The sequence below is a fragment of the Lonchura striata genome, chromosome 5 (genome assembly GCF_050655825.1).
Source record: "Lonchura striata isolate lonStrDom1 chromosome 5, ASM5065582v1, whole genome shotgun sequence".
NCBI classification, from domain to species: domain Eukaryota; kingdom Metazoa; phylum Chordata; class Aves; order Passeriformes; family Estrildidae; genus Lonchura; species Lonchura striata.
Window position 1 is genome coordinate 7,069,157 of NC_140707.1, and position 70,464 is coordinate 7,139,620.

A 70,464-nucleotide genomic window follows, 5' to 3' on the forward strand; every position below is an offset into this window, starting at 1 on the left:
TGGCAGTGATTCTGCCCCAGGCACTTCTCAGCCCCTTCCCAGCCCTGACTGATTGAAGCTCTCTGTGCCTCTGTGCTGTGCCCGGGCTGGCTGCAGGCAGTGCCCCAGCCCTGCTGGGCTGGGAGAAGAGCTGCTCAGCAAGAGAAATGTGCTTTTGAAGCTCTGCTTGGTTACCAGGATCACCCTCTGTGCCAGGAGCCCGGCCCAGCTCAGCAGCACAGACACAGCACAAGGACTTTAATGACCCTCTGGGGCTTTGTGCTCAGGCCCTGAACATCAGGCCCTGAGAGGGAGCTGCAGAAACCTCTGCAGAACTCCAAGTCGCAATCCAGCTCCAAATTTTCTGGGACTTTTAATGGGTCCCACTGAGGGACACGACTGAGAAAGTGTCCCCAGGCCCCAGGCAGAGCAGAGAACTGGAGGCACTGATGCCAGGTGGGGACAAAGAGAAGCCAAGTCTTGGTGCCCTGGGGCACAGCAGGGTCTGTGCCACCAAGGGCTGTGAGGAGACACCTTGTCCTGAGGCCCTGGGGCCTCCTGGCACAGCCCCAGCCAGGCTGGGCACTGTCAGCCCCTGCTCCTGCCCTCAGCATCCCCCCCATGCCCACATCCCAGTGGCCTCAAGGATCTGCTGGAAGGAGTCCCTGGGGAGCCTTGGTCAGGAATGGCCCTGGGGGCTCCTTCATACTCCCAGGGACTGCAGGTTTTTCAATGGACTTCGGCTTTTGCTTTTACCTTGCAGTCTCTGAGAGCTTTGTGCAATCATGGCCTCCAATTATCTGCTTTAAGGAGTCCCATGAGAGCTTTGTACTGACACTCAGTGGGGCTCATTAATGCTTTGAGATTCTCAAGGTTCTTAGGGTACTTTGGATTGTCCTTTCAAAACGGAGAGGTTTTTGTGCCATTTTCAGTTTCTGAGAGGTTTTTGTGCCATCCTGGTCTCCAGTTCTCTTTTCCAAGGAATCCACGAAGACTCTGTGTTGGGGATGGACCTCAGTGGGTCCCATTAATGCCTTGAGACACCTTGGGTGTTTCCTCTTGACTTTTACTCCTGTAAAGGTTTGTGCAATCTCCTCTCAGGCTGTGAGATTCCGGGGCTCAGCTCCAAATGCACCATGGGGCTCATTCGGATCAAACAAGTCCTGACAAACCATGGCTCTGCCTTGATTTCTCTCTTGTCTGGGGCAGTGGATCAGGAAGTGTCGTGGTTTGACACGGAAAGAGAATTTTTTTCCGGAAGGAAGAGGTCAATTTAGATATTGACCAATTGAAAGTAGACACGCCTCTGAGAACACAGAGGGTTGAAAGCAGAATTCCCAGGGGAACTCGCTCTCTTTGGTTCCGGTCAGCGTGCAGTGCAAACCTCCCCTGCCCAGCCACGAGCTGGGTGGGGGAGGGGAAGCCCCCATGGCCTGAAAGGTAGGCCCCAAGGGTGGTGGAAGGACTGGAACCGGGCTGGGCCCTGCAGATGGAAGGGTGGAAGAAATCTGGGATGTCTCCATTTCTCGCCCCCCCCCCCCACCCCGGTTTCTCTCCCGAGGGGGAGAGGGAAAGAGACGGCAGCGGTCCTGTCCTGTCAGCAATTCCACCGCGAGGAAGGAGGAGCGGGGGGAGCTCCAAGGTGCCCAGTTGTGTGGGAGTTGCTGGATGTCCGGGCATCGAGCCATCCCTGGGAGTTCAGACTTTTAACCCTTTCTTGAGAAAATGAAAGCTTTGTGAATTTTCCTTTCCTCTCCTCGGTTTGAAAGAGAGGAAGAGGGACACCTTGGACCCTGGGATGTTGGAAGGAGGAATTCTAGAGGGGAGGGGGACAAGGAGTGGCTTTTGGCTGGACTTTTCCGTGTTAGCCACAACCTGAACCAATCTTCTCCTTCAAGAGGGACTAGGTTTTGGGAGGATGCCAGTGAGTCAAGAGACCTGCTTCAGCTGGGAAAAAGACAAAATTGGAGTGAACAGAGAAAAGGTTAGGGGGTTTATGGTGGCGCCCCCTTGCCCTGGAAAGGAAAGAGAAGAGAAGAAGATCTCTGTTCTTGAGCCCTCGGCCCCAGGGGAAAATGGGGGGGACTGTGGTCCCAAACAATGAAGAACTGAACTGTTGTTTTCTCCCCTCTTGGCAGGGCATCCTTGAAAGGAAAAATCCTAAAAGCAGTCTGTCCATCCATGCATTGGTGGTGAGAGCACTGTGCATGGAAAGGAGAAGGGTCACCATGGCAAACTTTTTCTCCGGGCGGTGCCATGTGTGACATGGAAACACAGGATGTGAAGCTGTGTTTCTTGGGGGGTCTGTGGCACAGGAGAGACTCTGTTCCCTCGATGGACTGAGTATCGGTTGTTTGGAGGGTGGAAACCTGATTGGGGTCCAGATTGTGCCTCACTGTGGTTTGTTGGAGTTGGGTGGTGGGGGGAGGAATGTTTTGCAAGGTTTTCATTTGGATCTTTGTGTGGTTTTTTTACCCCCTTCTTTAGTTTTCTCTTTTCTTTTGTAGTAGTAGTTTAATAAAGTTTTTTTCCTGTTATTAAGCTTGGGCCTGCTTTGCTCTATTCTAGGTTCCACTTCACAGCATTCAAGGTAGGGATCACATTTTCATTGGGGCACTGGCATTGTGCCAGTGTCAAACCATGACAGGAAGTTTCTGTAGTGGTTTTGGTTTGCCAATTTGAGATTTCTTGGCCAATGCATTAATTAGTGTGGTGGATTCAGTGTTGGCTAATTACCAGTGCACTCGCTAGAATATACTTACTCATTTTCTGCTGTGAGATAGGATTAGGAGAAAGGCAAAGTAGGCTCAGAACTTTAAAATAAACTTTTAAATTTCTAAAGAAAAGTTTATTAACAGTAACTAAAAGAAAGGGTAAAAAGAATCAGGACAAAACTTTCAGAACACTTCCCCTCTTCGTACAACCTGACAGTGTAAAGAGATCAAACCTAAATTGTCAGCTAAAAGGGAGAAAAGTTCCTCTTGTTAATGTTATGGAGACTTCTCCACAAGAAAACAGTTATCTCATGGCTTTTAATTTCCATGAATAGCAGATGCCCAGGAAAATCTGTAATTGTGAAGTCCCTCCCATTTTTCCACAGCTTTTCCCACAGCTGTCTTTATAGCCAATGTTATGGGATATTACTTAAAAGATGAGCTGTTTAATAGCAAAAGTTCTTTTCACCTATTTCTGAAATCATCTTCATCTCTGGGAACAGAGGTCTTCCTCCTCCTGAGGGCACAGGGTCTCATCACTGTGCTCTCTTTCTTGGTTCAAACTTCTCATGGGATCACACCTACTGCAACATTTGCTCACTTTAGCATGGAGGCCTTTGCTGAACAAGTCATCTCCCCATACTTTTCAATGCCTTATAGGGAAAAGGAGTGTCTGATGTATCAATGACATCCTTCTCCATAGCTTTAGCAGAGGATTTCAGCCCCAAGATCAAGGCATCCACTCATCCCTCCATTCTGAGACTCAACTTCCCCTTCCCTGCCCTCGGTGTGTTCATGTTGCTCCTCTGTGTGCCTGCCCTGTGTCCTTTTCTCTCACTGGAGGGAGGATGGCAGCACTGGCAGAGTCAATATCTGCCCAGGGCTGCAGATGGTTCCATGAGCCCAGCTGGGCTCGGTGGCTAATTCTAATTTTGGCCATGGTCCCTGGACGTGAAGACCAGTTTTTTTTTCCACAGGAATGAAGAAACAGAGCACCACTGTTTTAGGGGCGGATGAGAGGTGACCACAAGAGGCAAAGGCCAGCCAGAGCCACCAGATTGTGTTCTGAGGGATACCCTTACAAATAGGAAATTTTGTAGGGAGGGTACCAATTTTGGCAATGGACATGTGAAATAACAGACGGTTATTTCCATACAGAGGAGAGCATGGAGCTCCAGTGCTCCAGGAGCTGATGAGAGGCAGACCTTGACATTCTGAGATCAGCCAGACCTGTCAGGTGGCCCCTGGCAGGCCAAGCCAGCCAGACCTGGTCCATGTTCCCTCACTTCCATGGGGCCCCACAGTGTCCCAATGGTCCCTTGCTTCCAGGAGGCCCTGAGGTGTCACAATGCCCCCTTGGTGACACCAGGCCCTGAAGGGTCGGAATGCTCTCCATGGTTCCATCAGGCCCCACAGAGTCATAATGGTCTCTGGGTCCATGAAGCCCCGCGGTGTCACCATGGCCCCTTGGTTCCATGGGCTCCAGTGGTGCCACAATGATCCCCTTGGTTCCATGAGGTGCCCACAGTGTCACAGTGATCTCCATGGGAAGGAAAGAACCGAGCCCCAGTGTGGCAGGGGCAGCCACCAGAGGCCAAAGCCAGACAGACTTGACAGTACTGACAGATTTTGGCTGGGAGCAACCCTTGGATATAGGGAATTTTAGAGGTGGCATCCCAGTTTCTGACATGGACACCTGGAGGAGAAGGATGGTTCTTTTATGGAGGAAGGAATGGATGGAACACCGGTGTTTGAGGGGCAGATAAAAGGCAGCCATCAAAGGCCTAAGGCAGCCAGACCTCTCTGTCCTGATAGCTTTTGTCTGAAAGCAACCCTTGGATATAGGGAATTTCTGAGGTTGAATTCCATTTTTGCTCATTTCTTTATACATAAGGACAGTTCATTTCCATAGGAAGGAAAGCAGCAAGCCCCAGTGTTTCGAGGCAGGTGAGAGACAGCCCCCAAAGGTCCGAGGGCAGCCAGACTTGTCTTTCCTGGCATTTCACTTGGGAGCAATCATTGGCTGTATGTTGTTTTGGAGGTGGAATCCCAGTTTTGGCCATGGGCGCCTGGTCAAGATAGATGGGTTTTTTTCCCATGGGTAAGAGAAGCGTGCAGTCCAAGTGTTCTGGAAGAAGATGAGAGGTTGCCTTAGGCCAAGCCAGCGAGATCTGGCTTTCCTGGCCCCTTTTGTTTAGAGGCTATCCTTGGCCATATGGCATTTCGGAGGTGGAATCTTAGTTTTGGCCATTACATTAGGAAGGAAAGCACAGAGACCCCATGTTTCTGAGGCAAATAAATGCCAGCCCTCAGGAAGACAAGGCCAGCCAGACTTGCCAGTCCTGGCAGCTTTTATCTGGGAGCTATCCTTGGATATAGGGAATTCTGGCATCAAATGCCCAATTTTGGCCATGTGCCCCTAGTTGAGGTGAATGTTTTTTTCCCATAAGAAAGAAAAGCACATGGTCCCAGTGTTTCACAGGGAGATGAGAATTGGCCCCTGGGTGGTCAAGGTAGCCAGACCTGTTCCATGTTCCCTTGGTTGCGTGGAACCCCACAATGTCACAATGATCTCCTTGGTTCCATGAAGCCCTGGAGTGTCTCAATGTTCCCCTTGATTCTGCAGTGTCAGAGTGGCCCCGTGCTTCCATGAGGCCTTGCAGTGTGTCTTGGTTCGACAAGACAGGAGTCTGTGAAGGAGGTCAAAAGCCTCCTGTGCAATGGAGAAGGTAAACCCCCTCCCTCCGAATTACTAGGATTTTTAAATTAAAAGGCTCTCAGGCAAAGATATGGGAATGGGAGTAACAATTCTTTACTAGGAGAAAACTAGATAACAATTTAAAAAGGCAAATGCAATCGGTACAAACAAAACTAGTGATAAAGTCCAGAACCTGAGGATTCGGGGTGCTGGTAGCAGTCCGGTCAAAATGATAGCTGCTCCTCTTGCAGTGGCTGATGAATTGCAGCTGAAGTGGTGATCTTTAGAAGGGTATAGTTTTCTCTGAAGATCTGGTGGCAGTTGGGCTGGTCTTCCTCTGCGCCGGCGTTGCCTCCGAGCTCCGCCGACGCTGCCTCACCGCGCTCCAGCCGCTTCTCTGGGAATCTCGCCAAAGGAGCTGCTTCTCGGGAGTGCTGCCGAAGGAGCTGCTTCTCTGCGAAATCCCGCAAAGAGAGAGCTGCTTCGTCTCCCCAAAAGCTACCCCTTTATACAATAAAAGAGTGCTTGGCTTCCCCCTCTGGGTGGAACATCTCACAATGGGATGGTGTTATGTTACCAGCCCTGCACTGAATCAGTCAATGGCCCATTAACAAACCATTACCTCTTCGAGCAAACCATTCTTCTTGAGAGATAACAAACCTGCCCAACTTCCAACAGATGGCAAATAGAATACAAACTTATCTTATAACCCAGGACACAATTGCACAATGGCTTAGTGGTTCCACAGACCCCTGATGTGTCACAGTGGCCCCTCGGCTCCGTGTGCCCTCGCTGTGTCACAAGGGCTCCTCTGTGACACTGCGGCTGCACAAGGTCACCATGGACCCTTGGTTCCTTGGGGTCTCTGAGTTCTCAATGGTCTCCTTGATTCCATGAGGCAGCACAGTGTCACACTGGCCCCTTGGTTCCATGAGGATCTACAGGGTCACACAGGTTTCTGACATTTGTCCTTGCTGCCCCTCACATCCCCCCTGCCCCACAAACAGCCCCGAGCCACCCGTGAGGGACAGGCCCTGCTGTGCCAGGCTGGGCTCAGGGCTTGGCCTTTCTGCTTCCCCCAGCCAGCCCAGGCCTTGCTCAGCATTGCAGTTCCCTGCTCTGAGCCTTGGGCTCCCTGCAATCCTGGCCTCAAGGATCTGCTCTCTCCAGTCCCTGGTAGCCTTTGGCAGTCCCTGTCTTCAGTGGGGCCCAGTGATGCTCCAAGGGACTTGGAGTTTTGCTTATGACTCCTTGAGCAGCTTCTTCAGCCTTCTCTCATTGACTGAGGATCCTGGGCTCAGCCCCAAATCCACCATAGGGATCATTAAAATACAGAAAGCCCTCAGGGGAGATTTGTCTTCATTCAATGGTCTGCAAATCCCCAGGGCTTGTGCAGCTGATTGGAGCCAGTTTGGAGTTCTTGTAAGGAGGAAGATTTCCAAGTGCACCTCCTGAATTTTTTTCTTTTATAAAGGCAATATTTTTTTGTTTTCCAGTTCAGAGAAGAGCTTATAGAAGCATTCCCCAGGTGATCTTGATGCTGAAGTTCTCCTTAGGAGGTCTGGGCTTGCAGAAGAATGAGCCCCTTGAGGACTGACCCTGTTTGAACAAGCTGCTCCTCACCCCCAGCCTCACCATGTCTGGGATCGCCCACCTGGCACTGACATCCCTGTGCCCTGCAGCAGAACCTTGTCCCTGAGCTCTGCAGCTCCATGTCCCAGCCCATTGCACCGTGTCCCACCTGCTCTCCTCAGGGCTCTGCCTGCACACAGGCCCAGGAGAAGTTTTTCTCTGGGGAAGGAAAGAATGGAAAAGCCTGAGCAGGTTTCCTAAACAACAAACCCCACTCAGGAACCACCTGCTCAGTACAGGCTGCCTGGAATGGTGTCACCTTTCTACAAGAGACAGTGTGACCAGAAATGATCTCTGGAAGCATTCTCTGAGTCTCCTAGCTGAATTGTCTGTTCCTGACCTTTCCCTGAATCTCTGATGCAGATGGAAGCTGCTGGTGCCATCCTCACCTTTAACCTCTCTTTGGAATGCAAACAGATTTTCCCAGATATGTTAAGCACTATTTGCTCAATGTTTCTATAAATCTTTTCTGTCACTGATGGAATGAAAGGGCCATTTTGGCACTGAGTGGGTGTCATGGAAGCAAGGAGTCAATTGTGACCCTGGGGTCCCATGGAACCAAGGGGCCATGGTGACACAGCAGGGCCATGTGGATCCAGCGGTACATTGTGACACTGTGGATCCAAGGAGACCATGGAGACACCCCCAGAATCTCATGGAACCAAGGAGTCCATGGTGACCCAGCGGGGCTGCATGGAGCCAATGGCCCATGGTGACACTGCCCATCCAAGGAGGCCATTTGGACACTGTGGAAGCTCATGGAGCGAGGTGGCCATTGTGGCACTGAAGAACTTCATGACACCAAATATCAATAGGGACACAACAGGGCATCATGGAACCCAGGAACCGCTGTTGGCAGTGCAGAAACTCCTGGAACCAGGGGTTGTTGTGACACTGCAGAACCAACACAGCTGCTGCACCTTGTCCCCTGCCCTGCACAGCTCCTTGGGAGGCACGGCAGGAGCAGCACCCTGGGAGCCTCGGGAATGCCCCTCTGGGATCCATGGCACACCCTCCCAGGGGCTGGAATTCCAGTTCCCAGCCAGGAAAAGATGTTCCTGCCCTTGAAGGAAAAGCTCATATGGAAGAGCCAAAAGCCAAGTGGAGCAAGATCTTAAAGTGACATTTCACTGCCAGCCATCATAACTTCACCCATGGTTGTTGTAGCTCGTGGATTGGGAATTAAATCATGGCAGGGCCATTGGTGGGGGCTGCCCTGGGTCAAGGGAGGCAATGAGAGAGAAACAGAGCAGGCAATGGAAGGCAGGAGAGAAAGGAGGTGTTTTGGTTTGGAAACACAGGTGTCTGCTAAGAAAGGCATGGGCCTCCCCTGAAATGGAAAAATGAAGACTCTTTCTTTAAGAATTGTTATAAATTTGAAATTAAGGGCGGCTGTCAGGTAAAAATATGGAAGCAGGAATAACAGTTTTTTACTAGGGAAAAAAAATAAAAGAAACAATGAAGTGAACTAAAACAACACTGACAGGGTCAGAATACAACCTGACACTCTGTTGGACAGGGTGTTGGCTGCAGTCCAATTGGAATTGTAGCTGCAGCCCTCCAGGAGTGTCAGGTGTGGTTCTGTTGGAGAAGTGATCCTGTAGAAAAGGGAGTCTTCTTCTGAAGAGGCAGTGGAAGAGGCAGCTGTTCCTCTGAGAAATCCAGCCCAGAAAAAGCTGTGTTGGTGGGCCAGAATCTCAAGACTAGATGCAGGTAGGAATGCTTGGCTCCTCCCTCTGGGCGGGGCATCTCACAATGGGATGTTACAGTTCTTATCAGTCATGCAGTGACATTCAATAGCCCATTATCAGCAGATGTCTCCCCTGAGGGAGGATTGATTGTGGAAGAGATAAGGAAAAACTGCCCACTTAACACAGGACAACTGCCATACAGATGGCAAATAGAACACATCTTGCTTTTCAGTCTGGGGCAGGAGGACACAAACAAAATCAGCTGAGAAGGCGGCACTCTGAAAAGAAAACCAGAACTGACAGAAAATGAATGGGACAGAAATCAATAGTTCTGGAAGTTTCATTTGCTATCAAAATAAATCACACCCACTCAGCCCCGCACAATCCTGATCCCACAACCTCAAATTTGGATCTCACTTCTCCTGATCTCCTTGCAACCCCATATCAACCTGGAGGCTGTGGAATTGAGTAATTTTGGCATGGGACTGAGGTGGGAAACAGCCATTTTGAGGTGGGATTCACCTATTTTGGGGTAAGATTTTGGGGTTTCGAGTGGGATTGAGTCATTTTGAGGTGAGAGACAAATCCACCTTGGCTTTTGGAGTGCAAAGATATGGAAAATACTACCAGATATCCCCCAAGAACCAACAGATCCTCCAGAATATGTTCCCAAAGGATAAATTCCACCTCAAATACCTCTAAAATGGTGGGACTTTTAACATCTCTGGTCAATACTATTTTTAGTCATTTTTCAGGTGTTTTTAAGTGATAAAGACAAATCAGAAGAAAATTAGGGCCAAACCAAAACCAGAGACCCCTTGAGCATCCTCTGGGCACTGAACAAAACAAACTCAGCAGATATTAAACTTAACCCTACAGATAATGCCTTGAGGAAGATTTGCTCTTTCCGCAAGTCTCTTGTGATTGAAACGCAAACAAATCCCAAACATTAATAAACCAAAAACAGAAGCAATTCTATGGCAATTCCAAATTTTATCAGTTCAAGCACAGCTCCAGCTCAGATGCTGGCAGGTTCCAAAAAAAGAAACACAGAAATTTGTCCCAATACAGATTATTAAAAGGAAGTTAAAGGTCAGTGTAGCTGTCACAAAGGTGACAGGGACCAAGAAAATAATGCTTGTTCTCCAAGACTGTGAATTCAGGAGATATTTGTAAAATAACTTGAGCTGGGCTTCTTGTAGGACTTTAGTAGCCTTGTGTTCCTCACCAGGTCATGAATGATCCATGTCAGCCTCACTGGTGTCATCTGCTCCCTTTCTTTCAGTGATTTTAACAAACTTAAGAGAGAGATGGAAAGAAAGAGAAAAGGGGAGAGAGCAAAGGAGTGACAGGGACAGAGATCTCCCCTGGGACAGGGCAAGTGTGACATTGTCCCCTGTGTGCGTGGCCTTCCCAGGGTGGGGGTTTTACACCTGAGCCAGTTTGGGTAAGGGGGGTGGTGTTCACCCTCCACCCCGTGCTGGGATTGCCTCACTGTTTCAGGTTACAATGTCAGATGTAACCAAAAGTGTTTTCAGTCCCCATCTCCATAAACTGTTATCAACAGGTGGGGCAGTGTTCTTTATCTCTTCCATGGCTCAGCCCTGATAACGCCCTCCAGGGGCCATCTTCTCTTAATGGGCCACTGAGTGTCACTGCAGGACTGATAAAATTACATCATCCCATTGTGGGATGCTCCGCCCAGGGGAGGAACCAAGCATTCCTACCTGGATATAATCTCACCATTTGCAACATTGCGAACACCTTGCCTACTGCATTCCCAGAGGAGAAGAGCTCCATAACCACCACTGGATCTTCAGAGGAAGACCAGACCCTTCTACAGGATCACCGCTTTGACAAAATCACGTTCATCACTCCAGCCGGACTGCAGCCACCATTTCATCAGACTACTGCCACCACCCTGAGCAACGGGTTGTCAGTTTATATCCTGACTCTGTCAGATTAAGCCAGTGTTTCTGTATCATTGTCTTCATTTTAATTTTATTATTCAATTATTATGGCTTAGACTCTCCCCCTGGTTTGCTTTGAAGCCAGTACAAAACTCACTGTGCTCATCCCTTGTTTTCCTCCCAAAACAAGATTTCCCGTACCCAAACATTCGCCAGATGGAGGAGAAGGTTACAAGGAAGAGGAAGATGCCCTGGGACACCGAGGCAGGTGAGGAGGAAGTCAGTGCCCCTTTCTCCCTCTCTCCTGCTCCATCTCCCAGCCCAGCACAGCCCCCGGCTGCAGGACAGCCCCGCTGCCAGTGCCCTCCTGCCAGGGGTGCACTGGGGGGATCTCCTTGCCCTTCCCTCTGGCACGGAGGCAAATCCCATCCTCTCCTTGTCCTTCCTACCCCAGAGAAGGAGCTGCGGATGGAGACCAGGAAAGACAAATCCCTGCAGCAGAACCTCATGGAAGAAGCCATTTTGAGCAACTCCATAGTGCAGGAATCCAACAGGGAGGAAAATCCCTGGAGATCTTACAGGAGGACGGGCTGCAAGCCCAGTGCAGGATGCTCTGAGGAGGAAAGACCCACTCTGGGCCAGGAAGGTGGGCAGAGCTTCAGCCAGAGCTCGGAGCTGGTGGTCCCTGAGCAGCTTCCTGATGGGGAGAAGCCCTACAAGTGCTTGGAGTGTGGGAAGAGCTTCAGGCAGAGCAACAATCTGAAACGACACCTGATGATCCACACCGTGGAATGGGCCTACGAGTGTGGGGAGTGTGGGAAGGGATTCAGCTGCAACTCCCACCTTGTCAGGTACTTACACATCCACACTGGGGAGAGGCCCTACAAGTGTGGGGAATGTGGGAAGGGCTTCAGCTGGAGCTCCCACCTGATCATCCACCAACGCATCCACACTGGGGAGAGGCCCTACAAGTGTCCCAAGTGTCATAAGAGTTTTCAGACCAGCTCCAATCTCCTTGTACACCATCGGATTAACACAGAGGAGAGGCCCTTCGGCTGCCCTGACTGCAGGAAGGGCTTCAAGCACAACTCCCACCTCATCAGGCACCAGCGCATCCACACCGGGGAGAGGCCCTACATGTGCCCCACTTGTGGGAAGATATTTCAAAGCAGCTCAAATCTCCTCCTGCATGAGCAGATTCACATGGAGGAGAGGCATTTCCTCTGCCCCAACTCTGGCAAGGGCTTCAAGCACAAGTGCAACCTTGTCAGCCACCAGCGCATCCACACTGGGGAGAGGCCCTACGAGTGTCCCCAGTGTGGGAAGAGCTTCACCCAGAGATCTCACTTGACCAAACACCAACAGAGCCACCAGTAAGGGAGGCCCTGAAAATGCCCCAGCTGCAGGAAGAGCTTTGTGCACTGCTCCAGCTTCATCCCCCATTGGAAGACCACGTTGGGAAGAGCCCTGGTGATCCATGTTCCCTGTGATCCATGCTGGGAAGACACCTGTGCCTTTTCCTGCCCCTGCCAATGACCTGATATGGGATTGAAGGACATGAGGGTCTGGCCATGGCCCTGTCACTACATTCACTCCCACCTCAGGTCATTGCCAGGGTCTGGAAAGGGACTCTCTCTCTCTCTTTCCCTGAGGAGAAGGGTGTCCTTTCCATGCAGGAGGAAATACGTGGCCAGGAAGATGCAATTGATGGTGATGTAGTTTTCCCTGTAACTAGTTTTTCTTATCCCTTCTGTTGTCAATATTTTTTCTGTTTCTGTTTGTTCCTTATCTTTTTGCTGTTCCCAGTAAATTGTTCTTATCCCAGCGAGGGATCTTTCCCTTTTTTCCTTCAATGGAAGGTGGGAGGGCAATGAGTGCTAGTAGGGTTTTAGCGGGAGCAGGAAATAGAGACATGCCATTCCTGAACCCCGGCCTGTGGAAACTGAGCATCCCAGCTGGTGCCAGCCCTGGTGGCCATGGCAGCAGCCTTGGGAGTGCGTCCCTGGCTGGGGCTGAGGGAACCTCTTCACTCTGGTGCCCAGGGACAGGAGTGGAGGGAGCGGCTGCAGCTGAGTCGGGGCAGGCTGAGGTTGGATCTCAGGAAAAGGTTTTTGCCCAGAGGCTGCTGGGGCACTGCCCAGGCTCCCCAGGGAAGGGTCCCAGCTCCAGGGCTCTCTGAGCTCCAGCAGAGTTTGGACAGCGCTGCCAGGCCCCGGCTGGCCGTGTTGGGGTGTCCTGTGCAGGGCCAGCAGTTGGACTCGAGGATCCTGATGGGTCCCTCCCAGCTCAGCCAATTCTGTGGTTCTGGATCCATGAGCCTGGGGATGGGAGTGCCAATGGTTGCCATGGCAACGGGCTCCAGGCCTGAGCTGGTGTCCATGGCAACCACCCCTGGCATGGGGTCTCCATGGAGTTGCCCAGGGACTGACCATAGCAACAGGGGCTGGGAATGGTTGCCATGGGAACTGACCATAGCAATGGCCATATTGGGATTTCACCTCCAATGTTGACTGCTGTGAAAGACTGGAGGAGATTGTTGGCTGGAAACATTTCATGTGTGAGGGAGGAAGGGGCAGGTCCAGCCTTGCCCTGCCCTGGAACCCCAGCCCTGCCCTGCCCTGCCCCAATCCCCCCAGAGCCTCTATCCCAGCCAAGCAGTGTCTGCCAGTCCCTGGCACAGCACAGGCAATGCTCCACAGCCACCTCTGGAACCCCAGCCCAGCTCCTGAGTGACCAAATGACCCCAAGTCCCACCTGGGGGAAGGCCCAGGAAGACCAAGGAGTATTAAAGGCTGACCACAAGGCAAGCACACATCTTGACCCTACCTCCTCTTGGAATTTCCATCTGGACATTGCTGAAATCCAGGAGTTGGTAGCTGAGTGTGTGCTTCTCTGTATCTTATTGTTCTCTCTTTTTGTATCTACCTCTTCTATTTCTGTACTCTTGCCAATATTGATTAACTTAAAATTGAACAGGCTCGGAGTTTGTGAAGTTGAATGGGCCAAGTCAATGCTTTGAGAAGTTTTTTTTGTTGATTGAATGCCATATTAAAACATTTGCCAAAGTTTCACTGATTTTCTAAATTTCCCAGTAAAGGCTGCTTTGTTGCTTAGAGCTCCTGAGAAACTCTTGATAGTATTGCTCTAGTGCATCCAACTCAGAGTGTTGCAGATGATAGATAGATATGATTGTTCATAAATAATACAGCTAGGATGAGAAAAGTTCTCCCAGCTAGCCGGATGTCACTTCTGTCCTTGGATGAATCCTGGAGTGAAATGGACTGTTCCATCTCACCCCCCAGAAGATGTGTGGCTCATCCCACACCTCTGTACCTGCCCCTAAAACATCAGCATCTGTAACCCTATTGGCCCATGCCTTATCCCAGCCCACCTAGGAGCCCCTGAAAAGGGGGCTCCGAGAAGCCATGCGGCCACTTGGAACCTCTTCCCGCTCTTGGAACCTCTCCCCTCTCTTAGAACTTCCTCCCCTCTTAGAACCTCTCCCTCCCCCACTGGGGCTTCCCCTCTCCTAAACCCTCCTTTTGTCTCTCCACTCCCCCACCCTCTTAAACCCGGCCACATGCTACGCCTGAGAGCACGAGGCTCGGACCTTCCTACACCCCCAATAAACCTTTTTCCCCAAGAGCAACCTTCAGAGATCTCTGCCTCCCTCCACCCACACCGTGCTGGAGTGTGGTCATCCCGCATTTAGGTCCCTGGGCTATTTGTTTTTTGAGTTGAAAAGACTAAAGTGGTTTCAGTGGTATAATATACACATCGTTTGTCAGGTTGAGATCAAAGCAGCTTTAGCTATAAGAGAATAGAAGATGTCTGCACTTGGCAAACTCTTATTTTTCCTCCACGTATGCTGTACATTCATCAAAGAGCGTCTTCACAAGAGATACTTTCAGCTGTCACCCACTCCTAAAACTATTGCAGCTGCCTTCCTTTCTTCCTCAAAAAGATAGAATGGGGCTTTTTTCAGCCCCAGCCATCCTTCTCACTGTGCAGAGATAGGGACTGTGCAGTGCCATACAAGTTCCTCAGCCTGGGGACAGGTGCTCATTCTCTCCTGCCTCCAATGGTGTGAGTAACAAACTTGCAAGCAGGAGACACTAACAGAAGCAGGTGTCTCTCACTTTTTTTTCTTTTTCTCTCTTTTTTTTTGTTGTCACTTTCCAGTATTCTGTGAGCAGTAAAAATCCTTAAATATTTGCAGGGGAAACTAAATTTTTTGTTCTTGTTTTTGCTTGACTAAGAATCTGGGGGTTTGCCAAGATACAGATCAAACCAACAGCAATCACTGTCAGTGGGATTTTTTTCCATGTTGAAAAAGTTTAACAATTAAATTCCATCATTTACTCTGACATGTTGAGATATCAGTCACTATTGCATGGGCCAAGCACTTATTCTGGATTATATCTCCCAGTTATATAACCAAGTATTCCTTCAGTACAATGGTCTTTTTGCTAAAAGATTTGATGTTCCATAGAAGATGCAATTACTGTACAGAGTTTGTGCATAAAAAGAAAAATCCTCAATCTCTGACATATGTATAGAGCTGACAAAGGAAAGAAATTCAGTATCAGAGCTGGGTAAAATGGCTCATGGTTCAAGTGGTTGTTTTTAATGCTTTTAATAAAAAAATCCTCTGCTGTTGTTTTTAAATACATGTAGTCAAATCTGGAAATTTGAGCATAAGAACATAATGTAGCCACAGTAGGATAATGGACTGAAACAAAATAACCACTGAAAAGACTGAATAAAAAATAAACACTCCCCACTTTGTCCCCCAATTTTTCTGGAATTGTTTAAAGCTAAAAACTACAAAACCAAAATTTACAGAGCTATTTTTTCTGAAGTGTGGACTATACAGTAGTGATAATGAAAATGAGAACAAGCCTCCTGGGATGGTTGTGCTACTTTGCCCTGCCAGATACAGAAACATTTCTATACTTTAAGTATTTTATGTTGTTTTAAATTTTATTTCATTTCTAGGGAACAACAGTACCTCAGGTCATTTTGATGTCAGATTGTATTTCACATCATTTCTGTATGAGGTGCATTTCTTTTCTTTGGATACTTCAGGAAAACATTATGAGGAGCCTGAAAATTGATTATATGAGCTGTGGTCAGGATGCAGCCTTACAGAAAAATCATGAGCACTAAACTTTCCTTGCCAGCAACAATTAAAATATGTAAACCAGCATTTTAAAGAGTTTGAGTTGAATGGTGATGACTTTAAATGGCTTTTTAAAGATGGTGACAAAAGTACTTATGGGTATTTTCCCCTATACTCATACAATTCTGTGTCTTTAATGCACTGTAATCATAATAAATATTTCCAGAACTGAAGAAACAGAGCCTGAGAGCTTGTCCATCCTAGAAGTTTCTATTGTTCTCATAAATTTTTCTCTACAATTATCTCTTCTCTTGGAAACACTGTGACATAACCATGCTGCCATAATAAGCATAAGCAGTAGAAATCAAATTCAGAGCTACACAACTTATTTTACAAGGAGAACAGATAATGAAATGGTAAGTAGTGTCAATATACATTAATGGAAAAAATTGCCTAAGCCCTGCATGACTCTGAAAGAGCAAGCTTTCCAGTTATTTTCGAATATTCTGATCCACATGGAAAATGCAGAGAAGTCCTATTTTGCAGGGCTGATTTGCTTCGTATGTGAGCCATAGCAAGGTCAGAATCCTTGGAAGGACACTGCTTCTTACCTCAAGATTTCTGTGAGCTTCTGCCTTGCTTCTGGCTTGGAAGACCTTGAAAGGCAAAGAAAGAAGAGGAAACCAGTGCACTTTTAACCAGGGGTGACTCAAGAGATTAAATCGCTGCCCACTGGCCATGCTTCACAGAGCACAAAGCGAAGATTGACTGCCCATGACGACATTTGAACCTTGTGTCATTGCTGTGAATCCTCCTGGGTGTACCTTGCTCCTTAGACTGAAGGCACTGTCATTGAGCAAGCTGGGGGTTAAAGCAGCCTTTTTATTTTGGATAGTAATTCACTAATACTTGGGGACTGAGAGGATTTGTTGCAGTACTTATTACAGCCTATTTCTGCCTTGGTGGAAGGAGGTGAGAAGTACAGAGTACCTGAAGCAAGGAAGAATTGAGATATGCCAAAGAACCAAAAAGCTTGATTGGCCACCTAGAGCAAATCTCTGTGGGCTTTAGGAAACTGTGGGGTGGCTGCTCTCACCTGCTTCATGACTGGCCTTTCTTTTCCTGCATATTATTTTCATTTCTACTGTTTGTAGTGTTTTTTCTTGAACTTTGCTCCTTACTATGAATTAGTATGCTGCTCAAAGCTAAATATCAGCCAAATTGATAAAGATAGGTTATTTATATCTTCTCAGGATTTAAATGCCACAGAAAAAGTTGGGGGACTTGAGCAGATCAAGCAATGTTTTACCCTGCAGCCCCATGTAAGTGACTAACTGCTTTAATGGCAGGTACATTGACAGCTTTAGTTTGGATATGGAGGGAAAATAGATTGTTTTTTGGAAGACACTGCTACTTTACTCAAATTTGCTGCACTACAGCTCAAGGGTTAGAGCACACCTAGACAGTGTGACCATGCTGTAACTATCACTGTGTTCATTTGTAGTTTTTTTACTCAGAAGTTGAAGCTTCTTCTTCTTCCTTTAATTAGCTGCCTCTATCAGGACCTGTTTTGTTTTCTGCTATAAATGGTGGGTCAAATAAAAAGAAGGACAGATTTCAGGCAATTTGAGAAATTTTTCTTCTTTTATTATTTCTTCACACATATATATGTAGATATTGCTGAAGGGCAGCTATTACTGAAGGGTAGCTCAATCTTTTAGGACTAAATTGTTCCCTAGGAGTTGTAAAAGTGACTGTGTAAAGAAAACTTCAGCAATCTTTCCAAAGATTGCTAAAAAAAATTCAAGAGTACTCTGCTGCAAAATTTCAGGCATTTCAGGGCATTTTCACTTCAAACTTCAAGCATTTCTATGGAAATGCTCAAGAGACAGCATACTTAATATATCCAACATCTCTGTTTGCAAAGAGTCTTTATTTCAGATAGAGGTATAGGAAGGACATTCTCAAAGATATAGAGGGTTACGTACAAAGAATGACGCATTTCAGGCAATTTGAAAAACTTAACTTCTTTTATTAGTTTCTCAAACATAGATATTCAAGTATTGTTTAAAAGCAGACAAGCAACTGGGGGAATTCTCTAAACTAAGGGTAATTCTCTAAACTAAGGGTTTAAACTAATCTAGTCTAAACTCTATTTCTCTACACTAAGGGTAGCTTTGCAAAATAGTTATATACTGCCAACACTAAAGGGCCTCTGGAATGAATGCTAAGAAACAAGTCTAATTAAAACTACAACTCACTAAATAACTACATTAAGTCCCTAATAGGCTAGGTTGCTGTCTTCGAGGTATTCCAAGCAACCTCCATCAGCTTCACTGTTGTTCTTCTGCAAGGATGTGCAGGTGGAGCCAGTTTCTGCCTCCTTGACTTAGGCAACAGCACTGTTGCAAATGGAAGGTGAAGGGCAAGGCCACTCATGGAAGTGTCTGCACAACGAAACCATGTGCTGCACCATCTTCCTTTCACAGGAGCAGGAAAGCAGCTTCAGGATTGCCACGGACAAATACAACAATCACAAAGAGTCGACGTCACAGCAATCAGCTGTGAACTTCTCCATCAGAGCTTTGTGCAGGGAATTCTTCTCAGTGTTGGAGAGCATCATCCAGAGGTGAAAGTGCAGCTGAGCATAAGCCTCCATTGCCTTTCTGTGGGCATCCGGATCTCGGGCCAGGTACTCAAAGAGGTGAGTGGCTCAACCTTTTGCATTGCTGGTGGCAAGCTGATCTCTGCAGGAAGCTTCTCGTTGCCTAGAACAAAATGGTCCAGGTGTTTCCATTTCAGGCAGAGCTGCATGTATGCCATGATGTCCCACAGCCGCAGTGGAAATTCCTTCCTGCGCCAGTAGACCGGTGGTAAGATGTTTAACACATGCATGACCAGAGTCTTCCAGTTAGAGGTGGAAAAACCTGTGCCGCTCAGCATGCAGGTGAAGAGCTGCAGGTATTTCAGGTGCAACCTCTTACATGGTATCTGCCTGGCAATGTGCTGGAAGAATTTTGCCTCCGCCACAGCGAATGTCTCAGGCCATGCTGTTCTTCTGAGGATGTTGGCCTTGGCGGGCTGACTGCTCACAAGGTTACCGGAGTTGCCTTTCTGGGCCTCTAAGGGCTGGTTGACCACAAAGATGTCATAGTCCCCTTGGCACACCCCAAAAAGCATCTCCACCGACAGGGTCCTCTTGCCTCTGCTCAGCTGGAATTGGCAGGACCGGCTGCAGAGCTGAAACACCAAGTGCCATGAGTATGACTGAGGCACATGCAGCCACGAGCATCTCACCATCTGGAAGAACCAGCGGGAGGTTTTCTCCACATCCAGGTAGGAGCCGGTGCAGAGTGTCTCCAGGAGGCTGCGCTGCTGCTTCCGCCGCAGCTCCTCCTGCGAGTGGTGCAGGAGGCACAACAGCTTCTCGCCCAGCTGCTCGCTCTCACACGTGCACACCAGCTCCACACGGACGCTGAAGGTCCTTGCTGCCGTCTGCCCTGCACTGCTTGGCTCTAGGTGGAAGGTGTGCCCTGGCGGGGGATTCAGTGGGACCAGCACACGGTACACCCCATCCCACTCATGGGGGCTCCAGCCCTCAAAGGCACTGCCCACCCCGATGGCTACTTGAGGCACCAGATCAAAGCTATTGCTCACGCTGTACACAAAGACACGCGTATAGCTCTCCATCAGCTCAGCTGTCACTGAGCAGCCTCTCTCCAGGTCCTCCACAGGCCACTCTATACCATCCACTAAAAGGATGTCCTTCTCATTCCCAGCATCTTGGGTGTCTTCTCTGTTTTCAATTCCACCACTGGCATTTTCTTCCCTGCCACCATCACTGCCACCTTTTTCACTGGCAGCCACATTACCTTGTTCCTCTTCTTGTCTATCATTATTCTTGTTTCCCTCCACATTCACATCAGCCTGTTATTCATCCTTGTTTCTATCATTGCCATCTTCTGCTATCACATCCTTATTTACTTCCTCAGGTGCAGGAAAACCACTATGGGCAATTTCATTCCCACGTTGATTGCTATCTTCCTGCCCAGTCCAGTCTTTACTTCTTTGGTCATTGGCACGTCTGCTTTCCTGCACCTTCACATCCATGTATTCTTCTGTTCCATCTACATTGTCTTCACCTTCATTTACATCAGTGTTTTTGCCTGCCTTTATAGTAACACTATTGTTTTTTTCTTCATTTCCTTCTCCTTCTTCCTTTCCAGTGTCCTTGTCTTGGTCCACCTGTACATCCTTAGTTTTTTCTTTATTTGCTTCTCTAGATCTTCTTTATTTCCAGCAACATTGCCAGGTTCTTCTTCATTTCCTTCAGTGGTAGTGTCTCCTGGCATATCCCCATCACTCTGTTCTTCTTTCTTTAAGTGATAGCCATTGTCGACATCGCTGTCTTCCTTCACATCATAATTGCCACTGTTGACATCGCTGTCCTCCTTCATCTTCACATCATAATTGTCTTCAGTGGCATCATCCTTGTTGCCATCATCTGCAGCCACAGGACTGCCTTCTCTGTCATCTTCAGTGCCGCTGTTTTCTGCCTCCAGAGTCATATCTCTGTCTTCTTCACCTTCCTCTGGATCAGCGGTGTCTTCTTCCTGTTCAGTTATTCTCTCATCTCCCAAGGTCTTGCGGGAGCTCTGGTCCTTGCTGCTGCTGCTGGCCTCACAGCTCCTTCTCCTGCAGCCCAGCCACAGGCCCAAGAGGAGCAGGATGCCAGCAAGAACCCAGAATGGCCACTGCTGCAGGGCACCAAAGAGCATGGCTCCCCAGCCCTCATCCTGCTGCTGCAGGGGCCCCTGCTCCAGCTCCTGCATCAGCCGGGCCATCTCACGGTCCAGCAGCTCCTGACGCTCCCGCATTCTCTGGTGCGTGGCCTCATCCAGCCCATCCCCAGCTGGCTGGGGGTACTGGATCAGGCTTTGCACAAGCACAAACAGCAGTGACAGTAAAGCCATGGTCTGCAGGAGGACACACAGGAGGGGCTCAGTGGGGCCGGAATGGAGACAGTGAGGGGCAGGAGCGGCAGGGATGTGGTGGCAGGAAGGAAAGGGCCCCCGGCAGCTGGCAAGGCTGCACCGCTGCCCCGCGCGCCCCGCGCCCCCAGCAAGGCGCTGCGCCCGGCGCTGGGCCCTGGAGACGGGGCAGCCCCGGGGACCGGCGCTCCTGTCCCAGCCCTCCTCCAGCCCCTCTCCCCTCTGCTGTGTACTCACCGCTTGCCGAGGCTCTACTGGGGCAGCGGCACCGGCCTGGGGCCTTTTATAGTTGCCCCCATTGTGACACGGCCCCTGTGCTGTCACAGAGTCCAGAGCGCATCACAGGCCAGCCCCGCCCGCCATCCCAGCCCGGTCATGGAACTCATCATGGCCCCGATGCAGAGAAGAAAGGAACTGAAGTCTTTTTTTTGCGTTTCAGGCTCTCTTATGTAGTTTGTCTCACAGCCACACAGCACTCCCCCTACCCCAGACTGGATGTGAGACTTCAAAAGGTGATGCATGTAATCTGCATCCTGTTCTGTTCAGCGCTTGAGACAAAACACCTCAACACCTCTTTCTGCTGCTGCTGGAAGGGGCAGATGAGATGGCTTGAGCTATGCTTGTAGGAAGCTACCAAAACAGTAATAGCCTCTTCAGCTGCACACTCACTAGGCAGAGGAATTTACCTCAAGGCACATGTTGGACCTGAAGGCACATCTGGAAGTGAAAAAGCATCTTGAGAAAAAATATCTGCGTTTAGTCTCAGAGGAAGAATTTGAGCCACCTCAGAGCATTTCTGTTTTGTTCTATAATTTTGGGGTTGGCGGCTTTTTTTTTTTTTCTTTTTTTTTGAGGGCAAAATAATTGTAATAAACACTACCAAATGTGAATTTCCCCTCTCCCTTCTTTGATGGAAGACAAGCAATGAAAAAGTGGCAATTGCTCTTTCTCTGCATCTTACTCCAACATTTGCTGTTATTAAAATTTGTATCTTCTTTTCACTAGTCCATCAGTTTGAGGTGATGTCTGCAAATGAATAATAATTTTTCTTACCACTGTATCCTCAGCTTTAAGAGGATTCTCTCCCTTTCATATTCAGATCTTTCATTTTCTGCTTTATGCATCCTTTAAAGACCAGAAGCCTTTTCCCTCTGCTTTTTAATTTACTTAGGAAAAGCACATTACTTAAACAGTTACATTTGGTTGGTTGAAGGTTGCCCATGATATTTATTTAGCTGGAGGTTTATCTGGCTGTCAGAATAACTCACTGGAGAGATCACAATTTTATAACAATGCTGGTCAACCAATGTGACCTTCAACAGGACCACCTGTGGTGAACCTTGTGAGCCCGCCTGTGGCACTCATCCCTGCCTTTTCTGGCATGATTTTATATGCTACTGCACCTCAGGCACACAGTATGTAACTTCTGTCAAGCCTTCAAGACACTAGAAGTGTGATTCTGGAAATGCTGATAAATATAAAAGATACGACTCAGAGATAGCCATGTTACCTCTTCTTCTAAGGTTTCCAGGCCTGTAAACGAGGAGGGACAGGAACAACCAGACAATCAATTTATGGAACACTGAAAAGGTCAAGATATTGTAATATGCTGTATTGCACTGAATCTATGGGATATTAAAATTCAGATGGTTCATTCCTAGAAAATATTTGCAGTTGCACAAATAGAGAAGCACAGATTTCCACCATGGTGGCAATTACACAAACAAATGGATCTACTCCAATTACAGTTCGAGACAAACATCCTTGTGTGAGCTTCTTTGGAGCTTTTATATTTGGAGTACTGAGTTGTTCCACTCAAGCAGAGGAACTTAACCTGATACCAGGGATGGAAGGCTTCTTCCCTTCTTCTTTCTCATAAACAAAATGATGAGAAAACATTAACAGTCAGATCAACCTCTGCTAACCTTTTAACTTCAGCTGTTGATATGATTAAGTCAGGAGCCTCTGTTAGACTATTTTTACCTCTTATTTTCTTTCTCTCCTTTCTGATCCTTAATTTGCACTTCACATTTCAATTGATTTGTTGGGCTAAGGAATTTTGCCACTATTAGCTTTACTTTGACAAACCTCTCTTATTTTAACATAGAGGGTCCCAGAAATTTAGCTAGGAGCCATTTTGACATAAGGGAAAGATCAGGTTTCTGGTCTATGTGACCCTGTACATTTTACAGGCTTTTGAGGAAAAACTCCTTTTCTACAGGATGCAATTTCTAAACCTCTGGACATTGCTAGTCTAATCGACCCCAAGTGGTGCCCAACATTTTTTAAATCCTTATCAAACTCTGGACCTGCAGCTACAACTGAGGCTGCAGCAGGAACACATGGAGCATAAAGGGTATTATATGTATCTCGCAGAAAATAGTCTTCTCAGTACATCCCTCCTCTCAGTGCTTGCTTATATTAAGCACTGAAAGTCACAGTTCTCTATACACAGCAGAACCTGACTATTTAGAAAGGAAATAATTTAGCCAGCTAACCCAGACAGAGAATTGAGGCATTACTTCAGGAGAAATGAGGAAGGTGATGTCTGTCATTAGTCTTCAGTTACAAGAAGAAATAAATCCTGTCCCAAATTAAAGCAAGAGTTGCAGACCTCTTGCATTGCGACTACAAACAAAGTTGAAAGAGTATTCTGGCAAGAGCTTCTGAATTTAAATACAGAAATGACACAGGTCACGTGAGAACCAAAGAATGGAAACATTAATAAAGGAAGCAAAACCCTGTCCCTGTCACTCCAAGATGTCTTCTGATATGCATGGCAGAATGGTGAATTTGACAGAAACATTTATGTCTGCCAGGCAGATATCCAGTTATAGGAAAACATTCTGTTTGTCTATGAAAACGCAGTTTTCAGTAAAAAAGATGAAAAGTAATTTTGAATGTATATAAACAATACAAAATCATTCTTCAGGATATCTTTATGTATCAGGAGGCACATCTTTTATAACACTTTTATTCCTATATTTGTGAATAACTGTTTTGCAGTGCTATTTTAACTCAAATAATTAAGCTTTCCTTCTGTTTTATGTTTAAAAGTTTGGGGGTTGGGGTTTTTTGGCATTTGGAAGCAAGTCAACTGGAGAGCATTTTCTGTGCCATCTGAGGTCAAAAGTAACAGCATGGAGTCAGAGAACGCTATTCAGCAGGCAATTTGTATCCTCAGTTGGGTATCCCTCCTGTAGAATGCAGCTGGTATAAACTATACAGGGTCTGGGGCTACAGAAACAGCAGAAATTAAGAAAGTGAATTTTCTAGAAAAGCTTGAAGTATAGAAAACTTTGAGCATGCTGTTAAAGAAGTTGTGAGTTTGGTTCAGGGGACTGCAGAGATGATCCCTTCTTCAGTCATATTTCAGTTGTTAATACAAGAGGAAATAGATCTTTTGATCACATTTTCCTGTTAATAATCTGTTTTTAAACACTTCTAATAGATTGTTTTGCACTCATAGTATGATAAAAAACACAATTCTTGAAAAATTCAGCTACATGTGAAAATTAGATTTGGAAAAAATGGTGCTTCTTTACAAGTGTTGAAGTAGTTCTCTCTTCTTTGAGTAACTCCAGCTTTAGAGCAGGTATTTGAAAGTTACTAGTGAATCATACCTATGTCCTTCACCATTCTAAACAGACATCTGCACTTTGAGCCACTTTGGAAGCCTCAGCTGTTATGTGCAGTGCCTTCTCCATAAATAGCCAAAAGTTAGGGTGCTGGAGACTCCATCTTCACTGAGAAAATCCATTCTAAAACTTGCTGAAACTATTACTATCTAATCCCCAGCTTCTAAAGGTGTTTCTTTTTATCCCCATTCATTCTTTGTACCCAGCCTGAGCTCTGGGGGTGCCAGGGGTTCTGGAGGTCCCATTTGTATTCCTAAAGCTGCCATAACCCCCTGGAGGAACTCTCCTGCAAAATTAGTTCTGCTCTCTGAGTCTATGGCTTCCACAATCCCTTTTATTGGAATTATGTCTTTTAGAAATGCCTTAGTAAGTGATCCAGTGGTTGCTGAGCAATCAAGAATTGCTTTTTGCCCCCCTGTTAGGTGAGATGGTGTCACCAGAAGATATTGAAGCCTTCCTGCTCAGGGCATTTCAGTGCCAGGCTCTTACAAGCACACACAGCTGTGCTGGTTGAGCTGACCATGGGGGTAACCTGCGCTTTGTCTGATTCCCTTTCCTCAATAACAGCGTGTCTTGGAACTCTGTTCCCTTCTGCTGCCCTTGAAGAGCCATCCACAAAGACGTTTTCTGCCTCAGGCCAGGCAATGTCTCCTGAATCTCCCCCAGGCTGGGTCTGGAGCTGTGTCACTTGAATGCAGTGCTGGGTTTCTTCCCAGCCCCTCTGTGGGCTGTTCAAACAGGAGGCTGGGTTAAACCCTTCCCCTGTCCTCAGTTCTGAATCCTCCTGTGCACTGCACAAGTTTCACACTGTAATAACTGAGCACTGCTCATCCATTGCGAGGCTCTTTTGCTTATCAAATCTTGAACTTGATGGCAGACTGGAACAGTTGGAGATCCTGTTGTCATCAGGTTTTGGGCCTCGGTTCCCGTTGAAGCTGTGGCTGCACAATTCTGCAGGCAATGAGGCCACTCTGGCCACTGGGTGAAATATTTTGGCCCAACTATTCCTTTGGCATGGCCCTGTTGAACATTCACCTACAATTCCAATTTCTTTTGTGAGTCTGGAAGAGCCAGAGCTGAGGCATCAGTATTTTTGGTTGTTCATTTTCTCAAGGTTTGCTCTCTTTCTCCTGTCCGTGACACAGCATGGAGGCTGTCTGCGGTTAAAAAGTCCTACAAGGTTCTGGCTGGAACAGAGAATCCTTAATCCATGTTGTGTAATTCCTATTAATCCTCAGAATTGTCCAGCTCGTTTTTGGTACTGGGAAATGTTACTTCTGTGATTGCCCAGACCCTCTCTGGGTCAATCCACCGGGAATCTTCAGTCCCACTATTTCCCAAATATTTAACCTTTTTCTCCATCATTTGCCTTTTTTTTATTTCAAAAACTAAAAGATGATTTTTAGACAGGAAATTCAGCCATTTCACTGGGGCTTTGTCTACCACTTGTTCTTGTCCTCCTCATTGGAGCCATCTGATTCCCTGACTGGCAGGATAGGAGTGCTGTAGGGAGACATCCCTGGCTCCAAGAGCCCTGCCTTTAGCAGGCTCCATACCAGGCTGTGAGCCCTTCCTTCCCTCCCCTGGAACAGGGTGTTGCTTTTAGACACCACTTGTCCTGGTTGCTTCCAAGTAGTTTGGAGAGGCTCCACATCAAATTTTCCCTGGGGCTGCCCACACCTCTGGGTTCCCTTCAGCACAGGCCTTGCCAGACATTTGACACAAAGGTACAGCAGCAATAGCCTCTGTATCACCTTTTACGATATTCCAATGCCACCATCAAATTCCTTCCTAGTTAATAACAATCACAGTAGGAAGAAAAAGAAATTAGTTTATTTCAAACCTATCCCCCACAGCTCCTAATAGTGATTGAACAAATGACACCAGCTCAGCTTTCCCATTTATTCCCTTAATAATGAAAACATTCCTTTACAATTTTCCCTCCTTAGGTGTAAGATTCAGAGTGGATGGAGAGGCCCCTGTGTCCATCAGGAGAGGCCTCCTCTGGATGCAGACCCAGCCTGAATGTTCTCCAGGGCTCCAGTGTGGTGGGTCCTCGGTGGGATGGGAGCTCAGAGAGCCCTGACAATCCATGTCCATGCAGGGGTGGACTTGCTCCTGCTGAGGGTGCTGCTGTCTGTGCTTGCAGTGTCCTTGTAGGCTGCAGCTGGAGCCCTGACTCCTTCCCAGGGGCTGTTTGGGTGGGCTCTGCCCTGGCCAGGAGGGCAATGCCTCTGCCAGGTGCTTGTGGCCGACCCCGTCATGCCCTGGGTGCTGGGGCCCCCTTGGGCCCTGGGGTTGATCCCTCAGGGGCTGTGGGAACTCTGCCGTGGCCTTTGCCTTCAGCTTGGCCTTTTGCTCATCCCTTCTTGCCTTCAGCTGCTGTGCCCTTGTGCCCAAGTGCTGCAGGGCTTCTTGTGCCACTCCTGCAGCCCCGGTCACTGCCTGTGGGTGCTCATCCTCTGAGAGCTGCTGAGCTTTCTGCAAAACCTTTCCTTTCTGCAGGGACCCAGACCAAATCCTGAACAGCAAATCCTGATCCTTCATGTGCACTCTGCATTTCCCAGCTGTTCCTTTGTGTTCCCCCCTGTGCTCAGGGTCCCTGCCCAGCCCGTGTGGCAGAGCCGGTGCCTGTCCTGCCGCAGTGTCCAAAGGCGGCCCCCCCGGCGGGCAGGGCCGGCAGCTCCCCGGGGCCGGGCAGCGGCCGGGGCGTCCCGCAGCCTCCTGGGGGCCGGGGGCCACTGCCGGCCCTGCCCGGGGCTGGTGGGGTCAGGCAGCGCCCGGCGCTGAGCCCCGGCTGCCCCACAGCCCCGGCCCGGCCCCGCAGCTCCCCACAGGCCCCAGCCCGTGCTCCCGGTGCCGCACCTCTGCGCCCGGTGCTGCCGCTGCCAGCGCAGAGAAACCCCTGCCATCCTGACCTCCTGCTTTTCCTCTCCTGGAAACCGGGGATGGAAAGGATCTGGATCAGCTGGCAAATGTGAGGATAAGACCCTGCTGGAAAACATCTCAGTCCTCTGTATTTTTCTCTTTCTCCTCTTTTCCATCATCCTTTTTCTTACCACAGATTCCTCCTGCTGCTTCTTGCCTGAACCATATTCCTGCACACTCCTCTTCACAGATCCCTTCCCAGCACACCAACCCCATCCATCCCCTGTTGTCCAAATCCCTTCTCCCCTTCCCTTATTACCCCCCTGGGTGTCCATGTCCTTAATTACCTCTGGGGGAATATGCAAACTACCTCAGCATTCTCCCAGGGGACCCTTCAGAGACATTTTGGGATCATCATCCTTTTGGCCAGGACCCCTCCCTGGCTTTCCCTTTTCTCCCCTCCATAGGTGCCCTGCCATGTTCAGTCCCCAAAGATCCCAGGGCACTCACTGATGAGATTTTCAGTGCTCTCTCCCTGCTGACTCTTCACAGACCCCCTGATGTGTCACTCGCCTGTCTCCTGGTCACTCCCGGGTCCCAAATCAATCCCCGGTGCTGCCGCCAGCCAAGGGAGCCGATCACCCAAAGTGGGTGAGGCACCTTCAGCTGCACTCCCTGCCCGCCCCGGAGGGTGGAAGGAATTTGGGATGAACCCCAGGGTTTGCAGGAAAATTGACATCACCAGACGATTCTGTCCACAAAGAATACAGAGGAGTACTGTAAAACTAATTTCATTTCTAAAACTGGGAGAGGCCATGGGACATTTCCCATGGGATCTCTCCAATTGTTGAACGACACAGCCCTCCTTTTCATCCTAATTCTCCTGGCCACATCTCACTCTCTCTTTCCTCATTGGCTGAAGTACTTGAGAGCTACCGATATCCCAGTCCACCTACTACATACACCATTAATATGCACCCCACTTTCATATAGCAAACGATATTAATGGCTCTGTTAAGTCTTTGTTGTTCTTCTGGAAGTTCATGAATAGAGCAGGACCTTGGCTGAGCAGCAGTCTGTGTCATCAATTAATAAAATTTTCTGAAACCGATGTCTTCTCCTGTCACTTCCTTACATAAAAAAGTTGCCTGGCCCTATCTCTGAGCAGCTTCAGAGCATCTGTTTGTAAAGACACTTTCCTGTGGTTCCTTCCATGGGGTCCCCCGTTTGTGGGACATCCCCCCTGGAGCAGGGTGTCCCCTCTGTGCTGCAGCCCCAGGGCTGAATGTTGGTGCTTTATTTTTTTTTAGGGGCTGAATCTTTATGTTTTGGAGGAATTTTTTGCTGAATCTTGATGTTTGGGGAGGTTTTGATCTGTGTCTTAAAAGTTTGGAGGATTTTTATGCTGAACCTTGGTGTTTTGGAGGTTCTTATAGACACACGATGCCCAATGACTTTGTGAGATGAAGTGGGGACAGGAGGAACTCCCAGTCCAAGATGCTCTGTTCTTTTTTTTTCCCCCAGACCAGGATTTTTCATTCCCGGGGAGGAATGAAAATGGAGGAAATGGAGGAGGAGGAAAAGCCCTGGAGATCCCGCACAAGGAGTGGCAGCAAACCCAGCCCAGGGAGCTGCAGGGAGGAAAGAGCTCCCATGAGCCAGGAAGGCGGGCAGAGATCCAGCCAGAGCTCAGAGCTGGTGGAGAAACCTCGTGGCAGGGAGAAGCCCCACAAGTGCTTGGAATGTGGGAAGGGTTTCAGCCGGAGCTCCCACCTGATCGAGCACCAGAGGATCCACACTGGGGAGAGGCCCTACGAGTGTGAGGAATGTGGGAAGCGTTTCCGCTGGAGCTCCAGCCTGAGACTTCACCAGAGATTCCACACCGGGGAGAGGCACTTTGAGTGTGGGGAGTGTGGGAGGAGCTTCAGCCAGAACTCCATTCTGATCCAACATCAGAGGATCCACACTGGGGAAAAGCCCTTTGAGTGTGGGGAATGTGGGAAGAGCTTCAGCCAGAGGAGCAGCCTGATGCAGCACTCGGTAATCCACACTGGGGAAAAGCCCTTTGAGTGTGGGAAATGTGGGATGAGCTTCAGCCAGAAGGGCCACCTGATGCAACACCAGAGGATCCACACTGGGGAAAAACCCTATGAGTGTGGGGAATGTGGGAAGAGCTTCAGGCACAGCTCTGGCCTGAGGAGACACGAGAGGATCCACACTGGAGAAAAGCCCTACGAGTGTGGGGTGTGTGGGATGAGTTTCAGCCTCAACTCCCAGCTTACGGAACACAAAAAGATCCATACTGGGGAAAAGCCCTACAAGTGTGGGGAATGTGGGAAGAGTTTCAGAGAAAGCTCAGCCCTGATTCGGCACCAGGTGATCCACACTGGGGAACGGCCCTACACCTGCTTGGAATGTGGGAAGAGCTATGGGTGGCACTCAGACCTGAGAAAGCACCAGCGCATCCACAGCGGGGAGAAGCCCTACGAGTGTTCCCAGTGTGGGAAGAGGTTTCGGATCAGCTCCAGTCTCCTCGTACATCAGCGGAGTCACACCGAGGAGAGGCCCTACCGCTGCCCCGACTGCGGGAAGGGCTTCAAGCACAACTCCAATCTCACCGTGCACCGGCGCATCCACACTGGGGAGAGGCCCTACGAGTGTGGGAAGTGTGGGAAGAGCTTCTCACAGAGATCAGCCTTGATCAAACACCAAAGGAGGCGCCACTAAGGGGGGAAGCCCTGTGAGTTCCCCAAGGGTGGGAAGAGCTTCTTATGCTCCTCCCAGCTCCATTCCCTATGGGAGGATCCACGTTGGATGATCCTCAGTGACCTTCATTGGGCAGTCTTGGTGATCTATGGGCCTGGTTATCTGTGTTGGGAAGACTCTTGACTGGGAGGCTCCACATCTTCCTCGTTCCCTGTGGGCACCTAGATAAACCCAGTGGCAGGAACATCCATTGGGGCACAGACCAACAATGGGAATTCCTTGGGGAGAGCAGATTTAATGACTTCCAACTCCATAAAATCTTTTGCATTCAATCCTATCTTCTGGTGGCATCAAGGAATACTGAATGGTCTTGGAGGTATGTCCTAGGTTGACTATATGATGCTTGTATCTCCAGTTGTCTGTTCTGTTTATAGTGAGTTATAATTTTTGCACCTTTAAGACTTGTTCCGAGAGCAAAGGAGGGAGAGAAGGGCAGAGTTTGTTTTCAGAAACTGCACTCACTCCTCCACATTCCTGCTCCTGGGCCGGGTTGTTGCAGATGGACAGACAGAGGTACAGATCTCTCCTTTGCTGTTAATTAGTTTTAGCTAGCTGTGGCAGAGAAGTTCCCTGGACTGTGGCTGCTTTTCCCTTTTCTTTGGACCTGTTTAAACCTGCTCTGGCCTGAACACCCAGAAGAGCACCGGCAGCTCACACCTGTGGCCCAGCGGGCCAGGCCTGGACTGTGGCATTTCCAGCACCGGAGGGACTGATAAGAGACTGAGGGAGCTGAGCTACAACCCACGGAGGGACTTCCTGAGTTTGTCTCTCTTTTAGAGCAGCAAGAGGCTTTATTGTTTAATATTGTTTAGGTTTTATTCTTTAAAAAACAGTTTTTTCGACTTTTCTCCAAGGAGATATTTTTCCCAAACTGTCGGGGGAGGAGCCAATTGAATCTGCTTTCCAGAGGAATCCCTTTGGAGGTTCTCTCTCAAATTTGCTCTGACCCAGGACAAGGTCTTTTCCAACTTCAGGGATTCCACGATTTTGATTTCCTATTGCCCAAGGGTGTCTTCTGCAGCCAGATGTTGGAAAAACTGGGGAAAAGACCAAGATTTTGGAGACAGTGGGTTAGAAATTCCACCAAAAAGGTTCTTCCCTCCACCCAAGCACGTGGATCCTCAGCCGGCATGGACATGGAAGTCTTTTTCTTTTGGCCTTGATTTTGTTTTCATTTCTCTTTATCCCTTTAAAATATCCAATATTGAAGTAAAAATAGACATTGAACTAAGTCAGTGGATGTGGTCATGGTAGGACACAGACATGGTGGGACACGTGTAAGAATGTGCCCTCTGTTGACAGAGTAGACAAGTTAACCTTTTGTTCCCTTAAAAAGGACAAAAGGCCAGGTGTTTCTCTCCTCAATTTGGTTGAAAGACACCTCATAGGACCTTGGGGACTTCACCTCAAACTTAAGGGTAGCTAATTGGACAGGAGCCAAAAAGTCCCACCTAAGCAATTCCCTAGAAAAGAAGAGAACAAAAGAAGTTAATTGCTTTTGTGAAGTGTTTTAGCAAGAGCAAGAACCTCTTGCCCTGACTTGGCTTTTCTCTGTAAAAAGCTTTTTTATTTTTGCCTTTTATTAAAACTTTTGATTTCCAACACTGTCACATGAGCCATCCTGCTTGTTTTATGCCACCTGAGGTAGCTGAGCTATCAAGGGTATAATGCTTATCTCTGAGAGCTTATAAGACCAGGCTCAAAAAGAGAAAAAGCATTAGACATGGAGAGTGACATGGGCACGCATGGACATGGAGGGGGACAGGGCCATCCCTAGGGACATGGGGAGACACAGGCATGGATGGAGACATGGGGGGCAGTGACAGGGATGGAAACATGGTGGGGAGACAGCCATGGGTGAGGACATGGTGGGACATGGCCAGTGACAAGTGGGGACATGGCCATGGCCAGTGCCATGGGAGGAACTTGCAGGGGATGAGTGGGATGCTGGGTTTGAGGGAGTTGAGGGTTCCTGGGCAGGACTTGGACCTTGCTGAGGCCTTTGGGGAGCCCAGGCCGAGTGGCTCCGGCTGCACTGGGAGAACCTGGTGGAGGTTCTGGGGCAGCTGCTCAAGGACCCCTGACCTGGAGCCCCAGCTGGGCATTGGGCTCCTGGAAGGGGATGAACGTCCTTGTCCCTAGGAGAGAAATCCCAACACCCCCAGGGTGTCGGGGACAGCTGAGGGGTCACAACAGGGAGGGGAAAGCCCAACAGAGCTGTCCTCCTCCTAAGCTACATCCTAAAAGTCCCAAAACTCAGGGATTCCTCCCAGGAAAAAGCTGCCAGGAGCTGCCTGAATTGAGGGAAAGGGGGGATGTGATCCCCAAACTGAACAGGAGGGGCCTGGATCCCAAATCCAAGCCCAGGGGTGAGAGGTAGAGCTGGAGGCACAATGGGGAAGGGGTAGGAGAGCAGGGGAAAAGAGGATTCTGAACCAGAGAGGAATGAGACCCTCAGATTGAGTTGGGAGGGGTCTTTGGTTTGGGGGAACAATGGGAGTGGGGAGGGAAGGGTGGGGATGGGATCAAAAATGGGTGGTTCCATGGGGATCCCTTTGTGTCCCCATCGCTTGATCCCTGGAGTGATTTCCGTGAGGCTCTGGGAGGGGGGAATGGATCTGCACTGGGTGGGTCCCCAAGCCCCCTGCCCATACCTGGGGTGCTCATGGGAGGTTCCCTCTACCCAAACGCTGGTGCTGCAGCCATGGGGGAGAGGTGGGTAGGAAAGGGGGATCTGGGGTGGTCAGGGAGGAGGAGCAGTAGGAAGAGGAGAGAGAGATGAGGAGGAGGTTAGGGAAAAGAAGGAACAGGAACAGGAGGAGGAAGAGGAGGAACTGCAGCAGATCCACACGGTTTGTCTGCCCTTCTGCCGAGTCTGCAGCTCCCCTGGTTCATGGCAGCATTGACTGCCCCAGATCCTGCAGGTAAGTGGGGAGGGGGAGCTCACCCCAAATCCATTGGGGGATTTCTGGGAGTTTTTTTTGCAGGGAAAGGGATATTTGGATCTTGCATTGCCCCAAAGGTGAGACGCAGATGCCCCTTTGGAGACTTGTGAAGGGTTCCTGTAGCAATCTCTGTACTGGCTGGGGCAGTGGTAACAGTTTGGGGGGGACATTGGTTTTGGGGTTCCAATTGGCATCGGAGTGGGGAGAGCAGCAATGGCCAATCCTGGAGCTGGGGGATCCCAGCAGCCTGGAGGAGTGGGGGACTCTGGAGATGAGCAGAGTCTGGGCCCATCCAACTGTGAACAGGGTGGTGACTTCTCGAGCTGGACTTGGGCAGCAGGACCAAGGTGCTCACCCTTTGTTTTTCCCCCAAGCCAGGATTTGTCCATCCCAACCTTTGTGCAGGTGGAGCTGGTGGAGGCTGTGAGGAAAAGGAAGATAGCATGGAACACTGAGGCAGGTGAGGAGGAAGTCACTGCCCCTTTCCCCCTCTCCTCTGCTCCACCTATCAGCCCAACATTGCCCCTGGCTGCAGGACAGCGCTGCTGCCAACGCTGTCCTGCCAGGGATGAATTGGTGGGATCTCCTTCCCCTTCCCTCTGGCATGGAGGCAAATCCCATCCTCTCCTTGTCCACCCTCCTTCCTCTTCTCATTCTATCCTTCTTCCTTCCACATTCCTTCCTCTTCTTTTCTTTCCTTACCCCAGGCACTGAGCTGCAGACAGAGACCTGGGAGGACAAATCTCTGCTCAGAACCTCTGTTTTGAGGCTGTTTTGAGCAGCTCCACAGCATGGGAACCCAATGGGGAGGAAAAGCCCTGGAGATCCCACACAAGGAGGGGCTGCAAACCCAGCCCCGGGAGTTGTGAGGAGGTAAGAGCCCCTCTGTGCCTAGAAGGCAGCCAGAGATCCATTTGGCACTCAGAGATGGTGGAGATGACTCATGGTGGGCAGAAGCTCCACAAGCGCTTGGAATGTGGGAAGGGCTTCAGCTGGAGCTCCGGAGATCAGACCTGATCTGGCACCAGGTGATCCAGATGGGGAATCAATCAGCCCTACAAGTGTGGGGAGTGTGGGAAGGGCTTTGGGTGGATCTCCAAGTTCATCAGCACCACAAGATTCACACCAGGGAGAGGCCCTATGAGTGTCCCAAGTGTAGGAAGTGGTTTCTGAGAAGCTCCAATCTCATCGTAATGAGCCAAGGGGTCAGCTGGAAAAGTATTTAGGATAATTGAAAACTGTGGATGAGTCAAGGGGACAGCTGGGAATATAACTGAGATAGTAGAAGATTACATATTTTAGTTAAGATTTTAAAATTAGTTAAGAAGCCAAGTTGCTAGCAAAAATCACATGCCTTAGTTAAAGAGTAGCAAATATATTAGAAAAGTAAAGCTAGGAGTGACAGGGATAGATGTAGGAATTGTGAAGGAGCAGAGACCATAGAAATATCTTGCCTTAAGAATAATCAGCAGTTAGGAGATGTTACCGTGACCAGCAGATCAAAAAGTCCTGCAAACTGGCCATGGGTGAAGAGTTTACCTTGAGGAAGACAGCTTTCTCTCTCCCTTACACCCACTCCCTTATTTCAAAATCCCAAAGACCCAGTTAAGGAAACACGATTGCACAGCCGTAATGGATATTCAGCTGATTATAATACGAAGCGGGCAGGTAATGATTATGTATTATGTGTCCTTAGAAACAGCTTGGATATGTAAAACCTTTCCTGTATAAATAGAAAGCAGGAGTCTGCAACTCCTTGCACATGTATTTGGAAATGATTCCACATGTGTCCAGCACTGCAATAAAATACCCTTCTTTCCAGCTTTAATTAGTTGAGGAGCCGTCTGTCCATGCTTCAGTGCATCAGTGGATTCACACACAGGAGAGGCCCTTCTGCTGCCCTGAGTGCGGGAAGGGCTTCAAGCACAGCTCCAGCCTCGTCACCCACAGGCACATCCACACCGGGGAGAGGCCCGGTGAGTGTCCTGTGTGTGGGGAGAGATTCTCCAGAAGCTCTCGCTTGACCCAACACCAAAGGAGGCACCATTAAGGGAAGCCCTGCGAGTACCCCCAGTCCCAGTGTCACCCCCTTTCCTGCCCACAGAGCTCCTGAGCCAGCGGCGGCCGCAGCCGCTCCCCGTGGCCTTGCACAGGACCCCCTGTGATGGGGCAGGGAGGATTCGGGAGGGTTTGGGAGGATTCGGGGAGGATTTGGGGAGGATTTGGGGAGGGTTTGGGAGGATTTGGGAGGATTTGGGAGGATTTGGGAGGGTTTGGGAGAATTTGGGGAGGGTTTGGGAGGATTTGGGGAGGATTCGGGGAGGATTCGGGGAGGATTTGGGAGGATTTGGGGAGGATTTGGGAGGATTCGGGAGGATTCGGGGAGGATTTGGGGAGGATTTGGGGAGGATTCGGGGAGGATTTGGGAGGATCGGGGAGGATTTGGGAGGATTGGGGAGGATTTGGGGAGGATTTGGGAGGATTCGGGGAGGATTTGGGGAGGATTTGGGAGGATTCGGGAGGATTTGGGGAGGATTCGGGGAGGATTTGGGGAGGATTCGGGAGGATTTGGGAGGATTTGGGGAGGATTTGGGGAGGATTTGGGGAGGATTTGGGGAGGATTTGGGGAGGATTTGGGGAGGATTCGGGAGGATTCGGGAGGATTCGGGAGGATTTGGGAGGATTTGGGAGGATTTGGGAGGATTCGGGAGGATTTGGGAGGATTTGGGAGGATTTGGGCCGTGGCGGGCGGGTCCGGCCGGGACCGCTGGTCGCTGCGGGTCTGCCCAGCAACTGGTGAGTCATCAGCCGCGCTGTCTCTGATTGGCTGAGGGAAGGCGGGAGTAGGAAAAGGATCGGGAGAGATCCCGCCCCGAGCACCAGCGCTGGCAAAACAGTCCCAGCCCGGGCACAGGGAGGGAATTTATTACCATCCAAATCACAGCAGGAGAAGGGAAAGAAATCTCTCCAACACCTTCCCCCCACCCAACAGGGATCACCCAGACCAGGGGTTATCAATGATGGAGAGTCGGGGGCATCTGAGTTGGGATCAGAAGCCAATTTTATTGAGTGTATCAGGTGTTTATATAGAGTTTCACTTGTATGGTGCTTATATAGGGCTCTGTTTTTGGTAACAATTTCCCATTAGTTACACTTCTTTGTGACATCACATCACCTGGTAACATTATTTTATCACTATGTCTCACAATATGTTTCTTGGTCACTTCTTGCCCAGGGAGACTTTCTCTGTCTGTCTCTGCCATGGTTTCTGCTCAATCAGGCAGAAGAAGAAGATATCAGGCCCCTTTATCAGTTCCACTGTACTCTCTGTTTTATTCCCCATACCTCCCCCTATCTGTTCAAACAAAAATATATTCTTAAGTGATTTGTCTATTAATTTTTTCACACAATATAAAATACAAGGAATAAGCATAACAATACAAAATATAGTCCTAATACATATAAGCCTATTTAAACTAAATTTCTTATCCATCCACCAAGTCTCCAATCCCCCAGAAGCTGATCTAGCCCTGTAAGCCCTGATACCACTGGATAATCATAACCATTTCCCCAAGGGCATAAGTCTGTTAGAGGTTAAACAGGTGCTGATGTGGTGGCGAGGTCCTGTTCACAAGGGTTCTCCTCCAATGTTGATGTTCAAGGTGAATCTTCAAGTGATGCAGTCAAAGAATCTCAAAACGCCTTCACATTGTTTGCTGGAATCCACTTGGAACCATTCTCTGTGGAGATGCAAGCAAAACCTCTACCCCAGCCTGGTCAGAGAGAAAGCCAGGTAAACTTTCCTAGGAATTGTTCTGGGGAGTTTTGAGAAGGCTGAGAGAAAGAATTAAAGCAATCTTGCAGCTGGTGTTTTGAACAGTTGTTTTCTTATGTTTACTAAAGGGTGTTTCCTTAATTAGCCAATCATGTGAGGTGTGTTGATTAAAGGACCAGTCAGGTCTACCGGTGTTGGAGCAGTGTATAAAAAGAAATGGGTTCCTAAAAAAATTAGTATTAGTCTCCTGGAGAGAGTTAGACTTTATGTGTCGCCTGACTCTTGTTCCTGACTCAGTGGTGACACCAGGTGACATCAGGTGACCTAAGGATAAAGCCCCAATATCTTACCAGATCCTGGATCCTTCACTAAGGCAAGGGATTTTTCCTTTTGTTGCAATTATGAATTACAATTAAAATGTCAAACAATCAGGGGTTGGGGTCCGTCAAAGATCATTTCAAGAAGTTGAACACATAAAAGGCTTTCTGCAGTCTCTCCGAAGGGTTGTCCTCTCTGGCCCCCCCTTTCTATTGTACCAGGAGACGCTTGAGGGAGCCATGAGCCCATTCAGTGACAGATTGGCCTTTTGAGGAATGAGGAATACCTGTTTTGTGCATAATTCCCCAAAGGCAAAAAAGGTAGCAACTCAGCAGGAAGTATAAGCTGGGCCATTGCCTTTACTTCAGGTGGTATACCAAGAGTTACAAAAGCAGCAGTGAAGTTCTAGAGACATCTTTAGCCGTTTTCCCTGAACGGGCTGATGCAATGTCTTGGTTTGAAAAGACAGGAGTCTGTGTAGGAAGGCAAGACCCTCCTGTGAAATGGAAAATGTAAACCCCCCCTCCCTCCAAATTACCACAATTTCAAAATTAAAAGGCTCTCAAGCAAAGATATGGGAATGGGAATAACAGTTCTTTACTAGGAAAAAAACTAAATTTAAAAAAATGCAGTTAGTACAAACAAAACTAGTGATAGAGTCAGAAACCTGACACCCTGAGGAGTCAGGGTGTTGGTAATAGTCCAGTTAAATGGTGGTTGCTCCTCCTGGTGTGGAAGATGAAATGCTGCTGAAGCGGTGATCTCTAGAATGGTGGAGCTTTCTCTGAAGGTCTGGTAGTAGTTGGGCCTGGTCTTCCTCTGGGAATCCAGCAGAGAAGAAGCTGCTCCTCGGGGAATCCAGCGAAGTGGCTGCCAGTGTCTCAAAAAGTGCTGATTTTATGCAGGTAGGAATGCTTGGCTCCTCCCTCTGGGTGGAGCATCTCACAATGGGATGATGTAACTTTATCAGTCATGCAGTGAGTTATTCAATGGTCCATGAACAGAAGATCTCTCCCCGGAGGGAGACATTGTTCTTGGAAGAGATAAGAAAACTGCCCAACCTCCAACAGATGGCAAATGAATACATGCTTATCTTACAAACCAGGACACCCCACATCCCCATTGTCCCCAGTGTCCCCCTACTGTCCCGATGTCCCCAATGTCCCCGATGTCTCTGATGTCCCCAATGTCCACCCGTTATCCCTGATGTCCCCCCAAATGTCTCCACATCCCTGATGTCCCCCTATTGTCCCTTATGCTCCTGCATTGTCCCCATGTCCTCAGTGTCCACCCATTATCCCCGATGTCTCTGATGTCCCCAGTGTCCCCTCCCCATTGGCCCAAATATCTCAATGTCTCCAATGTCCCCACATTGTCCCCATGTCCCCCAATGTCTCCTATGCCCCTGCACTGTCCCCATGTCCCCAGTGTCTCTCCATTGTCCCCACATCCCTGATGTCCCTGATGTTCCCACATCCCTGATGTCCCCCCACATCCACATTGTCCCCGATGTCCCCAGTGTCCCGCCACATCCCTGATGTCCCCACATCCCAAATGTCCCCCCGTTGTCCCCGATGTCCCCACACCCCTGACACCCTGTCCCACTCCTCAGTGTCCCTGTTAGTGTCCACGCGGACGCCGCAGACGCGGGCACTGCTGGGGGCGCCGGGGCGGCTGCACTGCCCCTTCGCACCCCCGGCCGGGCCCTTCACGCTGCAGTGGCTGCGGCACCGCCACGGCGCCACGCGGCGCCTGCTGGCCTTCGACTCGGCTGCCGCCCGCCGCAGCGAGGCCGCGCCGGGGGTGCTGCTGTTCCTGGGGGGCCAGGGGAGCCCCCCCGGCACCGCGCAGGTGAGGGGAGGGGAGGGGCTGCGGAGCCCTGTGGGGACAGCGGGGGGCGCCACCGAGCAGGGGGGTGTCAGGTCCACCCGGCTGCCAGGGGGCGCTGGTGGGAGTGGGCGGCCTCAGTCCTCCTGGCCACTGGGAGGCGCCAATGGACAGCCTTGGTCCTCCCGGCCACCAGGGGGCGCTGCAGGCATGGAACTGCTTTGCTCCTCCCAGCCGCTAGGGGGCGCCACTGGCAGTGGGTGGTTTTGGTCCTCCCGGCCACCAGGGGGCCCCACTGGCACGGGAACAGCCTCGATCCTCCTGGCCGCTAGGGGGCGCTGTGGGCATTGGTTTTTTGGAAGGTTTTGGGAGCATTTTTTGGGGTTTTTTGGGAGGTCCTGGGGGGGTTCAGTGAGTGATTTTTGGGGGTTTTGGGGGCATTTTTTGGGTTTTTTTGGGGGAGTTTTGTGGGTGATTTCTGGGGACTTTTTTTGTGTGTTTCTGGGAGGGTTTAGCAGGTGATTTTTGTGGGTTTTGGGAGCATTTTGGGTTTTTTTTGGGGGGGCGGTTCTGGGGGTTTTTGGGCACAGAACGGCCACGATCCTCCCAGCTGCTAGGGGGCACCATTGAGGCTGAACGTTTCCTCGGTCCTCCCAGCCGCCGGGGGGTGCCAGGGAGGTGTCGCTGCAGCTGCCGCCGCTCTCGGTGTCGGACGACGGCGCCTTCGTCTGCTCCGTGAGCTCGCCCAGGGCAGGTGCAGCAGGTGCTGCGGCTGTGCCTGATTGGTCAGTGCCAGGAATGGCCGGGGCCGGGGCTCCAGTATGTCCCAGTCCCTCCCAGTCCCTCCCAGTCACTCCCAGTATCCCCAGCTCACTGTCCCATGTCCCAGCCCCTCCCCGGGTGTCCCTGCTGCCGTCCCGGCTGTCCCCGGGGCTCCCGGCCGATCTGCGCTGCGACGCCGTCGGCTTCTTCCCGCTGGACGTGGAGATCCGCTGGGAACACCGCGCCCACGGACACACCCGGCCACGCCCGGGGGACACTGAGGGGGACACCGAGGGGGACACCTTGGTGACCACCCTGGGGCCCGGCTGGGACATGCCACACCGGGTCACTGTGGCGGTAGCAGGTGAGGGACACATGGGGACATCAGGGATGGGGTTTGGGGACAACTGGGGACATCAGGGATGGAGCTTGGGAAACCTGGGGACATCAGGGACAGGGTTTGGCCACAGCTGGGGACATCAGGAACGGAGTTTGGGACACTTGAGAACATCAGGGATGGGGTTGGGGACACCTGGGGACATCAGGGATGGGGTGTGGATGGTCTTGGGACACCAGGACTGGAGCTGGGGACACCTGGGATGGGGTTTGGGACATTGAAGATAGAGTTGGGGACACCAGGACGGAGTTGGGTACATCAAGAGTGGGGTTGGGGACAGCTGGGGACATCGGGAATGGGGTTTGGAGGGTCTTGGGACAGCAGAGATGCCTGGGGACACTGCGGACAGGGTTGGGGACATCAGGAATGGGGTTGGGGACAGCTGGGATACGGCTGGGGACAGCTGGGACGGGGTTGGGGACACCGGGGATGGGGTTTGGGACACTGGGGACAGGACTGGGATCTCCTAAGGGACATCAGGAGCAGAGCTGGGGACATCGGGGGGTGGCCGGTGCCACCAGGATGGGCTCGGTGCCACCCGGGGGGTGTCGGTGCCACCCGGGGGTGTCGGTGACGCGTCCCCAATTTCCCCACAGGTGCCACCAGGCCCAGCGTGGAGAACATGGCAGGGATGGGCCTGGTGGACATTTGGGGAGGTCTGGGGAGGTTTGGGGACATCTGCGGACATCTGGGGATGTTTGGAGACATTTGGGGAGTTTGGGGACATTTGGGGAGGTTTGGGGATATTTGGGGATATTTGGAGAGTTTGGGGACATTTGGGGAGGTTTGGGGACATTTGGGGAGTCTGGGGACATTGGGGACACCGGTGGGGTTGGTGACACTTGGGGAGTTTGTTCCAGTTTGGATTTTAAGGTTCTTTTTTAAAGCATTGATTAAAAAACCCAAAGCACGAATTTAAAGTCATTAGAGAACCAATTACCCAGCTCCAATTGTTCACTGGATTTTTTTTAAAAAGCAATTTTTAAAAAGTTCTGTTTCCCATTTTATCGATTTTTCAGCAAATCTTCGCTTTTGTCACGGGAGAGAGAGGGGCAAAAAAAGGAGAAAAAAATGGGGGGAAAAAGGAAAAAAAAGGAGATTTCCATTCCCATTATTCCTTCATCTCCACACATCCAAATCAATAGCAGAGAGTTAGCAATGATCAATAGTAGGGAGTTATCAATAATCAATAGTGAGTTATCAATAATCAATAGTGGATTATCAATAATCAATAGCAGTGAGTTATAAAAAATCAATAGCAGATTATCAATAATCAATAGCAGTGAGTTGTCAATAATCAATAGCAGATTATCAATAATCAATAGCAGGGAGTTATCAATGATCAATAGCAGGGAGTTATCAATAATAGCAGATTATCAATAATCAATAGCAGTGAGTTATCAATAATCAATAGCAGTGAGTTATCAATAATCGATAGCAGATTATCAATAATCAATAGCAGGGAGTTATCAATAATCAATAGCAGTGCATCATTCAATCGGCATTTTTCACAATATTACAAAGAAATCAATCCAATATTATTTATTGATTATTGATTCTTGATAATTGATTATTAATTATTAACCATTACAAATAAATTTATCCGATATCAACTATTGATTATTAATTAATCAACACTAAAAATAAGTTGATCTATTATTAATTATTAAGGATTAATTAATCAATATTACAAAGAAATCTATCCAAAATTAATTATTAATTATTGATTATTAAGAATCAATATTACACATAAATTAATCCTATGTTATTAGTAATTTATTATTAATCAATATTACAAGGAAATCAATCCTATATTATTAATTATTATTAATATTACAAAGTAACAAATCCAATAGTGTTAATCAATGTTAAAAATAAAATAATCCAATATAAATTATAAATTATTAATCAATATCACAAAGGAATCAATCTATATTATTAGATATTAGTAATTATTAATTATTAATCACTCGATATTACAGAAACTTTTATCCACTCTTCATTATTATTTATTATTAATCAATGCTACAGAGGAATCAATCCAATGTCAATTATTTATTATTAATTAATCAATATCACAAATTAATAGTTCCAGTATTAGTTATTAATTATTGATTATTGAGCAATGCCACACAGGAATCGATCCAGCATTAGTTATTGATTATTGATCAGTGTCACACAGGAATCGATCCAGCATTAGTTATTAATTATTGATTATTGATCAGTATCACACAGGAATCGATCCAAAGCTCGTTCCCGTGTAACGTTTCCCGCTCGCCGCGAGCTCTGAAAGCACCGATCACGGGTCTATAAAATCACAAACTAATCACTAATTACACAAGTTAATTAATAATAAACTAATTATTACACAAGTTAGTTAGTAATAAATAACTAAACAAGTTAATTAGTAATGAAATAATAATTATAATAGCGATGAAATCGGAGCAATAAAAATGTGGACAATGAGAGTCAGGACACCACAAGATGATAAAAAAATGAAGAATTTTGGACACCCAGGAGTTCTTGGGCACTGTGAAAACACCGATCAGTTGTTCTTGAAATGTTAAAAGTTTATTAATAATAAAATAGTTATTAAAAATATAAAATAAAAAATTAAAATAATAAAAATAATAAAATTAAAATACAAAATAAAATCAGAGTTATCAAAATCTGGACAATGACATTTAGGCCACCACAAGGCGATAAAAAGAAAATAATTTCGGATGCCCGGATGTTTTTGGGCACCGTGAAAAATGCCAGTCTGGTTCTTTAAAATATTTTAAAAATTACTGATTCAAACAAGTTAATTAGTAATAGAATAGTTATAAAAATAGCAATAAAGAGGAGTAATAAAAATTTGGACAATGAGGGTCAAAGCACCACGAGATGATAAAAAATGAAGAATTTTGGACATCCAGGAGCTTTTGGGCACTGTGAAAACACAGATCAGTTGTTTCTGAAATTTTAAAAGTTTCTTAGTAATAAAACAATTATTAAGACATATAAAAATAAAAATAAAATAATAAGAAATAAAATAAAATAAAATTTAAAAATAAAATCAGAGTAATAAAATGTGGATAGCGAGGGTCAGGCACCATGAGACAATAAAAAATTAAGAATTTCAGACATCCAGGAGTTTTTGGGCACTGTGGAAAATAACAATCAGTTGTTTTTTAAATTTTAAAAGTTTATTAGTAATAAAATAGTGAGTAAAAAAAAAAAGTAAATAAAATCAGAGTAATAAAAATGTGGACAATGAGGATGAGAACACCACAAGATGATAAAAAATGAATTTTGGACATCCAGGAGTTCTTGGGCACTGTGAAAAGCACCACTCGCTGGTTTTTGAAATTTAAAAATTTACTAATTCAAAAAGTTAATTAGTAACAAAATAGTTATAAAAATAGCAATGAAATCGGAGCAATAAGAATCTGGACAATGAGGGTCAGGACGATGACAAGACAATAAAAAGTAAGGAATTTTGGACATCCGGATGTTTTTGGGCACTGTGGAAAACACCAGTCAGTTGGTTTTTAAAATTGTAAAAGTTTATTAGTAATAAAACAGTTATTAAAAACCAGCGATAAAATCAGAGCAATAACAATGTGGACAATGAGGTCAGGACAGTGACAAGACAATAAAAAGCGAGGGATTACGGACGTCCGGATGTTTTGGGCACTGAGCTGCCAAAGCCACGCCTTGAACAAGGAATAACCCTAAAAGCAGCAGCCTGTTGCATATTCATCGATCTCATGCATGATGCATCAATCCTGTCCAGCCACAGAGCCCGGAGCAGTGGCAGCCTCTTCTCAATCCCGCGGCGCCCGCAGGGCTGAGCGGGGCACGGAGAGTGAATTTCCTTTAATCAGGGAGCGCTTGTGGCAGCACATTGCTCTGCCTCCCAGCATTTTCCACAGAGGAGCACAGAGGGAAACGAAAGAGAAAACAATTTCTGTTTCTGCTCCTTGTTTTAGTATGTGGAACGTGTTTGCAGAATTGTTTAACAATTTGTTACCCAAATTGTTGTGGGGTGGTTGCTGGGTTGGGCTCTGGTGAGGATCGTTTGAGCCTGGGGCCAATCCAACCCACCTGGGGCTGGAATCTCAGAGAGGGTCACGAGTTGTGAGGAGTTACATTTGGGAGTTAGAAAAAGCAGTTTGTAGTTTTAGTATCTCCTTTAAACAATATATTAATAGAAAAAGCAGGTTAGTAGTTTTAGTGTCTCCTTTAAACAGTATATTAATGTATATTAGTATAGTTCTAATAAAGAAACCATTCATCCTTCTGAGCTGGAGTCAGGCATCGTCATTTCTTCCCCCCGGCTCGCCTGCATTTACAATAAGCTGTAAATTCTTTTTCTCTGGAAGATTTCGGTGTCCTGCGGCTGCTGTCCCAGTGCAAGTACCTCATTCCTTTCTTCCCACGCACAGAGTTTCTGTTTTAACCACAAAAGCTCCGTTTTAACCACAAATCTGCATTTACCCTACCATTAAAATGTTAATACAGCACTACTAATCAATGTAACATAATATAAATCCTATTCAATTTAATACTTGCAAAAGCCAACCATAAAATATGCATTTTTCACAGAGGACATCCTGAGGCTGCTGCAGGGACAGCAATGTCACCGCTGTGACATCGTCGGGGACGGTGACATCATCAGGGACATCGCTGCTGTCACTTCTCCCCCCTCCCCAAACCACACTGGATTTGAGACGAATTCGGGGAATTTTCTGGGGATTTTCATTGCAATTGTCCCAAATGCTGATGGGAATTCCTGGGGTGACGTCACTGGGGACACTTGGGGACATTCTGAGGACGCTCTGGGGACACTGATGGGGGTGGCAGTGGGTCAGGGGCTGAATGAGCCCCTCGGTGCCTTGCAGCAGAGCCGGGTTATAAATGACAATAGAATAATCAGCTTTTGAAATTCTGTATTGCCTTCTGCACGTTGTTATTGAGCACGAGGATTTTGCTGTGGTACTTGATATTGATATTGATTACTGATAATTCCTTGCAGCTGCTCGCTGGTACAATAAAATCGATCTGTTTATGTGTGCAGCGAATAACAAATTTACTGCTAGAGTAATAAACAGATATTATATCATAGGCCTTAATATATTAAAAATAGATAAACATTAAATAGATCAATAATAAATATTGAAATAGAGACTATGCAATGTTAAAATACTTTTGTGTGACTGACTCAGGTGTAAAACAATTCCAGTGTTTCTCACATCTGCGGACCAGCCTCACCAGGTGATACCAGTGACACAAAGCTCAGAAGAATTTATGAACTTATCAGGGGGCCTGAAACAACAGGGTGGAACCATGAGAAGAAATCAAAAATATTGACTTAATCTACAGAATGTTCTGCAGACAAGTCAGAGGTGAGACCCAAACACGAGCTCCTGGGACACCCAAACCTCCCGGGAGTGTTTGAATAATGTCAAAACTCAGGAGTGTGTTCCTGGCCCTGCAGTGGAACCGGATCCGGAGAACGAAGGGTTAAGTTGAGGGCGAGTTCTTTGGCCAGCCCCAAAACGCTTTTTTATCCCTGATTAAACTTTGTTTAGTAATCCCTTAGTGAACTTTGTTTTTCACACTCGGCTGGGATTTGGGGGGGCCGGGGGGGTCCCTGGACAGCCCCCGCTGCTGAGCACTGACCCCCCCTCACCGAGCACCGGGACCCCCCAAAAACCGCACCCGCACCCCTTCAGTGCCCCCAACCCCCCTGAGCACCGGGCCCGGACCCCCCTTTGTGCCCCCCACCCATCACGGGGGTTCTGTCCCCTCCCCTTTGACCCCCCAGAGCCGCGGGACCCCCGGGAACAGCGCCGGGACCGGGGGGGCCCAGGGATGTGAGAATTGGATTCGTAAAGGATTCCCAAATCCTGGCAGAAAGCTCACACTGCCTTGGACTTGTCCATGCAAACTCTGAGATTTTATTGTGCCAGCGAGCAGCTGCAAGGAATTATCAATAATCAATATCAGTATGAGCACCTGAGCAAAATGCTGGGGGTCAATAGGAACCTGCAAAAGGCAACAGAGAAATGCCAAACCCAACAGAAAAAGCAGAAAAATGCAAAAGGCAACAGGGGAATGCAAAAGCCTTCTGAGTGCTCTCAGAATGGCCCCAGGTGCGGCTGGTAACGTCATCCCAGAAACTCCCATCAGCATGTGGGACAATGCCCATGAAAATTCCCAGAAAATTCTCCAAATTGGTCTCAGATCCCACACGAGGAGGGGACTGGTGACGCCAGCGCTGTCTACCAGGATGTCACTGTCCCTGATGGCATCAGAGCGGTGCCATCGCTGCAGCAGCCTGGGGAGATCCTCCACGGCTTTTTGGCACCGCTGGGCCAGGGCGCGCCTGCTGGGGCCGCCGGAGCCACCACAGGGACTCAAGAGGAGGTCGTGGATGTCCCCAAGTGTCCCCAGCAGGTGATCCTTGCCCAGGCAGGCACTGGCATCCCACAGCTGCTCAAACCCGGCCACTTTGGCCACCAAGGCCTCAGGGACATTGGGGGACACCTTCTTTGTCCCCTCCAGGATGGCCTCGATGTCCCCGAGCTGGCGTTGCAGCTCCTCGGGGAACCACCTGCCTCCTTCACACTCTTCCACCAAGCGCTCCAGCGGCCCCAGGGCCACCTGTGCCCAATGTCCCCTTCTGGTGGCCACCATGGCTTGGCTGCTGGCCACCACGGCCTCTCCCACAGCCTCGTTGGTGGCCGCAGCCACCTGGGCCTTGTGCATGGCCCTGCCAAGGCCCTCTTTTCCCTGCCCAGGGCCACCTTCAGCTGCTGGGCTGTGGCCACCAGGCTGCTCCCAGCTGTCCTCCTGCGGGTGGCCACGTTCTGCAGGTCCCCGGCCCGGATGGCAGCGATGGCCGCGTCCCAGCGGGCGTCGCGGAGCTCGGTGGCATCCCAGGCCAGCAGGGCCCGGCTGTCCTCGAGCCTGACCACCAACTCCTGCCAGGCCCAGGCCGCAGCTCTCACATCGGCCCAGGTGGCCCCTGGGGTGGCCACAAGCACGGCCAGGGCCTGGCCCAGGGAGGGGACACCATGGTGGCCCAGGGAGGTGACATTGCCCTGCTCCAGGGTCTCACGGAGACTCCAGGTGAAGTTCCTCAGGTTCACGTGCAGGGACTCTGGGGACATGAGCTGCTGCTCGTCCCTCTGTAACCCGGTCACGGTGGCTGCCACACACAGGGTGGCCACCACATTCACCAGTGACTCCAGCTGATATGGGGACACCTGGGGAGGAGACAGGGGTGGTGTCACAGACCTGCTGGCACTTGTGGCCTCCTGCGGTGGCACCAGTGCCCTCCCAGGGTCCCCTTTGTCCCCTCCCTGGAGGGCTCTGCTGCGTCCTCTGTCCCTTTGTCACCCCCTCATCCCCTCTGTCACACCCCTGCCAGCCCCCACTGTCCCCTCTTCTTGCCCATGGAGACTTAAACTGTGTCTGTGTCTCCCACAGTTTCTGCTCAGTCAGGCCTCAGATATCGGGCCCCTTTATCAGCTCCATTGCTTTTCTCTCTGTTTTATTCCCCATACGGGGGCACCAGGGCTCTGCCCAACGGGGGTCACTGGGGATCATCCAGCCCGGATCCTCCCATGGGGAATGGAGCTGCAGCAGCGCACCAAGCTCTTCCCTGACCCTCTTCCCTCACTCAAAGCTCTTTCCTCACTCGGGGCACTCACAGGGCTTCCCTTAGTGGTGCCTCCATTGGTGTTTGGTCAAGGTTGATCTCTGTGTGAAGCTCTTCCCACACTTCCCACACTCGTAGGGCCTCTCCCCGGTGTGGATGTGCCGGTGCACAGTGAGATTGGAGTTGTGCTTGAAGGCCTTCCCGCAGTCGGGGCAGCGGAAGGGCCTCTCCTCTGTGTGAATCCTCTCATGTTTGAGGACAGCAGAGCTGGTCCGAAACCTCTTCCCACACTGGGGACACTCATAGGGCCTCTCCCCAGTGTGGATCCTCTGGTGCTCGATCAGGTGGGAGCTCCGGCTGAAACCCTTCCCACATTCCAAGCACTTGTGGGGCTTCTCCCTGCCATGAGGCTTCTCCACCAGCTCCGAGCTCCGCCTGGACCTCTGCCCGCCTTCCTGGCTCAGGGGGGCTCTTTCCTCCCCGCAACTCCCTGGGCTGGGTTTGCAGCTCCTCCTCCTGCAGCATCTCCGGGACTTTTCCTCCTCCTCCATCCAGCCACGGCCTGGAAATGAAAACTCCTGGTTTGGGGAAAAAACAAGAGAAGAGCACCTTGGACTGGAGGTTCCTCCTTGCCCAAGTTCATCCCAGGAAGTCATTGGGAATCTTGTGTCTCTAAGAACCTCCAAAACACCAAGATTCAGCCCAAAAATCCCACAAACTTCAAGACACAGATCAAAAACTCCCCAAACATCACAAGTCAGCAAAAACCTCCTCCAAAACAGGAAGATTCAGCTGCCACATAAAACCAAAGCACCAACATTTAGCCCAAGAAAGCTCAGAAACAAGAAGATTCACCCCGTGAAAATTGTGGATCCCCCTCCACAGTCACCTGCTGCATGTGGGGGGAGCAGCGCTCCTGGGGCTGGGGGGAGGCTGCAGACACAGGGAGGGGTGGAACCTTCTGCTGCTTCCTCTTTCTGCTCCTCCTCCTCCTCCTCCTGTGTCTCTGCTCTTCCTCACACTCCTCTTCCTCCTGCCATTCCTCCTTCTCTGGCACAATCCCACCCTCCCCTGCCACCTGCACCGTTTGACCATTTTGTTCCTCAAGCCTGCTTCTCCTTCCCTTCTCCTCCTGCCCCCAGGCCCAGCACCCACTGCCGGCTCCCTCTTGCCCCCAGCCCCACAGCATCCCAGCGCAGGGGCAGGGATGGAGCTGGGGCAGGTCGGGCTGGGGCAGCGCTGGGCTCTCGGCCGCTCCCGCCCGCACTCGGTCCCCACTGCAGCCGCTCCCGCCAGGACAGCGCGGGGGGGCCCGGCCTTGGCGCTGCCCCACTCCCACCTCCCCAAATTCCCCTCGCGGGGCCATGGGGCCGAGGGGGGGCGCAGGTGGCGTCCAGGTGGGGAACGCGGGGAGCTGCGAGTCTGCCTGGCAACTGGTGAGTCATCAGCGCCGCGGGCTCTGATTGGCTGAGCTCGGCCCGAGCCCTGGGGCTGCAGCACAGAGGGGACACCCTGCTCCAGGGGGGATGTCCCACAAACGGGGGACCCCATGGAAGGAACAACAGGAAAGTGTCTTTACAAACAGATGCTCTAAAGCTGCTCGGAGATAGGGCCAGGGACCTGTACATAAGGAAGTGACAGGAGAAGCCATCAGTTTCAGAAAATGTTATTAATTGATGACAGACACTGCTGCTCAGCCAAGGTCCTGCTCAATTCATGAACTTCCAGAAAAACAACAAAGCCTTAACAGAGCCATGAATATCATCTGCTGTACAATAGTGGGGTGCATATTAATGGGGGTATATAGTAGGCGGATTGGGATATCTGTACCTCTCAAGTACTTCAGCCAACACAGAAAGGGAAAGGGAGATGCAGCCGGGAAAATTAGGATGAAAAGGAGGCTCTGTCCTCTAATACTTAGAGAGAGCCGATGGGGAATGTCCCATGGCCTCTCCCATTTTTAGAATGAAATTAGTTTCATAGGACTCCTCTGTCTGCTTTGTGGACAGAAACCTCTGGCAATGTCAATTTTCCCGCACACCCTGGGGCTTATCCCGAATTCCTTCCACCGTCCGGGGCAGCGGGCAGGGAATGCAGCTGAAGGTGCCTCACCCACTTTGGGTGATCGGCTCCCTTGGCTGGCGGCGGCACCGGGGATTGATTGGGGACCCGGGAGTGACCAGGAGACAGACGAGTGACACATCAGGGGGTCTGTGAAGAGTCAGCAGGGAGAGAGCACTGAAAATCTCATCAGTGAGTGCCCTGGGATCCTCGGGGAGTGAACATGGCAGGGCACCCATGGAGGGGAGAAAAGGGAAAGCCAGGGAGGGTCCTGGCCAAAGGGATGATGATCCCAAAATGTCTCTGAAGGGTCCCTTGGGAGAATGCTGAGGTAGTTTGCACATTTCCCCAGAGGTAATTAAGGACATGGACACCCAGGGAGGAAATAAGGGAAATTGAGAAGGCATTTGGAAAACAAGGGAATGGAGGGTGTTGGTGTGCTGGGAAGGGATCAGGTGAAGGGGAGTGTGCAGCAATATCATTACAGCAAGAGGCAGCAGGAGGAATCTATGTGGTAAGAAAAAGGATGACGGAAAAGAGGAGAAGGAGAAAAATACTCAGGATTGGGATGATTTTCAGCAGGGTCTTATTCTCGTAATTTGCCAGCTGATCCAGATCCTTCCATCCCCGGTTTCCAGGAGAGGAAAAGCAGGAGGTCAGGATGCCAGGGGTTTCTCTGCGCTGGCAGCGGCAGCACCGGGCGCAGAGGTGCGGCACCGGGAGCACGGGCTGGGGCCTGTGGGGAGCTGCGGGGCCGGGCCGGGGCTGTGGGGCAGCCGGGGCTCAGCGCCGGGCGCTGCCTGACCCCACCAGCCCCGGGCAGGGCCGGCAGTGGCCCCCGGCCCCCAGGAGGCTGCGGGACGCCCCGGCCGCTGCCCGGCCCCGGGGAGCTGCCGGCCCTGCCCGCCGGGGGGGCCGCCTTTGGACACTGCGGCAGGACAGGCACCGGCTCTGCCACACGGGCTGGGCAGGGACCCTGAGCACAAGGGGGAACACAAAGGAACAGCTGGGAAATGCAGAGTGCACATGAAGGATCAGGATTTGCTGTTCAGGATTTGGTTTGGGTCCCTGCAGAAAGGAAAGGTTTTGCAGAAAGCTCAGCAGCTCTCAGAGGATGAGCACCCACAGGCAGTGACCGGGGCTGCAGGAGTGGCACAAGAAGCCCTGCAGCACTTGGGCACAAGGGCACAGCAGCTGAAGGCAAGAAGGGATGAGCAAAAGGCCAAGCTGAAGGCAAAGGCCATGGCAGAGTTCCCACAGCCCTGAGGGATCAACCCCAGGGCCCAAGGGGGCCCCAGCACCCAGGGCATGACAGGGTCGGCCACAAGCACCTGGCAGAGGCATTGCCCTCCTGGCCAGGGCAGAGCCCACCCAAACAGCCCCTGGGAAGGAGTCAGGGCTCCAGCTGCAGCCCACAAGGACACTGCAAGCACAGACAGCAGCACCCTCAGCAGGAGCAAGTCCACCCCTGCATGGACATGGATTGTCAGGGCGCTCTGAGCTCCCATCCCACCGGGGACCCACCACACTGGAGCCCTGGAGAACGCTCAGTCTTGATCTGAAAATGGAGAAAATGTCTTTGTGGATGGATCTTCAAGGGCAGCAGAAGGGAAAAGAGTTCCAAGACACGCTGTTATTGAGGAAAGGGAATCAGACAAAGCGCAGGTTACCCCCATGGTCAGTTCAACCGGCACAGCTGTGTGTGCATGTAAGAGCCTGGCACTGAAATGCCCTGAGCAGGAAGGCTTCAATATCTTCTGGTGACACCATCTCACCTAACAGGGGGGCAAAAGCAATTCTGACTGCTCAGCAACCACTGGATCACTTATTAAGGTACTTCTAAAAGAAATCATTCCAATAAAAGGGATTGTAGAAGCAACAAACTCAGACAGCAGAACTCATTTTACAGGAAAAATCCTCCAGGGGGTTATGGCAGCTTTAGGAATACAATGGGACCTCCATAACCCCTGGCACCCCCAGAGCTCAGGATGGGTACAAAGAATGAATAGGGAAAGAAAAAAGCACCTTTGGAAGCTGGGGATAGAGACCAAAATGCCATGGGTACGGCTTTTGCCATTGGTTTGGGTAAGAAGATGTCCTGGGTTGTAAGATAAGCTTGTATTCTATTTGCCATCTGTCAAAAGGTTGGGCAGGTTTTGTTATCTATCCCAAAGACAATGGTTTGCCCCGTAGAGGCAATGGTTTGTTTATACACTATTGACTGACTCACTGCCGGGCTGGTAAATGTAACACCGTGAGGGGTCCCACCCAGAGGGGGAAGCCAAGCACTCTATTATTGTTTAAAGGGGTAGCTTTTTGGGGAGACGAGGCAGCTCTCTGGGCGGGACTCCAAGAGAAGCAGCTCGCTCTCTCTCTTCGTGGGATTCCCGGAGAAGCAGCTCTCTCTCTCTTCGCGGGATCTCGGAGCGAAACAGCCGGTGAGGCGACGGCGGCGGAGCTCGGAGGCAACCCCGGCGCAGAGGAAGACCGGCCCCACTGCCACCAGATCTTCAGAGGAAAACTACACCCTTCTAAGGATCACCACTTCAGCTGCAATTCATCAACCACTGCAAGGGGATCAATCGTCCCAGCAGGACTGCTACGGGCACCCCGAATCCTCAGGTTCTGGACTTTTTCACTGGTTTTGTTTGTACCGATTGCATTTGCCTTTTTAAATTGTTGTCTAGTTTTCTCCTAGTAAAGAATTGTTACTCCCATTCCCATATCTTTGCCTGAGAGCCTTTTGATTTAAAACTCCCAGTAATTCAGAGGGAGGGGGTTTACCTTCTCCATTGCACAGGAGGCTTTAGCCCTCCTTCGCAGATTCCTGTCTTGTCGAACCTAGACAGGGGCCCATTAATGCTTCAAGGTACTTCAGTTCTTTTAAGGTACTTGGTGTTTCCCTTTTGCTACAGACTCTGTGAGAGGTTTGTGCAATCATGGCCCCAATTATCTGTATTAATGAGTCCCTTGAGAGCTTTGTACAGGGACTCAGTGGGGCTCATGAATACTTTGAGATTCTTAACTTTTGTAAGGTACTTTGGATTTTTTTTTTCCATGCTGAGAGGTTTTTGTGCCGTTTTCAGTCTCTGAGAGGTTTTTATGCCATCCTGGCCTCCAAATCTCTCCTCCAACGAGTCCATCAGGAACCTTTGTTGGGGATGGACCTCAATTGGTCCCATTATTGCCTTGAGAAACTTTGGGGTTTTCTTCTGACTTGGACTCCTGGAAAGGTTTGTGCCATCTCCTCTCAGGCCCTGAGGTTCCAGGGCTCAGCTCCAAATGCACCATGGGGCTCATATAGTATCAAGCAAGTCCTGACAAACCATGGCTCTGCCTTGATTTCCCTCTGCTATAATGCAGTTCATCAGGAGGATTTCTGTAGTATTTTTGGTTTGCCAATTTCAGATTTCTCGGCCAACACATCAATTAGTGTGGTGGGTTCAGTGTTGGCTAATTACCTGTGCACTCAGTAGAATATACTTACTCATTTCCTGCTGTGAAATAGGATTAGGAGAAAGGCAGAGTGGGCTCAAAACTTTAAAAGAGTGTAAAGAAAAGTTTATTAACAGTAACTAAATGAAAGAGTAATAAGAATATGAACAAAACTTTCTGAACACATCCTCTCTCCATACAACCTGACAATGTAGAGACAAAACCTAAAATTTTCAATCAGTTTACCACCTCTAGAATATTCTAATCTTTCTTCAGTTCACATCAGGAGAGAAGTACCTCTTGTTAATGTTATGGAGAATTCTCCACAAGAAAACAGTTATCTCATGGCTTTTCATTTCCACAAATAGCAGCTGCCTGGAGAAATCTGCAATTGTGAACTCCCTCCCAGCTTTTCCCACCTTTTCCGAGAGCTGTGCTTATGGGCCATGCCAAGTTATGGGATATTAGTTTCAAGATGAGCTGTTTAAGAGCAAAGGATCTCTTCATCTATTTCTGAAATCATCTTCATCTCTGGGAACAGAGGTCTTCTTCTCTCCCTGAGAGCACAGGGTCTCATCACTCTTCTCTCTTTCAATGTTCAGACTTCTCATGGGATCACAGCTACTGCAACATTTCCTTACTTTAGCATGGAGGCCTTTGCTGAAAAAAGTCATCTCCCCATACTTTTCAATGCCTTATTGGGAAAAAGAGAGTCTGATGTATCAATGACATCCTTCTCCATAGCTTTAGCTGAGAATTTCAACCCCAAGATCAAGGCATCTCCTCATCCCTCCCATCTGGGACTCAACTTCCTCTTCCCTGACCTCAGTGTCTTCACGCTGCTCCTCTGTGTGCCTGCCCTGTGTCCTTTTCTCTCACTGGAGGGAGGATGGCAGCACTGGCAGAGTCAATATTTCCCCTTGGGCCTACAGATGGCTATGTGAGTCCGGCTGGGCTTGATGGCCAATTCATATTTTGGCCATGGTTCCTGGACATGAGGACCAGTTCTTTTCCATAGGAATGAAGGAATAGAGTCCCACTGTTTTAGGAGCAAATGAGAAGTGACCACTTAAGGACAAGGCCAGCCAGAGCTGTTCTTAGAGATACTCTTGAATACAGAAAATTTTTTAGGCAGACTGTCAGTTTTGGCAATGGGCATCTGAAATGACAGATGGTTCTTTTCCATACAAAGGAGAGCACTGAGCCCCAGTGCTCCAGGAGCTGATGAGAGGCAGCACTTGACATTCCAAAAAGCAGACAGACCTGTCATGTGTCCCTTGGCAGGCCAAGCCAGCCAGACCTGGTCCATGTTCCCTCAGTTCCATGGGGCCCCACAGTGTCCCAATGGTCCCTTGCTTCCAGGAGGACCTGAGCTGTCACAATGCCCCCTTGGTGACACCAGGCCCTGAAGGGTCGGAATGGTCTCCATGGTTCCATCAGGCCCCACAGAGTCATAATGGTCTCTGGGTCCATGAAGCCCCGCGGTGTCACCATGGCCCCTTGGTTCCATGGGCTCCAGTGGTGCCACAATGATCCCCTTGGTTCCATGAGGTGCCCACAGTGTCACAGTGATCTCCATGGGAAGGAAAGAACCGAGCCCCAGTGTGGCAGAGGCAGCCACCAGAGGCCAAGGCCAGCCAGAGTCAATGGTACGGGCAGATTTTGGCTGGGAGCAACCCTTGGATGTAGGGAATTTTAGAGGTGGGATCCCAGTTTCAGATATGGACACCTGGAGAAATACAGGTTTTTCCATAGGAAGGAAAGCACAGAGCCAAAATGTTTCAAAGGCAGAAGAAGAAAGAGGTGGCTCCTGGGAGGCTCAGCCAAACAGACCTGTTCTTCCTGGCCGCTTTTGTCATGGAAGAATCCTTGCATACACAGAATTTGGGAGGAGGAATCTCAATTTTGACCATGGACACCTTGAGAAGAAGGACAAGTCTTTTCATTGGAAGGAAAGCACTAAGCCCCAGGGTTTCAAAAGCAGATGAGACACAGCTCCCAAGAGGCCAAGGGCAGCCAGACCTGTCTGTCCTGGCAGCTTTCACTTGGGAGCAATCCTTGGATGTACAGAGTCCTTGAGAATGAATCCCAGTTTTGGCCATGGCCCATGGAGGAGAAGGAGAGTTCTCTCCCATAGGAAGGAAAGCCCAGAGCCCCAGTGCTCCAGGGCAGGTGAGAAGCAGCCCTGGACATGCCAAGGTGGTCAGGTGCTCCCCAGGAGGCCCAGCCAGCCAGACCTGGTCCGTGTTCCCTTGGTTTGGTGCTGATGCCTTGAGAGGCTGCCTAGAACAGAGCTAGGCAGTGTTAAAGGAATAAAGCAGGTATTTATTAAAAGGCCTTCAAGGGATGCACCTTGGGCAGTACAAGAGCCTGGCCCTGCCTTCATCCTAGATGGAGCCCAGGTCACGAGTTTTCACTGGGGCAAACAGGGAGATTTGGTCTGGCAGGATGTGTAAAACAATCTCCTGTAATATCTACCTGTTCTCACACAGGGCACTTGGCTGCAGGGACACATTCCCATCTTTCCTGCCCAGGTTTCAGGATTCAAACACTGCTGTCCTTCCCAGGAGCTGTTCCTTCAGCTGCCTCGGGAGGGTCTTTTGGCCTCTGGACCCACACTCTGGCTCATTATTAGCACTGCTGGATCCAAACCCTTTATCTCCACCAACAGCAGTGATTTGAGGTGGATCTCCTTTTTTCCCCAATTGTTTTAAACACTGACAGTGTCAATAATTGTGCTACCCTGACATGGGTTTGAATAATCCAATTTTGTTCAGTATTCTTTAACCAAATTACTTCTATTTCCCCTTGATAATCTGCATCAGTTCCTCCTCCCATGACATGAGCACTTTGCAAGGCCAAGCTCCATTGAGCAGTTACCAAACCAAAGTGTCCTGGAGGAATCTGAATTCCTGTTCCTGTATTGTTAACTCTCCTTTGCTTCTGATTTATCCTGACTAATTCCAGTGGATGAAGGTCCAGCCCTGCAGCCTCTGGGCTGGCCCTGCCAGGGCCATCACACCCAGAACAATTTCCCAGGCAGTCCCAGTCTCACTGCCCAGGGCTGTATTTGCACATTGGGAGCAGCCGTGCACAGCCAGGGGGTTTCCATTTCCCCAGGGGCCATTGTTAAGGGCATGGAGCACATCTGGAGATGGGTTCTCCATGGGGACAGGTTCCCAGCACTCATTCTTTAACTGCTCTTTGAACAACCCCTTCTCCGCCTCCTCCTCCTCGTCCTCCTCATCCTCCTCATCTTCCTCATCCTCGTCCTCGCCCTCATCCTCATCCTCATCCTCGTCCTCCTCCTCCTCCTCCTCCTCCTCCTCCTCCTCCTCCTCCTCCTCCTACTGGTCTTCCTCATCCTCCTTGTCCTCTTCCTCCTCCTCCTCGTCCTCATCCTCCATTTACTCGTCCTCCTACTCCTCCTCCTCCTCGTCCTCATCCTCCTTGTCCTCCTTGTCATACTAGTCCTCCCCCTCCTTCTCCTCCTTGTCCTGCTCATCCTTATCCTCCTCCTCATCATCATCCTCCTCCACATCCTCATTCTCATCCTCTTCTCCTCTTCCTCCTCCTATTCCTCCTCCTCCTCATCTTCCTCGTCCTCCTGCTGCTTGTCCTCCTTGTCCTCCTCAGCCTCCTTGTCCTGCTCATCCTCGTCCTTTTCCTCATCCTTGTCCTCCTCCTCCTCCTCCTCCTCCTTATCCTCTTCATCGTTCCTCCTCCTCATCCTCATTCTCCTCCTTCTCCTCCTCCTCATCTTCCTCCTCCTCCTCCTCATCCTCCTTGTCCTCCTTATTTTCATCCTTTTTCTCATCCTCCTCCTCCTCCTCCTCCTCTTTGTCTTCCTCCTCCTCCTTCTTCTCCTCTTCCTCTTCGTTCTCCTCCTCCTCATCCTCCTCATCACCCTCCTTGTCCTCGTTCTCTCTCTTCCTCCTCCTATTCCTCCTCCTCCTCATCTTCCACCTTCTCTTCATCCTTCTCTGCCTCCTCCTCCTCCTCCTCTTCCTTGCCCTCGTCCTCCTCATCCTTGTCCTTGTCCTCCTTGTCCTGGCCCTCGTCCTCCTCGTCTTCGTCCTCCTCCTCTTCCTCCTCTTTCTCCTTCTCCTCATCTTCATCCTTGTCATTGTCCTCCTCATCATCCTCCTTGTTCTCCTATTCCTCCTCGTTCTCCTCCTTCTCCTCATCCTCCTCATCATCCTCCTTGTCCTCGTTCTCTCTCTTCCTCCTCCTATTCCTCCTCATCTTCCACCTCCTTCTTGTCCTCCGCCGCCTGCTCCTCCTCCTCCTCCTCCTCCTCCTTGTCCTCCTCCTCCTCCTCTGAGTGTGGTTCTCAGGATTCAATGACTCTAGGATTCCAGGAACCTGGAACTCTGGGATTCCATGGCTCTGTGACCCCATGGATGGATTCAGGACTGTCTCCAAGGCCACAAGGGAACGTTGGTGCCAGCGGGAGGGGCTGCAGTGCAGGGGCACCAACAGCTGAGAGGCGACTGCAGCTGCTGCTGCTGCTGCTGCTGCTGCTGCTGCTGCTGCAGTTGCTGCTGCTGCTGCTGCTGCTGCTGCTGCTGCTGCTGCTGCTGCTGCTGTTGCTGCTGCTGCTGCTGCTTGTGGGGGTGCTGCTGGCAGGGGCAGGGCCCTGGTTTGGCTGAGCGTTGCCATCTCAGCCTGCGAGCTCCTGGGAGCTCAGGACAGAGCCAGGACTGACCCAGGTTGGCACTGCACTTGAGGACAGACACAGAGAATGGAAAGTGCCCACGGAGTGGTTCCGAGCAGGTCTGTGGGAAGGAGGAGGGAGGGAGGATGAATCCCCTGCCCAAGGCTGCCAAGGGAAAGGCTTTGGGAGGGAAAGCAAGCCTTGACCTGACACTAAGTCCTTCAAGGGCTCAGTTGCCCATGCTGAGCAGTATTTCATTGGGCTTTGTCTCATGACAGTGCCAGGGTCAGAAGTGGTGGGAGCAGCTGGAAAGCAGGGCCGTGTATTCCCTCCCCCCAGGCCATTTGGGAACATCTGGGCAAGGTCTCCATTGTCTGCCTGCAGCCAGCTTGGGGGGCCCTTCTCTCCTCCTCCTTCTTGGGGGACTGGGCTTGGTTTCTTCTGCCATCTGCAATGCTGAGCTTCTCTCTCCTCAGACCCAGCTGCTCAGGTTTGTGTCCCTGTGTCTCGCACCTTCCTCCTCTTCCTCCTCACCACGTGCTCATGGAGCCTCTTTGGGCAGCTGGACTGGAACTGGCAGCAGCAGGCGAGCCCTGAGGAGCACCTCTGGTCTCCAGCCTTTCTGCAGGGCTGGCCAGAGCCTTCCTGCCAGGGGCGAGCCTCTTTCCTGTCTCTTCCCGAGGCAATATAGTCTGGATCTTGGCTCTGTCCTCCTTTCTTTCTCTTTCAGGGAAGGATCAGCCATGGCTGAAGGAATCTTCCATAGGTACCTGGTGCTGATGGGCATTGTCAGCATCAACCAGCCCTCTGGAAAGAATGGGATTTCTCCTGAGGATGATAAAGGAATTGTCCAGAGGATGAAGGAGCAGGAGGTGATCCTTTGGCAGCATCAGCTGCACTTGGAGAAGGAAACTGCAGACCTGGAAGCCAGACAGGAGTGTCTGGCATGGCCTCTGTGGGAACTGGAGGAAAGATCCATTGGCACACATGCATGGTGGTTTGCTTGGCTGTCCCTGCCACGTTCATGATCTGGAGGCAGCATAGGAATGGAGCCAGAGGGGAGCACAGAGAAGAAAAGACTGACCCTGTTGAAAGCCTGGAAAGGAGTGGCCTTCCTGACAAAGCCCTTTGTGCTGCTCAGGGCCATTTGCATCTCCAAGGGCAGAACTGGAGGATATCTTCCAGCATTTGTGGATAGACTTGTTGAATTACCTCTTCAATTGCTTCATTCCTGTAAGACAAACTTGGTGCTTGAAATTCCTTAAGTTCCTTAGGTTAAGAATGTCCTTATTTCTGTGTAATGATTGTTAAATATACTGTATTGATTGCTATAATGTCTTTATTGATTGTTAGAAATACTCTACATTGTTAGAAATACTTTGAATTGACTGTTAAAAATACTCTGTATTGATTGTTAGAAATAGTTTCTGTATTGATTATTAGAAATACTCTTTGTATTGTTAGATATACCCTATATTGTTAGAAATACTCTGTACTGATTGCTAAAAATACTCTGTTTTGATTGCTATAATATCTGTATTGGCTGTTATATTCTGTATTGATTGTTAGAAATAGTTTCTGTATTGATTATTAGAAATATTCTCTGCATTCATTGTTATAAACACTAGGCTTCCATTAATAAGATAGATTTAAGCAAAGGAATAAACTTTTCAGAATTGTTTGCTTGCAACCAGATGACTTCCTGTTATCTTTTGCCTCTGGCATTCTCCTTGCACCCTGTGCTCCCCTTACAGGCTGAAATGCAAACACCACAGAAACAGAGACCCTGTGTGCAAAGCACAGCCAGGGGTGTGTGCTCCTCTGAAGGGACAGACATTTAGGGGAGGATGTCTCAGAAGGAGGCTGTGGACATTGTGGCTGGAAAGCAGGGAAGGAACAGTTTGGCACGAGCTTTCCTTCAGCAGGAGGGGAGCACACAGAGGAGTTTGTGTCAAGTGGAGTCTGACACTGCCATCCAGTGCTGGCAAGAAGGGTGGAGCAGAGAAGCTGAGAAAAGGGCCTCAGCATGTTTAGTGATGAAGTCTGGACTTCAGTGATGGGGACAAAACCTTTCTAAACTGAACATTGAATCTCAAACCCATAGCATTTTGGGAAGGAATGTTACTTTCTTCACAGTATCAATATATTTTCCTACCCATTTCAGGTAAGAAAGGATTTCACTCCTTGTCTGCATTAGTGGATGTTGGAATTCCTAGTGCTCCCTTCAGACTTCCAGGGATTGGAAGGTGCACTGTGGGCTGTGAGGAAACACTTCCCAGGCATGGCCGAGGTTGTACATCTGTTCAAACAAAGGGGAACTGGAGAGGGTTCTTTCAAAGTGTGACTCCTCCCTATTCCATCAGCAATAGTCTCACAGGATTTATGGGTCAGGAACATGTACAACACATGGCAGGGAAGCTGGGCAAGCAGTGAGTGCTGTACCAGCACGGCCAGAACAGTGCAAGAGCCAGCGCCAAACAGGCTGAGGCAGCCAGGCCAATCCCATCTTTCCAGGGCTCTGGGCTGAGCACACAGCTTCAATAACGTCAGGTGCTCCCCCACAGAGCCTTCTGCAGAGCTCTGGGTTAGGACTGACAGCTTTCCTCTTTATTTCATACTAGAAAGGGAAATTTTTCTCTCATTTTGCCCATCTTACATATGCAGATGTGATGGGAGGCCATCTCCCTGTTTGTGTAGGTGTTGAACCTGGGAAAGACAGTCTGTAGTGTCAGCTGGATACCTGAGGGCTGTCACATAAGCAGTAAGTGTGAGCTGTCAATTTAAATCATGATCAGGAATGTAGTATGTTCCAATCCTTAACATTAAAATTCAGTGCCACCTGTGGCTCCAGTGGGATGTAGATCAGGCATGTGTCTTTACCAAAAACGTAATGGTTATTATAATACTTTTCAATTGGGATTGGGTCCAAAAGCAGGAGGGTCTTGGTGCGAAATTAGTATTCAGCCTAATCATTGCAACTAATTAATTAGTTTTATTGAATAAATGCACATGTACAAATGTGCCAGCAGTTAGTCTCTGCGATGAGTAGGTTTGAGGCATTTTTTCATTTAGTCTGTAGTGTGAACTTCAGTGTCTGCAGACTTACATATTAAATTTCTCTCTTGGTCACCACTTGATGATTATCATCACTAGAATTAAATTCCTAGTGTAGTGAGGAGGTGGGAAATAGATAAGAAAATCTGTTGGGTTTGCATGGCCAGGTTTTGGTAGGTGAAGTAATGGTTTCTGTTAGAAGCTGTTGGAAGCTCCCCCATGTGCACAGAGCAAATGCCAGCTGGCTCCAGGAGCCCCAGGCTCAGAGCCAGTCAGCAAGCCAACCAAGTGAGAGCAGAGGGAGGGCACCTTCCAGTCTCTCTTGGGCATGGCCACAAAACAGCCCCTGCTGCTTCTTCCTCCGCCTGTGTTTGGGGTGTGCTGGTGGCAGAGCCAGCCAGGTTGTGCTCTGCCTTCCAGAGCCTGTTGGGAGCGGGCATGAAAAACGCTGCATGCACAGCGGAGAGTCCTGGAAGGTGCTGACAAGAGCATCCTGCGGGAGCAGGGCTCTGGGCTCTGGCCAGGAACAGCCTGGTTTTGCTGCCGTGACCACAGGCTGGAGTTGAAGCAGGTGAAGAGGCAGTGAGCAGCTTGTGTTTGTAGAGGGCCTGGGGCTGTACCTCTGAACCTCCACCTGGAAACACACTTGGGGGAATAGGAGCTACAGCTGGAGTGCCTGTCCTGAAAGGACATGAAGGCCTTCAGCCTTGCCAGCATTTCTTAAGGGTGTGTTGGTGTTGGCCAGAAAAGCTGCACATTTGGGTAAAGGCATTTGGAGAACAGGGGCTTGCTTCTCAAGGAAAGTGCTTCCCAGGGAGCTCCCAGTGAGGCAGGTGCGAGTGTCCCCCTTTGGCTCTCTGTGCTCCTTTCAGTCCTTGAGGCCCGCTGCACTTGGCAGAGGGGCAGGGCAAGGGAGAAGCCTGTGAAGAGCTGGTTTGGCATCCACCTGGACCTGCAGGAACCAACCAAAGCACCTGCAGCAGCGTGTGTTACCCCCCTTTGGACAGAGGGGTGAGCAGAACCATCTCTGTCCATCTGTGAGCCCCAAAGCTCTCTGTGGGAGCTGTGAATTAAAAGGCCTTTACACACTCACTTTTCACATCTTCCCTGTCTGCTGTGTTTGAACTCTTGGCAAGATGCATTTGCCTCCTGCTTGCTGGGAGCTGCTGTGGCCCAGGGCCAGCACAGAGCTGGGCTGGGTGGGCCAGGCAGAGTGGTGGAGAGTCTTGGCTGATCTTGGTGTGTGCCTGGCCTTAGCAAAGGCTTGGAAGGTTTGCCTCCCAAGTGTCCTGCTCACTGGCTCTCCCTGTGCATCTTGGAGAGCACAAGGGAGGCATTTCTGGCAGCTGGACATCAGCAGGCCTTCCAATGGGGGCGTGTTGTGGAGCGAGCCCAGCTGAGGTACCCTGAGAGGAGCCCAGGGCTCCTTGCTCCTCTCTGCTGGCCCGTGAGCGTCTGTCTGCTCTCGGGATGGCCCTGGCTGTGTCAGGGCTGCTGCGTGGACACGAGACAGCCGGTCCTGTCCCGCTGGGTCCCAGCAGTGCTTGGCAGCCGTCCTGCATCCACGTCAGGATGCTGGCCAAGAGAGGCCCTGAGAGCTGAGGCAGCTGATTTGAAGCTTTTGCAGGTGCCAACAGGTCAAGGCCAACAGTGTTCCCTCAGGATACAGCATTCCTGAGGGGCTTCCCCAGAGGTGCCTGATGCCACCCACTCCTTGTGGCAGTAGTTGCTTTCCTGTGGAAGGTTCTACCTTCCCCAAGAGCACAGAGGGAGCTGGAGAAAGAGCTTGCCAGGCTGCTCTCCATCCTTTACCAGGAGCCCTGAGTGAGCGGAGTAGTCCCAGCTGAGCGCAGATGTGCCAATGGAAGAACCGTGCCAATGGAAGGCTCAGTGGGAAGGATGATCCAGGATCCATAGGCCTGGCAGCCTGAGCTTGCTGCCGGGGAAGGCCTTGGAGCAGATCCTCCTGAGTGCCATCCCACGGCACGTGCAGGGAACCAGGGCATCTGCGGGAAGGTGGGAAAGGGACAGGGACAGGGACAGGGACAGGGACAGGGACAGGGACAGGGACAGGGACAGCTGGGGGTCCTGGCAGGATGTTGAGGGCTTCTGTGTGGTGTTTGCAGGCTGTTGGTTTTGGAGGTGTGTTGGGGAAGGAGTTGTCTGGGAGGTGAGAGGTCTAGGCTGGAATCTGAGTCCATTTGAAGGCAGCATCTGTGGTTTTGCACAGCTTTGCTAATGGGGCGCAGAAAGAATATCTGTGACTGTTTCTGTTCATGGTCCTGATTCTGCTGCAGGGAACAAGAGGGGAGAGCTGTACTCTATTGGCCACTTAGATCTCTACACCGGGACAGGGTTAACCATTTTGCCATCTACTCATTGTTGCCAGCAGTTGCTCCAGGTGTTCCTGCCAACAGCCCCTGCAGGCAGGAGCACAGTCCCCAGTGCCCCTGGGCTTTGGCTCCCTCTGGCACAGAAGCCCCCCAGGGGCACAGGTCTCTGGGGCAGGAGATGGCACCAGGCCTGCCAGGGCTTCGGGGCTGACAGGTCTGCTTGGGCAGGGACTCTGCCTCACCTGCTGGTGTCAGCACTCCCCGGGCCCCAGGGCTCAGAGCAGCATTCCTTCCCTGGCCCACACGTTCCTTGTCTGTGCCACACTTGCGGGTTTGGGATGGCCACGATCTGGGATGTGTCCCGAGGAGGCTGTGCCAGCTTCTGTGGAAGGCCCCGTGCCCTTCCCGCCGCGGCTGCGTCGGCAGCCCTGGGGGCTCCTTCTGCTGCCCTGAGCCCACAGAGCAGGGCAGCGTTTGCTGATGGTCTGAGCCCTTCCTAAAGATCCTGTTGGGCTGTATCAGACACTTGAGACCAGGGATTCCTTCCAACCTGGACCACTTTGGGTGGGCAGGGTGTGGCCTCAGGGCAGGTGGCAGTGTTTCCAAGGGCCCTTTGTGACACATGCAGCATGGAATGGAGCTGGGTTTCCAAGGGCCCTTTGTGACACGTGCTGACATAGGAGCTGGAAGTGGCAAGAGCACGCCACAGTGCTTGGAGCAGGGGATGGGACAGGACGGGACAGTGCGGTGCTGTGAGGAGCCCCCGCACAGCGCGCTCGTTCCTGCCCTACCCGGAGCTTTTCTGAGGCATTGTTCCTGCAGCTGACCTCGAGGCCAGACCACAGGACTCGGTGACCTGTGGACTTCCGAGGCTTCAATTCTGAAGGTGCCCTTGAGGGCAGAGCGTGGGACTTGGTAGCCCAGAGATTTCCAAGTTATCTCTCCTGAGGGTAGCCAGAAATCCAGTCAGTGACATGGGGCAGGGAGACCTGAGAGTGCCCAAACTGACCTGGATGGAGGAGGAAGAAGGCGACCCTGCAGCTGCCCCAGCACAGGAGACTGAAGAGGTGGTGCCGTTCCATCCACCGCAGGAGGGTGAGTGGCAGAGCCAGGCTGCAAGGCCGGTGCCTTCAGCCAGCTTGGCCACATCCCATCCCATCCCGTCCCATCCCGTCCAGTCCCGTCCCATCCCATCCCATCCCATCCCATCCCATCCCATCCCATCCCATCCCATCCCATCCCATCCCATCCCATCCCCTGGGGTCGTGCCCATGGACAGGATGGAATAGGGGCCGGGCAGACACCGCGCAGTGCCCGTGCTACATGCCCTGGGGCATCCCGGGGCTGTCCCTGCCTGGGCAGCGCAGGGCTGGGCTGTGTTCTCCGGCCTCTCCCGCAGCCCCTCAGCTCGGGCTGCGCTCGCTCTTTGCCAGGTGCAGCCGTGCAGCGCACACGAGAGCAGGAACGCACCCGTGGCCGCTTCCGCAGAACAGCACAGGTACCTGCAGCCATCCCCACCTGGGCTGGGCCTGCTGGCACTGCTCAGCTCAGCAACACACCTGCAGCACTCCATGGCTTCTTGCCCTTCTCCTACAGCTCGTTTGCAAATTCATCAAGAGAATTCGGCAGGAAGAGACCAGCGCCATGGGCCCTGGGCTCAGAGCATACTCAGAGCTCCTCGGACATGAGACCAGTGCCGCCCTGCTGGATTTGCTTGTGCAGAGGGGTGTTTCCAGAGCAAAGCAAGTAGGCAGCTGTGGCCAGGCTTCAATTCCCCCATGAGTCACACGGCTTCCCAAGCCACAGTGCTGGGCCCTGTGAGCCTTTGAGGCCATCACATTGTGGTGGGAAGGGAAACACTTCTCTGGGGACCCTGGGAACACTGCTCCCTCTGGCAGCTTTCCAAGTCTCCCTGTGCCTTCTCCAGGTGCCCACCATGGTGAGGTACATCCACCAGTGGCTCATGGCCAATGATTCTGCAGAGCACAGGCTGGACAACGCCCTGCTGTATCTCACAGAAGCGCAGCCAAATGACGCAGTAATGACACTTCTGCGTGTGGCCCCATCCTGTGACAGGTACGGGGCCCACCTGCCCAGAGGGCTCAGGACTCACCCCAACCCATCGCCCTGTACAGCCTGTGCCAGGTGTCTGACCCACAGAGAGTCCCAGGGCCCTCTGGCTCCTCCCTCTGCCAGCCCTGGCACGTCAGCCCCCGAGCCTGCTGCCATTCTCCCTCGCTGCCCCACAGGGGCCTGTCCCCACAGGGCTGGGCTGCCTGGCTGCTTCTGGAGAGGGGCAGTGGGTAAAGGCAGAGCCGTCGGTCAACCCAGGCCCCTAGAGATGCCCAGGCCACGGTGCTGTGTCTGAGATCCCCTGAAACAGATCTCTAACCCCACAGAGCTGCCATGGCCATGTGGAAGACCATCATGTGCACGCCCTGGACTGCAGAGCTGGCACAGCAGATACTCCTGGATGTGCTGGGGAGCTGGCCAGAGCACAGCACGTGCACCTCCGATGGGGACAAAACGGGTGTCTTTGTCCTGGCTGTGAGTTTCTGCCAGTGGCCTTTGCTGGCCCCAAGGTCACCTGTCCAGCAGCTCTCCATCCTCCTTCCCCCACTGCATCTCCCTGCTCAGGGCCTGAAAGCTGGCCTAGGGACAGCTGCAGGGCCACCAGGCCCGCTGCTCCCCCTGTGTCTCTCTGGGCCTCTCCCTGCCACGCTCGGGCCCTGTCACACGAACACCTCGGCACTGAGCGCTGTATTGGGGGGCTTCGTCCTTTGCAGGCAACTGTGGTAATATGGAAGATCCTCCAGGAGCGCTGTGTCCCAGATATAGTGGATGAGCATTTCCCGCAGTTATTTGTGCATCTGCTCTTCCAAGTGTTCTTCAGCACCAAAGAGATGCCAGAGGAGGTGGATACCTTCTGGAAGGGATGCCAGGAAGAACATGGCCTTGCCACCAGCCCCAGCAGGTGCTCTATCCCAGTCCTTCTGTCCCTGCCACATGGCCAGGGCAGGAGCCAGTGCTCCCAGTGTGACCCGGGCTTTGCTCTGCACTCAGGTTTGCAGTGAGGACCCTGAAGTCCCTGCTGTGCCAAATGGACTATGAGGATGTGGTGTTGTCAATGGAACGCAAGCGTGGCTGGGACACGCTGCTCTGTGCTGACACCCACATTTATGCCGTGGGTCTGCTGGCCAGGTGAGACCCCCTTCTCCCCATTGCTCCCGGCATTTGTGTTCTGTGTCTGGGGTATCCCACTCAGTCCCTGTGGCTGTGGGCCAGAGGCACGAGGGACGGCCAAGCAGACTGGGAAAGGCTGGGAGAGGAGGGTGCCCAGTAGCAGCCACATCTCCAAGGGCCCAGGTCCCCCTGCAGGGTGGGGGGTAAAGACAAGAACTGCATCAGTCTGTCCTGGGAGGGGCTTCCCCCCCCGGCTCAGGGTCTTAGTGTCATAGGAGCAGGCCCCCAGCTGGGTAATCATTATCACTGACTCCATATATTTCAGAGGTCCAATCAATAATAATTATTATTAAGAAACCCAGTGTTCTTATAGATAGTTATGATATAGATTGATTTAATGGGTTTTCAAGTCTAAACATTATCACCATTAGTTAATTAAAAAATCACACTTAGGTAGACAAATCTCCGTAACATATTCAGATGTTCACAATACCAGGTGCAGCATGTTAAGATAAGAATGTTTTTTCATTCTTTCCTCTGATCTTCTCAGACTTTCTCAGGCGATGCCTGGGAAGGTTGTCTGTTTCTCTCTGAGGCCAGAGAGCTGCTGCCACATCTTAGTGCCATTTTCCACCTTCCAGGGAGATGCACAATGAATCCATCGATTTGTGTAAAAGCATCTCAGGCTGTCTCCTTGAATTGCTCAGCACAGAGATGCCATACCGGAACTTCCCTGCCATGGCATTCTTTGTGGAGGTGAGTCTGAAGGCCGGCGCTGCCTCCCAGCTCTCTGCCCTCTCGTAGCCGCAGCTGCCTGGGACGGTGCCCACGCCCTGCGCTGCTGCCTGGTCCCCGCCCTGTGCGGTTCTGGGCTCCTGCCAGCCGGGTCCCCTGTCACTGCCCTGTGCCTTTCAGGTCCTGCATTGCCTGGACTTGGGTGCATGCAGTGACAGCATCATGGATCTCTTGTCGAGGCACTTGCTGAGTGAGTGCACAGAGATGCGCCGCCAGGTTCTGAGGGCCCTCCTCTTGCTCAGGGATAATCCCTCGCTGGTAAGGAGGGGCAGCAGCTGAAGCCGTGCAGGCAGCGTGGGGCTGGGGAACACAGTCGCTGGAACTTGGCTGGGCTTCAGGCACTGGGGCAGCCGCTCCCAGCTCTCCTGCCTCCCACTTCAGCTGCCCGAGTGCTGCGGGACAGGCCTTTGGCCTCTGGGCCCTGTGGCAGCAGGGTGGCCTTTCACACACCTTTGCTCCGCACAGGCCAAAAGAATGTGGAGCCTGACCGAAAGCCTCGGGGAGCTCCTGCAGGAAAATGATAGTGATGTGGTCAGGATGGCCATTGTTCTAGTTAGTGATTTGTTCCTGGATAATGACGCCCCAATACCCAGCCCCATCGCCCTGCAGCTGGCTAAGGTGCTCCTGCCACTCTTTGACCACGTAAGGCTCTGTGCCCTCAGCCACGGCCACTGGCTGCTGCCCAGACACTTGGTGCCCTGTGGAGATGCAGGCCTGCACCAACGTGGGCCAGAATCAGCTGATGCCAAGGTCTTGTTTCCTTCCTGTTACACAGGATGACAGGCATGTGCAGTGGATCTCCATGTTTGTATTTCGAACCTTGCTGTCTACTGCAGAAGAGGAAGGAAAAAAGCTCCTGATGACACAAGTGTGTCACAGCCTGCTCCCACTCTTCTTCCACTGCCATGATGAGAATCAGAGTGTGGCAGAGGTGAGGACTCGCGGGCTGCTGCTGTTCCCCTGGGAGAGGGCTTGGCTGCCTCCTGCCCTGGCACCTAGTAGGCTGGATCCTCCTCCTGGCCCTGGCACAGGGATGCTGATCCTGGGCTGTAGGGCGATTTCCGTGTCTCTACTGCTCTCCAGGCTTCTCAGGAAACCCTCCTTTGTGTGGCCAAATTCCTGAACAGGAGACATCTTGAAAAATCTGTAAAGAAGGAGAAGCTGTGGAAGTTCATTGAGATCCTGGTAAGGAGGGCCGGGAAGCCGCAGCCCCAGCCTGGAGCAGCCCCTGAGCGCGGTGCTCGGTGTGCGGGCTGGCAGCTGTGCCCCTGCCCGCTGCTGCAGCCCGAGGCCGCGCGGGCTCTGCTCCAGGCTCCTGCGGCCCCAGCCGGGTGCCCATGGAGCCCCGGCCCAGGGGGCTGCGGGGCCAACCCTTCCCTCCTGTCGCTCTCTCCAGCTGGCAGAGGACAGCAGCAGCGTGGCCGAGCACCTGCGCCGGGCCCTGCCCTACCTGCAGAGCCCACAGGAGACCCTGCGAGAGGCGGCCGTCAGGTTCATGGGTGAGCCACGAGCCGGGCCAGGAGGGCGTGTGGGCACAGGGCGGGCGGCGCCGCTGGCAGGGAGCTGTGCCCTGGGCCTGACAGGCTCTGTGTTCCCAGGGACGGCCGGGCGGTACCTGAGGGGGAGGAAGGAAGAGCTCCAGGTCATCTGTGAGGGTGAGTGAGGGCAGCGGGCTGCATGCGAGGGCTGGCGGGGGAGCTGCGAGCCCTGCCCCGGCTGTGGAGGGCTCTGCTCCCTGTGCAGACCAGGGGCAGCGTGGACAGAGCACACAGAGCTTTCAGGGCACCTGGGGGATTCGTGGCCAGCAGCTTTGGGCTGATCCAGCTGGTCCCTGCTCCCTGCTGGCCATAGCCAGAGCCGGCTGGGATGGCCCTGGCACAGGGATCTCCTCGGGTCCGCTCAGATGCGGGAACTGACCATGGCGCTGTTCCTCTCTCTTTCAGCCCTAGAAGACACGGCCAATGACATCAGTGTCGCCGTTGCAAGCCTGGCAGTTCAAACATTGTCTGTCCTCCAGGGAATAGAGAGAGCTCGATATTCCCGCTTCCACAGCCTGCATGATCGGCTCTGCAGGGCATGGAGGAGACGGCCTCGTCTGTCGGGGCTCGGCTGGCTGCGCTGCTGCAGCTCTGCAGAGAGCTGATCCCAGAGGCTCTGTCTGCTGGGGCCACTCGAGCCAGCAGGAATGTTTCGTTTCTTTAGGATTGTTCTTTTCTTCTTTTTGTTTTTCTTTAGCATAGAAATATAGGATGTGTTGTAATAGACAGACTCCCAGGATCTTTCTTTTGCTGCCCAGGCTCTGCAGGGCCTAGGGGAAGAGGGAGAAAAGGGTTCCTGGGCTCAGCAAGCTGCCCAGGCATGCAGGGTTGCAGGGAAAATGGCCAGAAGCCCCTTGGCCTTTGGTGGTTCTGCTGAAGCCTTTGTGCTGCCCACAGAGCAGATGGGCAGGGGCTGGAGCTGTGGGGATCTCTGTGAGAGCGGTGCCTGGAGATGGCCACAAGCCCTGTCCCAGGCAGGAAGCGCCATCCGTGTCCTCCTGCCCGTGTGTTGCTGCCTGGAATGCTGAGGGCTCCCAGGTGCCTCTTGATGGGGCAGGTTGGCCAGGCTGGGGGAGACCCTGAGGGGACGGGGCCACGAAGGGATGAGGGGCTGCGGAAGCCCAGACAGGACAAGGCAGTGGGAAGGCACGGGGGGGACGTGTGAGGGAGTGGGTAACGTTGGCTCGGGGAGGAAAGTTGGTTGGAACCAAAGGCACCACTCACCCTCACAAAAATATCACCAAAAGTCCTCACAAAAATATCATCAAAATCCCATAAAAATCCCCCCCAAAACACCCAAAACCCAACTAAAATCTTCCTAAAAAATCCCCCAAAACTCCCCAAAATCCAATAGAAATCGACTCAAAATCCTCACAAAAAATCCCACCAAAAATACCATAAAATTCCCACAAAAATTCCACTGTAGATTCCTTGAAAATGCCAGAAAAACCACACAAAATCCCAGGTAAATCTCCACAAAAATTCCACCCAAAAGCCCACAAAACTCACCCAAAAAAATCCACAAAAAATCACCCCAAGGCTCACAGAAATCCCTCAAAATCCCCATAAAAATCGCCCCCAAAATCCCCTTAAATGCCACACAAAAATCCCACAAAAAGTCCCACTAAATCCCCATGAAAATCCCACAGAATCCACAGAGAAAAATTTGTACAAAAATGCAGCCAAAAATCCCCCAATCACACAAAATCCACACAAAAAATCCC

The 70,464-nt window shown here is 50.7% G+C and overlaps 2 protein-coding genes across 2 annotated transcripts; one reads left to right on the forward strand and one right to left on the reverse strand.

The window, feature by feature from the left end:
• Positions 1-10,303: 10,303 nt before the first annotated feature.
• Positions 10,304-31,619, forward strand: LOC146767202 (uncharacterized). The gene is made up of 6 exons (XM_085582350.1): positions 10,304-11,950; positions 18,328-18,450; positions 19,266-19,422; positions 20,130-20,387; positions 20,448-20,668; positions 28,969-31,619. The coding sequence occupies exons 1-6, from the start codon at positions 10,841-10,843 to the stop codon at positions 29,968-29,970; spliced, it is 2,871 nt and encodes a 956-aa protein (XP_085438476.1). The 5' UTR covers positions 10,304-10,840; the 3' UTR covers positions 29,971-31,619.
• LOC146767203 (uncharacterized) lies at positions 19,456-20,920 on the reverse strand. The gene has a single exon (XM_085581199.1). The coding sequence runs from the start codon at positions 20,717-20,719 to the stop codon at positions 19,919-19,921; it is 801 nt and encodes a 266-aa protein (XP_085437325.1). The 5' UTR covers positions 20,720-20,920; the 3' UTR covers positions 19,456-19,918.
• Positions 31,620-70,464: the final 38,845 nt, after the last annotated feature.

Bases quoted from the DNA above. Each gene is read 5' to 3' on its own strand.
- LOC146767202 (XM_085582350.1), top strand. From the start codon at position 10,841: ATGGAGGAGAAGGTTACAAGGAAGAGGAAGATGCCCTGGGACACCGAG. The intron at 11,951-18,327 runs AGCTTCACCCAG...CTTCTCCATCAG, and splicing joins AGTGTCCCCAGTGTGGGAAG to AGCTTTGTGCAGGGAATTCT. The intron at 19,423-20,129 runs GTATAGCTCTCC...TCTTTCTTTAAG, and splicing joins CGCTGTACACAAAGACACGC to TGATAGCCATTGTCGACATC.
- LOC146767203 (XM_085581199.1), bottom strand. From the start codon at position 20,719: ATGGCTTTACTGTCACTGCTGTTTGTGCTTGTGCAAAGCCTGATCCAG.